Raw genomic sequence first — 72,089 nt, forward strand, 5'->3', positions numbered from 1 at the left:
GAAAAGTTTTCTGACTTGGTCAGAGATCTGATTTACATTATCATGCTTCAGTTACATGATACATGTAAGACTTTGATTACAAATACTACAGGTAAAACCAAAGCTTTTTATGGATCCTGTGCTTCTCAACATCCATGAACATGGATTGATAGTGTGTGGGTTTTGATGATTTGTCAGTGAAGTCATTAACTCATTCTCTCTTCTGACAGCTGAACTATTTTATTTCAGTGTTCGTGATTAAAATGATGTCTGTCTTGATTCTAAGGGGCTGAAAAAAATGGAGTGCATTTTTTTCTGACCTCTCTATTTGTGTCAATTTTACTTCCTGGTTGCATGTATTTTAAAAGATGGAGTAAGAGAATAATGTTCCCTTTCCTTTACTGCAGCTCCTGAAGGAGTCACATGCTGGAGTGTGGCCTGAAACTGGCTCCCTGCAAAAGCTGTATTTAGCATTGTGTCTCTATTTTCTTCACTAAGATTACTTACTGGAGCAAATGTTGGTAGTGGTATGGATATTTTCAGAATCAAGAGCTGAGTAAATTGGAAAGTTTACAGATTATAGACTAAGATGGCTTTTTGTTGGTATTTTGACAGAAAAAGATGCAGATAGTTTCTGGTATTAGATATTTATTTTATGCAGGCACTGGTGAGAATTAGCCAGCTGTGTCCAGATCCTGAAAGAAATTCGAGGATCTGCATCAACATTGCCTTCTTAGTGACTTCAGAAAACATGACCAGTTATCTACTATATCTTTAGGCATTGAAAGACGTGCAAATACCTGATCCTCACCAGGATTTTAAAAGTGATTTGATGTATTCAGTAGCATTTGGACATCCTAATCAGGTTAAGAGCTTTTGAATACCCCACTGGTCTTTCCACCTCTCCAGATTCACCCATACATTTGAAAACCAGCATGAAAAGTGGTGTATAAAATTATTCCAGGGTCAAATTTGATTAGAAGCTGAACAGGACAGTATTTTTGTTTGATTAAAAAAAAAAAAAAAAAGGTAGAAGCACCTGCAAGACAAGAAGTATTTCTTCTTCATTAGTTACTGGCAAAGTTTCAGTTCAAACAGTTTCCTGCTCTATGTGTTCTTAATTAAAGATGTAGAATAACAGATGATAGTCTGCAAGAAAAATAACATGAATGATTAAAAGTCCAGGAAACATGAAAGAATAAGGATATTTAGTCTGAAGAGACAGGGAGAGAAAGGAAAATTGAACATGATGGCAGTTTTCAAACACATAAACACTACCACAGAGAGGAAAGACATTCTCTATTTTCCATCTGTGTGAAAGACAGGGCAAGTAGCACTGACCTTAAATTGCAATAAGACAGATTTATGTTAGACAGTGGGTAAGACTTCTAATGCTATTAAAGATAATGAAGTGCTGGAACAGATTGCCCGCACAGCTATGGGTCTCTATTATTCTGTAAGACATTATAAGAAAAACTCAGAGTAATGATTTAGTAACAGTGACTCCTGCCTTGAGACAGGAGACGAACTAGGCAACCTTCTGAGGTATGTCCTAGTCCTACAGGTGAAAACTCAACACCCCCTCTTCCCTGTAAGAGTCTATGCATTGCCAGTGGCTGAAAAACAGTAGAGAATTGACAAGATGAAATTAATAAATCTTGGATCAGTAGCTCACAAATTCTCTAATGATTTCACTAAAATACAACATCATAACCTTATTCAAAGAGACAACAAATATTTCTGTTAAACTGGCTTAAGAGAAAAGCAAGTAAGCTGCTAAAAGTGACCATTGGTCCTGGACTCGGGGAAGCAGGCATGGTATGTGTTTTTATCCTGCAGTATGTGAATGAAACAATTTTATTTAAAAGGTGTTAATCCCAATAGAAACAATAGAGCTGGCATAGATAACTCTCAATAGTAGAGAAATGTCACTCAAAAGAAACAGGATTTGCATGAGGAAAAGCATAATTAAAATGCAAGTTAAAGATGTTTGTTTATGCTCAAGCAGAATAGTATCTGCGGTAAATTGGAGCCTAGTACTCTCTTAACAAAATTCTAATTATTAAAAACAATAGCAGACAATTCTGTCCTGGAGGAATCTTCCCTTAATTACTGAAAGCAATGATCTTTCATGCTTCAGAATAAGCTTTTTTCTTTTTTTTTTATTTTATTTTAATTTTTTTATATATATATATAACTGTTGAATGCATTCCATGCATTTTGGAGGTTTTAAAGCTCATTGCTCAATGAGCTCATCTTGACCAAAATCTCAGCGGTGAGAAGACTTTGTAAAAATATGAATAGTTACCAAAAATAAGATTGGACAACTCAGAAGGGAGGTCTACCAGGCAGTTAAATCCTCATGTTTTGTTATACACTCACTTTTTTTTTTTTTTTTTTAATGCTAACTTTGCTATCAAGTGTATGAGAACAATCTGGCAGTTCGTTGAGTGATGTAGCTAGTACTTGTTACTTCTTCACTTTCTGTTTCAGAGTGTCCAGAACATCTCCAGAACTTTGTGTGAGGTATCTTATTAGTCCAGAGTTTTATTTAGGCCTTTTTAAAGTGCATACACTGCAGAATACAATAAAGAGAGCTAAAGAAAGGAAGGTGATAAGATAATTGTTTATATTTCCAAATAAATGCAAAATTGGCATCTGTGTGGGAGAAAATACATTGATTAAATACAATATGATCTTACTGTTCAAATTCAGAAGCGGTCCACGTATATTTGTGCATGATTATATCAGAGCTTATAATGTCTACCCCATAAGCCTAGCAGTCTGGGTTTGACAACATGTGAATGAAATTAAATTGCTGCAAGCTGAAGTATGCAAGCTGAATAGATGCTTACAGATCATCTGTTCTGTCACTGAATCTGCATTCCTCAAAGTTGTTTAACTTTGAAGTTTGCCTATACAAATAGGTTATTCTATTTCAAATAAATAAAGGTGTAATCAACTCACCTCTATTTGCATTTCACAGTGAAGTCATGTCTCCCAAAGAACGAATTGTATATCTCCAACAAAAAGGTTTTTTTTAAATGAAATTGCAAGTTTATCAGCCAAAAGTTGAATCCTGAGGAGTCAGATGATTTTTTTTTTGAAAGTATGAGAATATACCATTGAAGGTAAGAATATAGATTTTTAGTGGGACTCAATATCCTTTTTGAACGTGAAAAATAGAGAACGGGTTTGTTGTGCCTGTTGCAGTCTCTGTTGAGGAGACAGGTTGTAGATGAAGTTTTCTAGAGGTTGCCAGCTCCATGATTAGTTCTATTGGATTGCTATAATTTAGACAGAATGTGATGAAAAAATGAGTAACTAATACCAAGTACCTGACCATCAGGATAGCACAGGATTGCTAATCACTACAGCTTGTCTGACACAATCAAAATCATCCTGGCTCAATGTCGCTTTGTGATGATTTTGAGCAGGTATACTATCTGCAAGGTAGCCTTTTGGGAATTTAAATGACAGTAAATTGCTCTGCATCTATTTTAGTAAAGCAAAGAAGAAGAATGCTTACAGGAATGAAAGGAATATCTTAACTCAGAATAATTTTCCCACTATAATTTTCAAGTGGGCATAGGTTCCCACTATAGTTAGGGACTGATATAATGATGAATAATCTATTGCAAGTTGCTTAGCCAGAAAATGAAGACTTTTTTTTTTTAGTTTCCCTACTGATTATAATTTCTAAAAGGTTTGCTTCAAAAACAACTCTGACTGCTCATTATTCTCTATTTATTGGTTCTGATTTGTTGCCTAAATCCTGTCAACGTTTCTTTGCAGACTGCATAACTCAATGTCTTCTAAACAAGAGCATAGAAACCAAACTCAGAATAATTTTTTTTCTCAGTCCTACTCACAAGCAATAACATAAGACAAAAGGATGTATGAGGGTAACTGTAAATCAATTTTGTATTACGCTACTCAACATTTATATCAGGGTGTATGTCATGGCTTAACCCCAGCCAGCAACTAGGACCCTGGAGCTGCTTGTTCACTCCTATCAGTTGAGATGGGGAGAGAATCGGAAAAGTAAAAGTGAGGAAAAATTAATGGGTTGAGGTAAAGACAGTTTAATAGGTAGAGTAAAAGCCACGCATGCAAGCAAAGCAAAACAAGGAATTCATTCACAGCTTCCCACCAGCAGACAGGTGCTTAGCCATCTCCAGGAAAACAGTGCTCCATCACATGTAACGGTTACTTGGGAAGACAAAATTCCGTCACTCCAAATGTCCTCTCCTCTCCTTCTTCCCCCAGCTCTATATACTGAGCATGATGTCATATGGCATGGAATATCCCTGTGGTCCCAGCTGTGTCTCCTCCTAACCTTTTGTGCACTTGCTGGTGTGCACTTGCTGTGTACTTGTGGTACAAGGATCAGAAAAAGCCTTGACTGCTTAGCAACAACCAAAGACATCAGTGCTTTACCAACACTGTTTTCATCCCAAATCCAAAACATAGCACTGTAGCAGCTGCTAGTAAGAAAGATATCTGTATCCCAGCTGAAACCATGACAATGGTTAGCCATGTACTGATGTCCATAGTGAAGACAGCTTTAGCAGACTGTGTCATAGAGGATATCACTGCCTGGACCTTCTAAAGCTCTGCTTCAGATGGTCATCCCATCTCCAGACCTACTTGGAGTTAATTTGCTAAACTACTTATTTTGGAATATGGCAGATAAATGCAGGTGTGACAGGGAACTGAGCACTCGAATATCTAAAGTATTGTGGATTTTTTAACCAAGAAAAATCACACTCTTAAGCTGTACCATTCTGGAGACAGAGCTGGAAAGATAAGAAGCACCTTTGAATTTTGGAGGAGGAAAAGGTTGTTAAAGGTGATTCCTTCCTGAGGACTAATTGCTGTCTGAAATGTGACAGAGAAAATGGAGGTGCCCAACCAGTCCTTTTGTGGAAAAAGGCTGTTTTATCCCATCCTGTTCCTTATGTAAATTTCTAAGGTATATGGCAGAAAATTTCTCAGTATACATCAGTTCTAAGACCAGGGGCTGAGCAAAAGCATATTTTTAAAAATATACAGTAGTAACACAAAAACAGTTATGCAGAAAAATAAATAATAATAGGACATGCAGAATGGTATAATCAATTTCTGACCAGTTGTGACTTAGGGACTACTTGAACTGCTTGATGTTTTTTTCCAACATGAATTTCTTTTTTGAACTTATATTTAGGTGTATATGACATGGTGAACAATGAGTATCTATAAATTAACCATGGAAATTTCCATTAATATGGAAAAAGTGGAAAACATGTTCTGATCACCTTACTGGTTTCTTTTCTGTTCAGTTCTGTATGTTATAAGAAATAGTGAAAACTAGCACAAGCACTAGACAGCTTCCAAAAAAGCAAAGGTACTATTGGCATTGAAAAAATGAGGAGAAAATGAGCCAGCAACTTTGCAACTAGAATCATTAATGGTATTATTTTTGGAAGTGCTAGGCATTAGCAACTGTGTGGGAGGTGGTAGTTCCTAGAAACAATAAAAATCCAACCATAAATGTCCTCACAACAGATACCAAGGAGTCTAATGGAATTGTTCCTAATTAATCACTGTCTATGCTTGCTTTATCCTGCCTTACAAAGCTGAATTTGGTTATGTTATGTGGAAATAATCTCTAAAAATCCTTGCCAGTTGCAGAGGGTTAGGGAACAGACAACACCCCACTCATTTAGCGATTTTATGTCTCATCTTCATAGTGGAGTTAATCAATTAATCTGATCCAAGTAATATAAAGATTGAAGTATAGTCATAGTGAATCCTGTTGATTATACAGGGACTTTCTTGTGTATATGATATTAAAATTGAAAACCATTATATATCTGTTACTGACTGAAAATTCAAACTGGCTCCTATACAGTGTAACATTTTTAATGGAATTAAATTCTTTATTCTTGTAAGATTTAGACTAAATGGAATTCGTATGGGTAGTTCATGTATTCTTACTCAAGTCCATTAGGTAATAACTATTCTAACTCCTCTTTTGCCATTATGATTCAATGTCTAATTTAACAGGATTTTTTTTTTCCTGTATAGTTTTTTCCTAGGCAGCTTATGGCTTCCATTTAACTCTTTGCAGTCAGACCTTGTTAATGGCTAAATGTTGATTGAGACATATGAAAGCTAGCTATCCTGTTCTCAGTGGAAACATTTCATATATCTTCAGTGAAAATCTCCCTTTAATCTCTTTTAATAATGAAAGGCTTGAAGAAATAACAGGTCACGTAGATTTTGAGCTAAAAAGGCTCTTAATAATGCATTATTTGCTCTGCAATTTGATAGCTTTCTAAAAATGCAGTAAAATTGTATTATCTCATCTCACAACCCTTATTCCCTTGAAAGATAAATGTTACAAGGCTTGGTTATTATTTTAAGAACTAAAATCAAAACAATAGTTGCTGTTAACCAAGACTATTAGAAATGTAAACACCAATTATAGAGAAGCATGATTGTTAGATAATACCTTTTTTTTTTTTCTTTTTTTGTAAACGATTCAAAATATTAAGATTTGTACCCTGGTGAGAAAAAGGCATTTGAGTGAGTTGCTAAAATGAGTCAGGTGATAATCAGGTGCTCCTGTCCCAGTAAGGTAATAACACAGATGATAAATAAAACATTTTAAAAAGTCCACAGTAGTCTGTCATCTAACAGAGACAATCCATGAGCTGTCCATTGATATATTTTTGCACTGTGCTAAAAAAAATTATGGGGTAAAGTGACAAAACAGGCAATTTCACTGTCATGCAAGGGCCATATACTTTCCTATATATGTTAAATGTACAGCTATGGTAGATTAAAGAATCTCATGTTGCCTGATACAGTGTTATTTTGGAATGGAGTGGGAAACTGCCTGTGGAATACACAATGCCTTTTTATTGAGCAAGGTTCAAGGAAGGTGGAATAACTTTTGCTGTTCACCATTTATTATTCTGTTAGTTGCTTTGCAAACAAAAGAAACCACCTATAAATTCTCTGATAAATGAGCCGAATAGATACCTTGTTTCACCATAGCTTCCACATTTATCACCATGTCATGTTCTGAGCTATGTTATATCATAAATTACTATAGCAGCAAATCTTGACAAATTTTAACAGACAGAGCTATGTCTCATAGCAAGAACATGCTATGGAAAAAATGTCATTTGCTGCTCTTTGTGAAAAATCCAGTCATGCTCCAGAATCCCTGAAATCTTTGTGAACAAATATGAACCAAACCAGAAAATTTAATTGCCTTTATTCTCTTAACTCACTAAGAATGATGGGAATGATTAAATTGGGTGCTCCTCCACTTTGCAGAATACAATTGAGTGAAGAGAGTGTTCTGGGGTTTGTTTTTTTTTTAAATAATCATGACTAGTATCTTGCCATCATATACAAAATTTGAATGTTATGAAATTGTTAAGATATGTTCTGATGTCTGACCTGAAGACAGTGAAAGAATCTGGAAGCCATTTGTTGAATTGAGTAGACTTTTATGGTACCTCATGGGACTTTTTAAAATTTGGATTTTTAAATTAATTATAGAATCATAGAATCATAGAATTGTCTAGGTTGGAAGAGACCTTTGGGATCATCGAGTCCAACCATCTACCCTAATCTACAAAGTTCTCCCCTATACCATATCCCCCAACACCACATCTAAATGGCTCTTAAACACATCCAGGGATGGTGACTCAACCACCTCCCTGGGCAGCATATTCCAATGCCCGACCACTCTTTCTGTGAAAAATTCTTTCCTAATATTCAGTCTAAACCTACCCTGCTGGAGCTTGAAGCCATTCCCTCTCGTTCTGTCATTAGTTACCTGTGCGAAGAGACCAGCACCAACCTCTCTACAGTGTCCTTTCAAGTAGTTGTAGAGAGTGATGAGGTCTCCCCTCAGTCTCCTCTTCCTCAGACTAAACAGTCCCAGCTCCCTCAACCGCTCTTCATATGATTTATTTTCCAGGGCCTTCACCAGCTTCGTTGCCCTCCTCTGCACTCGCTCCAGCACCTCGATATCTCTCTTGTATTGAGGTGCCCAAAACTGGACACAATACTCGAGGTGTGGCCAATTCATCATCAGGAATATATATAGTTGTTTATATATATGTTTATAAGTATACATACACAATAGCCTTGTAAGAATTCAGCAAAAGTAACATCAGGGAAATAATTAGGGAAGCAGATCTGGTGATAATGTCAATTTTCAATCAGTGACCTGAGAAACAGCACTTCATTGATCGGGCAGACTGCTTACTTCAGGTGTTTAAAGCAGATGTAGAGGTTGTCACAGTCACCTTTGGATGCGCCCCCTTCTCTTCATTGAACACAGAGTGAATTTAGAGTTCTAAATTGAGATATTGACAACTAGAGTCCAAAGTACATGACAGAACCCCCTGCTAGCCCCTTCCACCTAATTCTTTAGAGTTTTTTGGATGGCTAGGTCTAGAAATTGTCTGGTCTCCCATGCAGCTGTAACTCCTGATGACTCAACATGAGCAGAAATCTCATATGCTTTAGAAAGACTCCTTTCCAGACAAAGCAGAAAATTAAATACTCCAATATTAAAGGGCAAAGCTTGCCAGAGCAAACTACAATATGGGGCAAAAAGTTGTGCTTGATACAATCTATGTGACAACACAACTACTTGAAACTTGCATCTCTATCAGAGGGCTTTGTCATGAAAATTTTTAGTTGCATCTTTCTACATCATTTCACTTTGTGAAGATAAATAAAAGAACTTACACAATTAGTGAATATTGAGAAGCTCCAAATAAAGATCCGTGCTGCTACCATTGGTTAGTCTGTTTTACATCCAAACAATTTAATTCAAGCTCAATTAAAGATTAATTGACTGTGTTTTAGCTGTGTCATTGTGGCTTGATTCATAGCAATGGGTGGTGTCTGTCATTGATAGCAATATAACCAGCAATTCTTAAACAGAGAGAAGAGGTACACAATCAAGAATAAATTCTATTTAGTTAGCACTTGATATGAAGTAGTTTATAACAAGTCATAGTAGTTTTGTACAATGTGTTTTGAAGATGAATATTTTTACAAGATCAACAATATTTATTACATGAACAAAGCTCCATTCAACTTATACCTCTGTTCTCATTTCCCAGTAACAGTAAAAATGCAAAGTAAAACAGTAAAAGTGTAGAGTCAAACTTTTCTGATATTTTTATCTTAGAGGAAAAGAGTGTCAAAAAGTCAAAAAGCAACAGTCTTCAAGGATTGTTTGGGGTGGCTTTTTGGGGTTTTGTTTGTTTGTTTGTTTGTTTGTTTTAATGCTTGTGTCACATTGGTTTATCTTAGGTAAAAATAAAAATGGTCTGGAAAAGTGCAATGCATTGCAAGGAAACAGCAACTATGCTTAATTTATACTTAGGTCAGTTATTAACTTTTCCCTTCATTTTCTGATGTAGTCCTCATTTTTAAGGTCCCACAAATATCAGCCACTCTCCTACCCACCTGCCCCATCCCTGTCTTATCCCACGTCACTACAAATAAGGTCATCCTTCCCCCTTACTTGCTTCATGACACTTAAACTTCACCACACGGTGTTTTGTATCTGGAACAGATTCCCTTTGTCAGTCTGATATACCTCCCTCAGTTCCTCAAGTTTTTTATTAAATCACTTTTCTAAAATAAGGTTCCTTTCAGTGTTCTCACAGTCTCCGTTAGTAACATCATCAGGGACATAACTCAAATTCAGTAATGTTAAACATAAATTGATAAGACTTATAAGTACTTAGGTCTGTTGACTGCAGCTGAGTCTCATAATACCATAATGGGTTTTGTGCATATTTTCCAAAGCAAGGTCCTCAGTGAAGTGACAATAAATGAAATTTTCTTCCAGACAATTTAGTAGATTGTTATTCAATGGAAAGATGGGAAGGGTTTGAGTCTTCACATAAGAAATTTAGTGGAGCAGGCTGCAGATGGCTTTTCCTTGTCATGCCAGTTCCTGGCCCACACATGCTATGGGTTACTCTTGAATTACACTACATTTCCAAAGAGTAGCTATGCTGTTGCTGCCAGGAATTTTTTGTTCTTCATCCCCCTTCTCTCCCCTCTGATTGTAATAATCTTTAGGACACAGCCCTGATAAGATTACCTACAGAAACAGATCTGAGTATGTGTGAAGAAAACACTTGGATTCAACAAACTTCTTGACTCAAGGGAGTTTACTACATGGTCAGGGGCTAAGTTTATATATCTGAGGGATCAGGAAGGTTGTCTTTATGTATATCAAGGTGGAAACACACTCTATTCAAGTGATGTATATAATAGAGCTTTTGTTTTGGGAACGGTTCTGTTAAAGTTATTCAAATTTAAATCAAAACAATTCTCATTTCATAAAGTAAATAGGCAGATATTTAACTATACCGTTATGTATATGTATTTAACTTAATTGTGTTCTGTACCTTTAGATCAATCAGATATTAAATAAAATTAAGGAGTTAGTTAAGCATTTAGATCAATGAGACTTGTGCTGAAGTACTTTAGTGATCAGGAGCTATAGGCGCTATATCATTTTTTATTCATGCTATTCTGCTACTTGGTACCTTTTAAAGAAATATACAATTATTTCATTTTATTTAAGTAGCATTTCTTCATAATTCTTATCCAAGATAAATTTTTGTGGAACAAGAAATATAATTCATGTGGTTCTCCATTACAGAAATGAAAATACTTACAGAAATTACTTTATTAGAAATTTGTTTACTAGAAATTCCTTTTGTGATTTCCTGCTGCAATGAAATAACTACATAGCTCAGAAGTCTGACTCCAAGAACATGAATTTTGGACTTTTAGTGGAACTATTTATACATTTAGAATTAAGCATATGAACACAAAATTGCTAAATGCGGGACAATACAATTCATATGACTGAAATATGATGTGTTATTTCCCCTAGAAGAAAACAAAATATGAAGTAAATTGTTTATCCTAAATCTTAAATGTTGAGATGTAGCCTCTATTTTTGTACTCAAACGTCCAAATTAATGGAAGCCAGATCACCAGTTTGGAAAAATCACTCTGCCTCACTTTTTTTTTTTCTTTACAGTAAGACCAGATTTTAAAAAGAGGGTTTTTTTTTTTTTTAAAGTGTCAAGGAACTAGACATTGTTTTTCTTTATTCCCAATGAAATTGCTTGTCTGTACTTAACATTTTTATTTGTACCTCAATCTATTTCACAGCATCACATTAACAGGGCTTTTTCTTTGCTACTAATTATTAAAGATATTAAAGTACCTGTGCTTTTCCTTCCCTTTAAGCTTTGAAAAAAATGTGTCCTTATTTCATCAAGTTCAAATATCTTCAAGTAGTATAAGCTGAGCCCAAGAATGTTTGATCTTATGAAAGTAAGTTCTTTGATGAAATATACATTTTAATGTTGTTTGGGTTCTGATTTCAGAAATTATTTAAATTCAACAAAATGAATTTAAACTGCATATGACAGCTTCATAAACTGTATGTATTCCAAGCCTCAAACAATGCATTACAGTCTATGTAAGAATTAATGGATTGTTATCTGGGAAAGGCAAAGAAGAAAGACACTAAAGAGGACAATCTATATTATATTTCTAAGATCATTTCTGTAATAAGATTACTGCAGGCATATGAAGAAAATATCAGTCTAGATGAAAAAAGGAGCAACAATTGTTTCTTTAAAGAATTTTGTTGGGATTTTAAGGTCATTTCTATAATAATAATAAAAAAAGACTTTGGACTTGACACAGAAACACTACAGCCTATATCAAAGGATAATTGACGGGAATCTCAATTATTATTCTGATAAAAGCCGGTTCCAGTGTCCAAATTTTGCTATACATGAGGGTAATTTTTCCTGAGGTTAAGGAGATAATTTTGTTCCCAGTGAGGAATATGCAAATGAATCTAGCATGTCATCAACTTTTGGGTCATCGACATAGTTCATAAAATTTAAAGTTTTAAAAGAAAATTTAGCAGGTTCAAAAGCAATAACTGTCTTTGAAGTCCGAAAACAACGTCTTCCCACAGGAGTGAATATGAAAAATACGTCAACTAATTAATGCTGTATGAAATAAAAGGTTAATGCCACTATATATAGATTTCTGATGTATTTAACATATTGTGGCATAATAATTTACTTTTTTAGAGATTCTGTATAGCTATTTAATAGGACAAAATATTTTTTAAGGTTTTGGGAAGAAACTTCGGTAAGAACATTTCAAATCTGTGTTGACATTTGGGTCCCCCAATAACCTCAGTGTTTATATGTCTTCCCACAACTACTACATGGTTACAAAATTAACATCTTTGAGAGAAGAGATTAAGAGAGGACCATTCTTCAATAGCATGCACACTAGTGATTAGAGCTTTTTACAAAGCAGCAGGTGATCTGTGATCAAACCCTGCTCTCATTTAGGCAGGGAAGTAATTTTGTCTCTCAGTTCTGGACTTTTCTGCTCTGTGAAATAATTGTCTTGGATTAGGGTAGATGTCAAGGAAGAGTCATGACTGTGAATTCTGAATGGAGGATGTGGAATTTTCTGGACCACACTGGAAACTTAAGTCCATTAGAAGATTAAGGAATAGGTCTAATCCTTGACTCATCATTTCCAAGTGTGTAGTTTAGGGAGGTTTCTGTTCTAGGTGTGGAACTGTGGTAGAGAGTCCTTCTTCAGGTGCCTTGATCATCATGGACGTTTCAGATATCACAGGTGCTCACTTCCAGGCTGTGCATTCCCTGAGGCATCCCAGAAAACAGCTGGTGGCCCTTTTGCTGCTCTACCTGCAAGCCAAACACCAGGATGCCCAAGGGTGAAATTAGAGTGCCACTGGAAACACTACTGTATTTCTTTAATCTTGGTTGCTTTTTCATGTCACATTAAGTGAGAGAGAAAGGATGGGACTTACTTACATATTTTTACAACTGGACAATTACTGATAGTGCTTCCATTTCTCTGTCCTTTCACCAAAGGCATAATATAATGTTTCTGTTCTCTCTGAAGCACAGTGTAATTAAATGCTTTTTTTTTTTTTTTTTTTTTTTTTTTTTTTTCTGGACCTACTTTTAACTTTTCTTCCTTAATAAAACAGGAGATAACACACAATTACATTCAGGGAACCACTGCCCTCACTTCAACTATTACTTCTAAGATGGAACTAGCAACTTTACATCCTTCACCTAAGATTCACTGAGCTCTTAAAGCAGCTATTGAAAGAAAATTACATATCCATTATTTTGCCACAGTGCATACTAAGTGATGCTTAAAAGACATGTGCAGTTGCATTACCATAGATGTGCAATTAGCCCAAAAGAAACAGATTTGAGATGTAATTTAATTTATATATGAATTCATACAGATAATCAAAAAAGCAGATTTAGTAAAATTTCTTAGTAAGTCTATGTTTCCGCCTTGGTATTTCAGACTAGTTTTGGAGTGGGATATGGCTGTGTTCTGGTCGTTGTAACTCAGTTGCATTCATGTAATTCCTGGTTGTCTATAACTTCCACAGTTTTTAACTTGTTTTTAGGATTTGGATGAGGCTTTAATAAAATTGTAAAGAAATTTCCCAACTGATTTGCCAGGTTATAAATTCTGCATCAACAGCAGAGAGGTGTTTTTTGCTTCTTTGGTATGCCGTGAACTATACAGAGGTACTGACATCTTTCCTGTGTTCCTGTGTTTCCCTTTAAATAAACAGAAGATTTGAAAGCAATATCTCCTTTACCATGTTTCTAGTTTATGTCTATCTTTCACTATCTTTGAATCTGTTATATCAGCTGGTAAAAAGTCAATATTCCATGACATTTACGTATTCAACTTCATTGTCTTGACTACAGTTCTGCAGGTAATTTTCAAATATAGTTAAAATGTTACCCATAAGGTGTGGATTTGATACAACTGCTATGACATAACTTCAGTCTGGGTTTCAGACTTTAAGCAAACAGGTAAAGAGCCGGAATGAATGTCCACAGCTTCTGCACAGTGTGACTCTAGTACAGCACTTTTCCTCAGCACCGACCAGTTTCCTCTTGCTTTCTCTCACTATTTCCAGCCAATCCTTGTTGGAAAAAAAAAAAAAAAAGAAAGAAAAAGAAAAAGAAAATAATTCCAGGCCCTATGGTCATAATCTTAGTTTTCTAGCTAGATTACATTATCTCCATAGCTTTCTTTGGAGCTGCCACATTGCACTGGCTCTCACTTTCCATTGTTCAAGTTGACAGCCTGAATACTGAGCATCCTTCAACCAGATTCACAAAAATACTGTTCACATTTTTTTGTGATTTACTTATTCAGCTTAACAAGTTTGTCTTAATGGCATTCAGTGTGAAAACTATGGGAGAATTGAATGTTTTTCGCCAACAGCAAACTCAGGGGCAAAACAAGCAAGTAAAATTTATTAAATAGTTTGAACCCCATGAAAAAGTTGTAAGAATCAGGAAAGATTATGATGATTTATTTTAATGGTATATAAATGGAAAGTTAGTTTTTATTGGAAAAAAACCAAGCAAAATACTATGATTTTTATTTCAGAAAATCAATTTTTGTTTATTTAAGTTAATGTGTAATATTTTCCTTTCATCTTAAGTGTGAGATTTGTAGTATGATACATGGATCTTTTAGGCTATATGAAATTTTTGGGGTTTCTACAATCTGAAGAAATTCTAGTTATTTCTAAGCTGAAAATCAAGTAGAAAAGGTGCTTCCTTCTTCTACCATCCATGAAGGAAAAGCAAAATTTCTGTCCAAACCAGGAAGGTAAAAACTCCCTCAAAACCTTACGGACTTTTCCTGTATGTCTGTGACTGTCTCTCAAACTGTCATTTTGCTATAAATGTAGCAATTTCTTTTTCACGTTGGTGAAAATTGATGTGCATTTATGGCAGTACATAAAGGGAAACTGAGTTGTTTGATTATTTCAGTATTTTATAGTAACGTAAAAATGGGCTGCCACTCACTGTGAAAATGAATCATCATTTTGCCTCAGAACAGATTTCTATGACCTTTTTATCTGCTAGAAAATATAAATAATAATTCATTATGGATGTCATCTTGTCTTGATCTTTCTTAACCAAATTTTATATGATGGGTTAAACTTCCACACAGAAATCTCTTATTTTCATGGATGGCTACATTTGCCACAGATTATTGATTTCTTCATGTGGCAAGAGCAATATGAGACACTACTATGTAGTTAGCGTAATACATCTAATCCTTTGGGACTTACTGACATGGGGAATCTACAGCAATGTTACATTTAATATTGAAGCTGATTTGCTGTAGTATTTTATTCATGTATTTTGAAGAGCTACATATCTCCCAGGGTCTTCTCTGCTCTTGAAAGTCCCCCAAATTCACTTACACTAGTTCCTATTATTTGCAGATGAATCAATGTAATTTTGAATCCATGCATTTGAAAGAGGCAGACTGTGAATAAATATTTTGACAATTTATTTTTTTCAGTGTTAGAACAGCTGCACTTTCTCTTTGTAAGTGGAAGTTATAAGTCCAGAGTTTTCTAAGAGAGTTTTCTTTTCCTTCCATAACCGTATTTACAGAAATTCTTCAGAAGAGGTGGAGACAAATCAAGTAAATGATCTCAAGATCAGCTGTCAGACTACAGGTTTGTTTTGAGGAATTTTTTTGTGCAAATGTCAGAGTTGCTTCCACATTTACTGTGCCTTGGTATCATCCACATCAAAAATAGTCTCTTTAAAAGTAAAATACTTAACTCCACTAATTGCCTATTCCATCCATTTGGGTGTGGTTTGAAAGTGAAAACAAGATGCTTCCTGTTCATATACCATTGACAACATAGCTCAAATTATGCCTGTGGTGTCACCAATGCAACTTCATAGCTTTCATATTTTGCCTTTACTGACACTTAGCACCTTTTTACCTGTGCTAAATAAACAATTCTGTTGGAGTAAGAAATAGGATCACTTGCTCTCACTGGCTTCTTCTGAAGTGATGACAGAAATATGAATGTCCTGTGATGCCCTGAGACAACCATTACTAAAAAAAAAAGGGAGTTCGTATTTTCTAGAATCTAAATAAGAGTGAGAAAATTAATTCACCTAATTTAAAAAATGTCATATGCTCTTTTACTATTAACACAAGCATTTATGAGGCTGAATACAAGTTATAAATTATGAGGTTCTGGTTTTATAAATCTAAATTTATGGATCAAACCCCATTTTATACTATAAAATATTCCAGGATATTCCAGGGTTGTAGACAAGTGGAGACAGTGTATGTACAGAGCAAATTCATAGCTTCCTTGGAAGTCAAGATGAGGAAGTAATCTGCACTTGTTTTTATCATTCAGGTTAGAAGATGGGGAAAAATGGCTTTTGTAACTGACTGCCTCCCCAAGTTCATAGATTTGACATTTGAATTTCATATTGACAATAAGTTACAGAACAATAGAAATCATTATACAGTGTGATATGTATCAAATGGCTTATGAGATTTTGGTTCAATAAACCAATTCTGTGGAAGCAAATAAACACAGGACATATTAAGCTATATTTTCAAACATAGACAATAGATTCAATTTTTGTTTGACAATTTAAATGTCAAAATAATGGATTTACTTATTTCTGTTCTATGTAGCACTAGACTGAAAATTCAGCTTATAATAGAGATAACATAAAAAAAGTTTTCATAATGCAAGACTGAATCTGATTTGCTAACATTTTTTTTATTTGTGAATGTAGGTATCACTAAACGTGTCCTGCATGCAGGCAATTTCTGAAGCCATAGCCAAGGGTTGCCAGATCACAATTCAAGGAAAAATTTTCAGTCAATTCCTCATTAAAAAGGGAAAGAAAAAAAAAAAAAAAATATGGCCATTAAGAGTCAAGAAAGAAAAGACTGAGAAAGTCTTTGAAAAGGAATTTAAAACCCACAGTGGCTTTTGGATGGCTTTTGTGAAACTGGTTTCCCTCTCAGATATTAGAGTAACACCTGTAATATTGGTAGAAAGATGGTGAGGGCTGTCCAATGGTGGAGCCAAGCAGATCAATTTGATTGAATGTCAGTGTTTGGAGACACTGAAGAACTATTGATTGTAACACACAAAAGGACCAAGTCCTTTCCAAACTAGGCACTCTGAGTACTAAGAATTACAGCTTATTCAGCCTGTGGTAAAGTCTTAAAATTACAAAAATCCCAAGGAGAAACTGAAGCAGTTTTGACTGTTCCCTACTAACAAAAAAAACCCCTTAAACCTTAAACCTCTTACCAAAGCCATTGCACTACTGTGCTGCAGAGTTCTTTCAAAATACTTTCTACTTGCCTCTCATTCATTTCTTTCCATTGCTGAGGTGGTTTCTGATTTATTTAAATCCTCGCTGCCTACTGAGATGAAGCACGTGAGTGGAATAAAAATGAGAGTAGAATGTGGGAGCTTTTTTTTTTTTTTTCCTGGTTTAATCAAGCACAGGTCTAAAGTTTTTATTATTTTAGATAAAATAAATTTGAAGATAGCACATTTTCTTGCAAAGTAAAGTTAAAAAAAAAAAAAGCCATATTTTCAAGTGCTGTTAAACTAGTTTTTGGGACATAGAAAATGCTAAATATTCCCTTTCATCATCAGATACAAATTCTACCATCAGTTCTAAGCACAGTTAATTAAAGGTAGCAGAAAAAAGGCCAAAATTTGTTGGTTTAGAGTTGTCTGTTTCTGCTTAATGAAGCAGAATGGTTAATGAAGGCAAGAATTGTGTCAACATTAAAATTTTGTATAAAACACCTGTGAACAATGTTTATTTGGATGTTGAAAAAAATCTTGTCGTTCTTATTTTGCAATTGCACAAGTGAGTTACAGAAAAATAAAATAGTGAAAAGGCATGCTTAAATTTGGCTTTGTGGATATTTTTGGTAACTTACTTGACCATGTCCACTTGGATGCAAGCTTATAGTTTATGGCTGCTTGGATCCAAGGTTGTCATAGCCAGTCATTTTTATTGATGGCTTTTCTGGGCCTGGTACTGGTGAATGTCTTTATTAATTAATCATTATAATAACCAGGTTTTATACCTGATTCAGTAGAAGCCATTTTATTCATAGTAGTGATTTCACCAATGGTGTGAAATAACGTGGTTTTACTGTAATTCTTAACTTCCATCCTGGGGGAGAAAAAAACCATGAAAACAATGTTGGACATCAATAAAAAAAAAGAAGCAGAAGAGAAACTTTTTCAGAACAAATACAGAGTCTAAAATGTGGAGTTATAGAATCTTGTTTCCAAACTAGTTTTTATGTTGTGTATTTGTCTAAAACCACAAACAAACATTAAGACAGTATAAAAAGTTCTATTATCATTTGCTAGAAACACAGAAAAAATATACTTAATCCCTAAAATAACCTTATTGTTGAAAACTAAACAATCCAGGGCAGGATTTACAAAAAAAATACACTATTGGCAGAACACCGAAACATGTACTTAATTTAGACTTGTATTCAGTAGGTATAAATGTTGTCCTATACTGAATAATTGGGAAAATTTAACTCACTATGAACTTCACATATTCAAAAGAGGACAAAACCAAGGGGAGAACTGTATTATGTGCAAGACCAAGAAATATTTCAAGTCTTCTGGGACACTGTAGCAAGAAAAGAAAATGTTTTTACCGGCCACAAGTCACTTCAGCATTTCTGTTTGTAACAGTGAAAATGAGGAGGCTGGAAGTGGTCGTAAAGTCTAGCGGCTATGCATATTGACTGACTGTGTCAAATCCTAAGTTTGTATCATGCTAGAAAATTGCAGTGTGTCTATGAAGGTGTTTGATAGGGTCCTGCTTGATAGCTATTTAAGAGTGAGACTACATTACCACCCTCCTGACCTTGCCTTGGTTACTCAGGCATGACACTCAGTGAGGATGGCACTCCCTATTTCAGGGGCATTTTCAACTCACCGTGTTTTTGTCTGAGAATATGTTTTATTTTCAAATTTTCTCTTCAACAAGCTATTCCAAGATATTCAGTTTGCATGCAGAAATCAGCAAAAGGCTTAAATAGTAAACAGTATGTATTACATTACATCATAGGATATTCTTCTAATTCTGTTTTTTACTCCTAGTTTGGAATAACAGGAACAGATTTCATATGGTATATATACTGAACAATTAATTTGTTATGGACAATATTTTGGTTGGTAAGTGTTAGCTTGCCACAAATTCTAAAAGCTCGGATGAAACAAAGTCACTGTCAAAAACATTTTCAGTTCTGACACAAGGATGCTATGAAGTTAATTGACAATGGAAAGAAATCTTACAAAATCCAAATATCATTTCATCATTGAAACCAAAATGACTTCAGCATGACCCTGTAAAGTAGTGTATTGATTTTCAACTTCTATTATTACTGTGCTTTACCTCCCTATGATTCCAGGTCAGCTCAATTTTCAGAAAGGTCCAAGGTCAAATACAGATTTACTCTTCCCACAAAAGCAAAAAAAGAAGGTTTAGATGTGTACACACAAAGACTAAATGCATAAAAGAAATGATTACGCCACCATTTGTGTTCATTCTTTATTCTTATGGCATAATTTTTTTGACAATTTTTGGAGTAAACTCGGGGTAAAGGGAAAAATACATGATCCGACGATCTGCGCAACATCATAACTTTGTATCCTTTAACCCCCATAGGTGTTTGAGGATACAGAGAGAAAGTGAGGTGTTCTGCTGGGCTGGGAAGATGTTTCCAGCAGAAGTGTGAGAAATGAGATTTAATAAGGGAGAAGTAAAAAAATAAAGAGATTTTACCAATTCCCAGAAATTTACGATTGTATTACGATTTTATTGTTTGCTTTAGAATTCTGCTTATGCTGAAGATATTGTTGTTCTACATTAGAACCTAAAGGCCTTAATTAAGGCCAGGTTCCCACTAAGCTAATTACAAATATACATACTTGAAGAGATTACAGAGGACAGGACAATTTCAGTATCAATACTTATAACTTACATAGTAGAAGTTACTGGAAAGTTCCAATAATTCCTTGAAAGATAGGCCTTGAAAAAACTTCAACAACAGTCAACAATGAACTTGAATAACAGAACAGGTTCTGCAGCTTTTATTCATTAACAGCGAGTCTATTTTGTGTGTATAAACATGGCAAGGTGAATCTAACATGTTAGAAATCGATAAACAATTTTCACTGTCTCTTAATTTCAAATCATCCAAAATAACTTTTCTTGCATCCAGAAATATAGGATCATGTTGAGACTAAGACCAGATCTGATCAGTTTTAACCCTACAAATAAAGAGTTTACAGTTAGAAGGTACGGAAAACACTGCCCTTATAAAGTTTGTATTTTACTTTAGTAACTGCATGGGTAGTCCAAGCAAACAATTACTGTCAGAAATAAACATGTGTGAATTATCGGTAATGCCAATGGGGGATTATGATGTAGCCCCAAATTAGTATTTCATATGCCTCATTGCGTATAAGTAAAGGTGGTAAGAAGAGTCCCCTGTGGAATAATCACCACGTCTGTCTTATGTCCATAGACGAGGATTGTTTACATGCTATGTTCTCCTACTCTTGTCAAAATGGCACCTAACCTAAACAGAACTTGTATGACCAGCCAGTAAGCATATCAACTCCTTTAGGATTATCATATAGGTAAAAGAGGTGCTGTGGCACCTCTAAAGGAATACATTTCTTTGTCCTGGATATTCCTCTAGAACAGAGCATGCAAGTGCTGCTTTATGGTTTACCTATTCACACCAGTCCCCTAAAACACTTGCAGAAAGTGCCGCATGACTTTAAGATGACTATGAGTCCAGCTTTACATCTGTAAATGGTGTTTCACATAGATGAGTTGAATTTAGTAATGTGCTGGGATCTGGTTCAGGGCTGAGTCATACCGAGGTGTCAGCTGCTGAATCACTCATACCAACTGCTTATGAAGGTGAAACACCCACTGGCACTGACCTTTCTTTAGTTTGTGAGACATAACAGCCAGAGCTGGCAGGACTGTGGTGCGTATTAGAAAATGTCAATAGATATCTTGCTGTTAGATTCAGAGTCTATTTGTACAACCTTTAATCAGTATTAGACATGACACAGGTCAATGCAGTATCTTTGGCTCGCAGGTTCAAAAGCTTTACTTCGAAAACATTCCAACACAAATCATACATCTAAATGTTTGTCATTCCAAACATGAGGTGACCATGCTTTGAAAATGTCAGAAGGATCTATATCTTGCTTTCTTTCTGTCTCTTTGAAAGTTCTAGCTATAATAATTTCTCATGGCTCATGTTTTTGGGTATATCTCGCACATACACAAACACAGCTGTTACATTTGGAAATCATCTCTTTTGTATGTTGTTCTGTTACTTTTGTCCCTAGAAAACTCATAAAATAAAAATACACTAATTCCTTAAAGAGGTCATTGTTTCTGATGAGTCTATTTTTTCAGTCACTTAGGGCATCAGGTAGCTACTTCAGGTTTTATAGACACTACCTTAAAGAAATGAAGTCCAGTTGGCGACCGGTCATGAGTGGTGTCCCACAGGGCTCGGTACTGGGGCCAGTTCTCTTCAACATCTTTATCAATGATCTGGACGAGGGGATCGAAAGCACCCTCAGCAAATTTGCAGACGACACCAAGCTGGGTGGCAGTGTTGATCTGCTGGAGGGTAGAGAGGCTTTGCAGAGGGATCTAGACAGGCTGGATCGATGGGCTGAGACCAACGGGATGAGGTTCAATAAGGCCAAGTGCCGGGTCCTGCACTTGGGTCACAGCAACCCCAGGCAGCGCTACAGGCTTGGGGAAGAATGGCTGGAGAGCTGCCTGGCAGAAAAGGACCTGGGGGTGTTGGTCGACAGCAGGCTGAACATGAGCCAGCAGTGTGCCCAGGTGGCCAAAAAGGCCAACAGCATCCTGGCCTGTATCAAGAACAGTGTAGTGAGTAGGACCCGAGAGGTGATCGTCCCCCTGTACTCGGCACTGGTGAGACCCCACCTCGAGTACTGCGTCCAGCTTTGGGCCCCCTACCACAGGAAAGACATTGAGGTGCTGGAGCAGGTCCAGAGAAGGGCAACGAAGCTGGTGAGGGGTCTGGAGCACAAGTCTTACGAAGAGAGGCTGAGGGAGCTGGGGCTGTTCAGTCTGGGGAAGAGGAGACTGAGGGGAGACCTTATTGCTCTCTACAAGTACCTGAAAGGAGGCTGTAGAGAGGCGGGGGTCGGTCTCTTCTCCCAAGTTACAGATGATAGGACAAGAGGCAATGGCCTCAAGTTGCGCCAGGGGAAGTTCAGGTTAGATATTAGGAAATATTTCTTTACTGAAAGGGTTGTCAGGCATTGGAATGGGCTGCCCAGGGAGGTGGTTGAGGCACCATCCCTGGAGGTATTCAAGAGAGGAGTTGACATAGTGCTTGGGAATATGGATTAGTGTTGGGTGGTGTGGTGTGGGTGGTGTGGTGGTGTGTGTGTGGGTTGCGTGTGTGGTGGTTTTTGTTTTTGTTTTTTTGTGTTGTGTTTGTTTTTTTTTTTTTTTTTTTTTTTTTTTTTTTTCATTGGTTGGACTAGATGATCTTAAAAGGTCCCTTCCAACCTCTGTGATTCTGTGATTCTGTGAAATCGCAACATTACCTATAGTGGAAAAGTCCTTCCACTTCAAATATACACTGTGTATTGAAATTCAGGTACTTATATTGCAGGCAATATATAGATTTAGGTGAACTCTTTAGGAAATGAAATGTTGATAAATATTGAATAAATTGAAACATCTATTACAAAATTTGAATATAATCATTATAAAAAAAAGATAATATTATGGCCCCATGCCTTTAGCAAAAGTTCATTATTTGTTTATTATTGATTTTCTACAAACTCAGTCCATATAAGGAGGGATACTTATGTGTACAATTTTCTTAAGAGCTCTTGAAAATCTGTTCATGTAGTGAAGTTCATTATTTCTTTTAGAATGGAAGCAAAAAACATTAACACCTACTTCTGCTTATTAAAATAGAAAAGGATGCTTCTCTGCCTTTGAATAATAACAGCATAAACTGCTGTCTGTAAGCTAAGGACATCAATAAAGATACTTCTTTTTCAGGAATCTAACATTGTAACCCAGCTGTAGTTACTGCAGGAATCAGAAATGGAAGTGGAATTTGTGGGTCTGATGCTCATCTCAGTTCCTTTTCTGACAACCGTGTAATGCTTAGGGAGTACAATCACTATCAAATCCACTGTGGAGATGACAGTACTAAAGTAGGAATTGCCATTATCTGCTTAGAACATTTTCCTAAGTTTTAACTGCTGAGATTTGCTATAAACTGGGTTTTGTTGTGCTTGTTGTGCCTGTTTCTTTACTGGGTCATACTGCGGCAGTAAGGGAAAGTGTCATGCTCTTTTGAAGAAGGAAGACTGGCAAAAAAGAGGCACAGGAAAGTTGTAGACAGAAAAGATGTGATTGGTCTCTTCTGACCAGGTGTCTGCAATGTGGATGTCTGCTTTGGAGCTTTTAGTCAGTGGAGAAAAAGAAGTACTCTTAGGATGAAGTTTGTCTGACTTATTTTAGATGTCTATTTTAGGATGAAATAGATTGCTCCTCAGAAGAGCCTGTTTCTCCCTATCAGCTATAAAGGAAAGCTAGACAGTTGTTTCAGAAGCATAAATCTATATTATAGATGTCTATGTTTTGTCAGATGAATCCCACTGATTGTCTGCAGTGAACAGAAAGAACAAGAAATTTATTTTATTCTAATAAAACCCTATGTTCAGTGTTAGAGAATATGACTCTCAAACTGATTATGGCAATTTAGATTAAATCTTTTTGCACTGTTAAACACAATGGAAGACAAGCAACATAAGACAAAATGGAAGAAAGGCTGGTGTAATATTAAGCATGCAATCGGTCCTACACAAACCATCAGCACAATCAACTGAATGCATCTGGGAGGATGTTTTCTTGTGCCATCTCCACAGGGGTTTTCACAGTTGCAGAAATGACGTGGCTTCAAAAGAGATGATGAGGGAGTGGGGACTCTGTAAGGGATGATAACCCAGAGTGTATCACAGAGCTCTTGCACTACGATGGTATAGGAGGATGCTTTTTTTCAGTGTACAAAGTAGCATGGTGCAAAGATTCCTGAGATAACTGTGCTCACTGCACACTGCAAGCCGTGTGAGAGGCAATGCGTGTCACATCAGGCAGCGGCTCGTTTACAGAGCTCTGACTCTTTAGGAAGTGGAGACAGCACTTAGCACTGCACTGCATGTGTGTGCCAGCCTCAGCACAGCCAGGTCAGGAATCTGTGTGCTCTGCCTCACTGTATCATACAAATAGAGTCACAGAGTAGCAACAAATGGCTGTGATGCCCCAACTCTCTGCAATGCCACAGGCTGGACTGTAATTTGTAAGGAAGGCCCAAGTGCTGGACATCAATGAATTATCCAGATACAAAAGTTCAAACCCCCTAATTCCTATACAACCCTATAAATGAAGTTTCATAATTCTTTATTTCTAGTATAAAAGTATGTCAGTATTAAGAGATCAAATTTTGTAGACTGGAAGACTTTTGGCAATCAAATTATATGACTTCTGAAAAACAGGTATGTCTGAGAAATTTAGACATTATTTAGACCATACTAGTTAGACATTTCTGCATTCTGAATGAATCTTGTTCACTCGGGAATTTCAAATTCTCTGCACAAAGGTAAGAATAGAAGGGAGAATATTTTCTACATGCTTAACTGAATAGGGAATTTTATCACTCGATATACTATATACGTATATAAAATATGTACTATAATTAAATGAATATGGTTATATATGTATAAGTGTTTGGATATATCTCTCTGGAGATATTCAAAACCCAACTGGACACAGCCTTGTACAACTTGTTTGAGCTGACCCTGCTTGAGCAGGGAGTTTGTGCTAGATGATCTTTACAAATCCCTTCCAACCTAAGCAGTTCTGTGACTGTGTGATGCTAATGGATTTAAATAGGTTTTAGAAAAATAAGAATAGAAGAAAATCTACCCTAAAACCTGATTAATTTTTCCTTTTTTTTTTTCTGTTTTGGTGGGTTGACCCTGGCTGACCCTGGCTACCAAAGTTGCTCTATCACTACCCTTCTCAGCTAGACAGAGGAGAGAAAATATAATGAAAGGTTAATGGGTCAAGATAAGGACAGGGAGATCACTCAACAAATACCATTACGGGCAAAACAGACTTGTCTTGGGGAAAACTAACTTAATTTATTACCAACCCAATCACAGTAGGGTAATGAGGAATAAAAACTTAATCTCAAAACACCTTCCCCCCACCCCTCCCTTCTTACTGAGCCAAATTTGACTCTCAGTTTTCTCTACCTTCTTCCCCTGAGTGGTTCAGGGGGATGAGGAATGGGGGGGCTGCAGTCAGTTCATCACTCGTCTCTGCTGCTCCTTCCTCCTCAGGGAGAGGACTTCTCACTCTCTTCCCCTGCTCCAGCATGGGGTCCCTCCCATGGGAGACAGTTCTCCATGAACTTCGCCAACATGAGTCCTTCCCACAGGCTGCAGTTCTTCATGAAATGCCCCAGCGTGGGTCCTTTCCATGAGGTACAGTCCTTCAGGAGCAGATTGCTCCAGCATGGGTCCCCCACGGGGTCACAAGTCCTGCCGGCAAACCTGCTTCAGCATGTGGTCCTCTTTCCACGGGTCACAGGTCATGCCAGGAGCCTGCTCCAGCATGGGCTTCCAACAGGGTAACAGCCTCCTTCAGGCACATCCACATGCTCCAGTGTGGGGTCCTCCATGGACTGCAGGGGGAGAGCCTGCCTCACCATGGTCTTCACTATGGGCTGCAGGGGAATCTCTGCTCAGTGCCTGGAGCACCTCCTCCTTCTCCTCCTTCTTCACTGACCTTGGTGTCTGCAGAGTTTATTCTCTCACTTCTCTCTCCTGGTTGCTGTCATGCAAGATTTTTTTCCCCTTCTTAGACATGTTATCACAGAGGCGCTATCATCATCACTGATGAGGTCAGCCTTGGCCAGGTGCAGGTCCACCTTGGAGCCGGCTGGCATTGGCTCTGTTCTACATAGGGGAAGCTTCTAGCAGCTTCTCAAAGAAGCCACCCCTGTAGGCTCCCTGCTATGAAAACTAATACATCTCCAAAGAATGATTTAGAAATACATTGTAGAAGCAAAGTCATACCAAAAAATCTCAATGAAAAGTCCAGATTTCATCATAAATTACAGATTTCCAATGTGACACTTTGGATCAAGTTTGCACTTTACAATTCATTTTAATGATAAACTCAATTCAGAACTTTGTTTTACATGACAGCCAAGACGTATTCTCTTTTCAGACGCCATGCTCTTTCTCAGCCTTGGCAGTACCCAGTTGTAATTCCTTTTATTTGTTAGATCAAGGGAAAACATTTGCAAAGATTACTGTAAAAACAAAAGCCTAAAATACAGCCATGGATCATATAAAATCACACACAAAAAAATCTGACAGGGTCTAGAAAGACATCTGTGATTAATGCTCAGTTCTGCTGGAAGTTCTTTTGTAAAATTCACCAACAATGATAGCTGATGACCTTATCAGGCCCTACTCTTCTGATGAAACCATATCCTCATCACTTCCCTGCTGGAGCTGTGTGTCAGTCTGCTGTGAGACTCTGTGTGATCCTATGGAAGTTCCTGCTCTTTCTCGCTTTTGAATTCTAATAAAAAAGGAAATCAGATGAGTCAGTTATGGTTCATTGTGGATGTTACAGAAGATAGGTACTGCAAAATTTCACAGTTTAAAAGTGTGCAAGATCAGACTGGGCTTGCCACTGTGGGTGAACAGAGATTTGAGGGCAGTAGAATTGTTTCCTTCCAAATGCACACAGTTAGTCCATGTTAGAGCTGGTATCAGATCTGTGGCTGATGTAAATTGACACAGTACTAGAAATTCAGCAGTTTCACTTATTGATATCAGATAAGGATGGGTTCCAAAGGAGCACAGGAGACTGGAAGTTAGCACCACCAGCAGTTCTTGACTCCGAAAAAGTTAACAAAGGCAAATTCCAGACCAAGACATAATATTGCAATTCCTTATTGACTGTTGGCTATTGCTTTTAAACAATAAATTTCTCAGTTTATCCCAGGAAGTATTTTCTTTAAGTAATTTTCATTTGCAATGTATATGTAGATGAAGAACTGTACACTACCTTTACTTTTACTATTTATAAACACTTTCCTAATTATAACAGTTCCAATTTATTCCAGTTCTCAACATAAAGTTATTTTTCAAGTAACAGCTGAAGCTGTGAATGGTTATTGAAATCTGTATGTGAGTTTCACATATGCAAATCTTCATAGTCATAAGTCATTTACTGTTTTGCATTATTATTGAGTAGTATCTAAGATATTATAGATTCTTCTTTCCATTTACAGGGAGTAACCATTTTATTACTACTGATCAGTGCACAACATTGCTTGTTCCAATATTAATCTGAGGACGAAAGGACTAAAAGACCTTGGCACCTTAAACATAATGTAGTCAGAGCTGAGATGCCCAATGCCCTCGCTCAACTGCCATCATCAAAAGCATTTAAATTTATTTAAAAAAAAAATCCACACGACCACTCTTTTATCCCCCCTCCCCCTGCCAAAAAACCCACAACAAACCAAAAAACCAAAAAACCCCACAAAAACCAAAAAGGTTGTTGGCTTTGAAAAGTTTCCAAGTACTTCCAGTATTTTCTCAGAATGGTCCAAAATTGTCAGGTGTGATCACTCAGTGATGAACAGATTGACCCAGAAAGCCTAGCTTCCCATTTATGAACACTGCCCGGCTACCCAGGCAGTTTCCTGCAGGTACTCATACTAACTGCAGAAAACTGGGGATGTTTTTCTATTGCTGTTTATGTCTTTCATTTGCACTCATATTTTTTCCCATTTCACACTGTCTGGGTTTCTTTTTTTTTGTTTGTTTGTTGGGTTTGTTTTTTTTTAACATGACTGCAACATGCGCTGCTCTAACAGATCCAATACAGTTGGGTATTTTTTCTGTTTGTTTGCTTGTTTGGTTTCTGTTTGGTATAACTGGGAAATAAATTTAATTATTAGTTATACAAAATCTGCATAAAACTAAACAGATTTGCTAGCATTTTAAAATAACTTCTATATTATCTGTAGCTAAGTTTGAAGCAGTGTTGTGATTCCTTTTCCAAAGTTTTATTTTAATAGTGCATATAGGTCCTAATTGAATGTGCTATATTATTCATACCTTGCTTTGTTGTCACAAACTAACACTTGATGCCAAAATTAAGGTGCATTAAATCAGCTTATAATAAATTAGTGTTAATTTGGACAGCTGCCCATTAAGAAATGAATTGGACAAGAAGACCCTGAACTCTAATTTGTATCTCTTGGGGATTTTAATTCCAATTACTTGCAAAGAAGACAGAAATACTGTATTAAACCAATGGTACATTTTGGTGATGGGTAGACAAATGCTGTAGGTAACAAAGGAAACACATCAGTTGAATATGAACACTCCTGGGGAAAGTCCTCATGTAAATTGCTGTAAATCTTAAAGCTTAATATTTGTTGTATTTTCCAAACAATAATTACCGTTAAGGATTATGACTTACTGTTTTAAATACACTCTTCCCTCCCCCCCCCCCCCCAAACCTAGCATTCATAGGCTCACAATACTGTTACAGAAGCTCTCCTGAAAAGAGATGCAGATGAGCTACCGTTACAAGTCACTGACAAAGGAGCTTTCAGGGTTGCGAAGTTTTGAGATCTGATTGTGATCTCCCCTGTGTCCGTAGAACAGAGTACAGCCAGGAAATTGTTCCTGATTTACTTTGACAAAAAAAACCCACCACTATTAATTTTAAAATGACAAAAACATGTCTGAAAACCATTCCAGAATGGAGAGTGTATAAAGGATGAGAAGGATACTGCTGTATTTCCATACGTAACTTCCCTTTTCTGTTTTCTTTTAACAGATGAGATTCCCAAACAAATTCGTCATTTTCCTGGATCTTGTAATCACTTTAGGAAATGCAGAACTATGTGCAGAGTAGGCATACTATTCTAGCAGGACAGTCAGAGACGTCTTGGGTTTTTTCAATTTCCTTTGTACTGTTGTATAGAGCAAAGTCAAAAAACAAGGAAAAATCTAGATTTTAGCACATAATATCATTGATGTAATTTTTCTTTTCTTCCACTTAACTTTTTAAATGTCATTTCATTTAACATATTTTTCACAAACAACCAGATTTTTTTTCTCTCACCACTCATATGTTTCTCCTTACCACTGGCCTACTAAAAAAGCACTTACAGATTTTTTTAATGCATGTACTACTTAGAACACAAGTAACAAAAACAATAGAAAAAATAGTTCTTCCTTTGGAAATAAAGATTTCTTTCCTTCCAACAGTTTGCAGATTTATCCATTATGTACAAATGAAGACCACAAGTAATGTTCACATAGAAATATATTTCAGCTGTGGTCTTTGCCAACCGTCCCATGAATATCTTCTCTGCTTTGTGTACCCTTTCTTAGTTCTGGGATGAAAGAAAAACAACTCTAAATGCAGTAACAAATTCATAGTTTAGAAAAGCATTTTTCAAAATATTTTTCAAGGTTAATAGGTGCAGATGATAGTGAAAATATGTCCTATTTCTTATCTCCAGTTTGTCCATTTCTGTCCACTCTAACAATATTTCTATCAACAAAAGGCAAAGAGAAAGAATAAGATTTGCTCTAGAGATACTCTGAATTAAATACTCTGAACTATTGCACTTACAGGTATTTCTTGGGCTTGGACATGACATCTTTGCTACAGACCTTATCTACCACGCTCAAGTGAAAACCAGAAAAAGATACAGTTTATTTTGGAAGCACAGTTTAAGTTTGAGAAAATACTATTTATTTATTTTAAAGGGAAACATTACAATAATTGCTAGGTCATAACTTTCCTTACTTTGTTTTATTTCTAATTAAGTGGCATATTTACTTCTGAGTGGTTCTCTGATAGAAAGCGTGAGGGAGATCTTTATGCCATTGAAACCAGAGGAACTTTTGTCATTTATTCTAGTAGGGACTCCATTTCACCCAAGTTATCAGGGAGGTTATGATCCTGACCGTGTGCAGTTAATGAATATGTGCTTCCCAAGCCTTCATCCTATGTAGAAACCCCACAAAGTCAATGAGACATTGTTTGTGAATGGGTTTACCAGCAAAGTTCCAAATGTTGTATTAGGGACTTGAAGGAAAACCAAACCAAAGCAAAGAACATTGGGAAGCAAATTTACAGAGTGATAGGTGAAAGATATTCTTAAGGTGGGAATGCCATAAATGTTATTTACATAGGCTTTCTGAGGTCGATGTGAATCGGGAGCAAGAGAACTGTAAAGTACCTAAGTGCCACTCCCCTGACTATTATCACTGTGGGATATTCTGCACAATCCTTTGTGGCAGGAAAGGGTGACAAGTCTCTCTTTGTACTTCAAACAAAATGTTCAGCTTGCCCTGTATAACCCCATCTAGCACCAGGTTATCCTACTTTTGGTTCACCCAAGGCAAACAGAACTGCTAGCCAGCTGGCCTAATATGTAGGAGCTCTTTTGTCTCTCTTGAGAAAAGTCTATGGGGATCTTTTAATATAAAATTAAGATGATAGGACAAGTTTAAGAAGATATGGAGTCATCTCCTATATCTGCTGTAGATTTCCTTGAGATTCTCTTTCTGCCTTTACTTACTCAAAAGGCAGGGACAGTATTTCTCTTCTGTTTCCCTTTGTCATTCTTGTTTGGCAGGTCACTGTTATGGGGAGATTCTCTCACTGTAAATTGCTTATTAATTATTTATGTGGGACCTGAAGCCTAATTTTTTGTGTAGATGTATATACACATAGTTATAAGTTTTTCCATAGGTAGCATCAGGAAATGTACATTCATAACTGGTAACTATCTTTTAGATCACATATGCTATGGCTAAATATCTAACTAGTACAAAATTTTATTTACAATTTTGTTTTTCTACTTGTAAAAACACAATATTGTAAAGAAGATAGATTTTTAGCAAGCTGATTTTTTCATAAGATGCTTTGAAGCTGCTCAGAGGTTTGCAATGTTAGAAATTGTTTCTGGAATGATAAAATTAATGGGCAAAGTGTAACTGAAAAAGGTCACACATCTATTACGTGCAGATAGAAATATCAACATCATTTTTGCTCAGACTTGCAAAGATAAGTCATGCTGTTGACAAAAACCAAAATGTGTGAATGTCAATCCAAATATTTAATCTGTCAAAATAAAAAGTAAAACCACATAGTTATAATGGAAAGCTGTAGGGAAAATTACTTATAAATGTTTTTATTAATTAGCCAATAATAACATGATCCAGATGTTGCACTACCATTCTGAGGTGTGTTTGAAAAGAACTCTGACTGAGGTACTTATAACTAAACTGGGTCTTAGCAGAACATCATAGAATCATAGAATGGTTAGAGTTGAAAGGGACCTTAAAGATCATCTAGTTCCAACCCCCCTGCCATGGGCAGGGACACCTCCCACTAGACCAGGTTACTCAAAGCCCCATCCAGCCTGGCCTTAAACACTTCCAGGGATGGGGCATTGTATAAATGAAGACACAAGGGATGTGTAGGAGAGAGAAATGAGTATGTACACACAATTGCATTCATACAACTGGTATAAGTAACAAATGCTGACTTTCTTCAGTCAAAAAACTTGCTTAGCTTAGTTAAACATAAGAACTCTGGAAGCAAACTATTTTAATGGGCCCTTCCCTTCAATATGTACATTGTTTTACATAGAAATTACTCCATTTTCTATCTGTTTTGCTGTAATTTTTAATATCAGGAAATCTGAAACCTTTCCTCTTTATTTTCTTCCCTTTCTCCATTTCTTTTTTACAGAAATACCAGATAAAATAAAACAATGCAAGACAAAAATTACCACACACATATTTAAACATAAAATAATTAACTTGAACAGAAGATATATTCCAGGATATGATGGAAATGATATGATAGTTCATCCTGGTGTCCTGAAACTGCTGTGCAATCTATTATAAAGTTCAACATTTGGCTTCTCATATTGAAGAAATTGAAAGTGAAGAGATATGGAGTTTGCAGTAAAGCAATTGTTTTCCATGTTTTTCTAAGATGAACAATACTTTTAAGGCTCAGAGAGTACATTCCCAACCCTGTAGTTTTCCTAAGGTCAATAAGATGCAGCAGTGCAGTTACAGTAATCAGATATGACCTTTAACAGTTTTAATTTTTTTCCACTGTAATTTGATGAAAAAAAAATTTCAGAAAAACATTATACTTTTCTTGTCTTGCTTGAATCAGCCCATTTTGTCTCAGACAGGGCATCACACTCATTAGACAGCATATTTAACAGGTTCATACGTGGTTCAGTTCCCTTTCAGGCTAATGGCTGTAGGATTATAATGTTCTAAGGGATTTACAACACCAATTTACTGTGCTTCCTGGTTATGAAGACAGGCACAAAGCTGTGTGCGCAGAGGTACTTCCAGATGCTCAGAGCAGAAGGGAGCAATGGGGATGGGGTAACCTCAAAGCCTCGGAAGGTTAGAAGAGGATTTAGAGGGATACTATTGTTTCACCTGTTCCATAACCTGTATGCTCTCAAAAAAGTAGGCAAGGACGTAGTACAAACCAGTTTACAGTTCTCCTCAGAAGTTCTATCCACAACCTCAACTCTTTTTGCTCTGTCCATATTAATGCTCCAGGCTGTTGACCTGTAACAGTGAGGAAGCAGCTGCACTGTTAGGAAATCTGTTCTTCTGGAAAGAAGATTAGAACATAACAATGTTTGTGTTTGAGTCAAATCCTTGACAGTGGATGCCTGCAGAACTATCACGTGCATTTTCTTTTCTCTTCATAGCCATTGTTTAGCCCACCAGGACTGCAGATGCTGGGATCTAGAATCACTGAGATGAGGCTGTGAGTTCATGCATCGCTGTGAGAAAGAAGATTGTAGTTTTAAGTCAGTGAAACTAGTTTATGCTTGTTTTACAAAGAAAACAGGCTTGTATATGTGTGCATGCATGTATATGATCCATATATATTGAAAACTGCAATATAAATTAAAATGCAGCTCATAAATAATGAGCTAATTTAAGTAAAAGCATAGACTTAGGTTGAAACGGCCTAAGATTTTAGTTTATTCATATTTGTTAATATATATACAGTTGCATATTTGTTTTGCTATTGATAATTTTATTGTACTAATCATGCTGATTTTCAGTTTGGAATAATTTTCTTATTCACATCATATGGTCTGCTTTTCTCTCAACCTTGTCTTTTGAAGAAGGAGTAGTGATAATCAAAATTCAGCTTTAGTTTGTAAGACAAAACCTTTCTCATTCTTCTCTTCAGGAAGAGAAAGTACCTAAAGTATATTTTACATGAGAATACTGACATTATCAGGGAAACTTAAATATAAGATGAAATATACCTAAACAGTCTTCATGAATGTTCATTCACTCAGTGTCAGAAGGAAAATTAGGGTAAAATGTTCAGGCAGAGCAGGGAAATTGAAAGGCAAGAGTGTAACCAAGTTACAAAAATGATGGTTTTATGTCTCTAGATCAGACTAAACCCATACGGTATTTATCAGTGTGGTGGATTTCCTCAAATCCGTTTGGGAACAATTCCTGCTTTCCATTGTTTGCTTACTTGGCAGTTGTCTCCCATTTCAATAGCAGTAAAAGTTGGCTAGATTTTGGGATTTGGCCCAGCTGTTGGCTCTACTTAGGAGGAGATCATTCATCGCTCAATGTGTATGCTTTTTTCCTAGACTCTTGCAGTGCACTAAAATTATGAATGCAGAATAAAGCCACTTTTTTTTTCTATCCCACTTTTCCCCAGGAAAACATTTAGCTTCTATGTGGTGTTTAAGCACAAACCAGACATCTGGTTCTCATGTTGAGTAGCTTTCAAAAGTGTCAGGTAATGATCAGATCATTGTTTTTTATTTTGTACTCAGGTAGCACCTCTAATTGGAAGACCTCCAAGAATTTGCAAATACATCCATTAGCTGTTTCTGTAGCTGGATTTTTCTCTTTGATAGTTTTAGGAATCAAAAAATAAAGTTTTCCTCTGTTTCTGTCTCTTTTCTTATTTGTCCCGTTGCAGGATGATATGCCAGGCCTTTAATCTTGTTAGCCTATGTAAAAATAACAGTGAAAACATGACTATTAACTTCATGCAGCATACCTATTTACTGTGCATCTTGGCTATTCAGTCAGGGTCCTGGCTTCATTGACTTGACTATATTAACTCTAATTTTGGCCTGAAAGATAGCAGTCTTTCATTCCTGTTGCTGCTCAGTTTGTATTATGTGCACCTTGAACCCTGAAAATTATTGATTTGCATTAGAAATTTGAATTAGAAAAGTCCTGGTCCCTCTGTCCAGTTTTTGGCCATGACGTCAGTGGTAGTGTTTATGTCGACCTACTGCTTGGTGCTCGGTTTGCTCTGCGGTACAGGTCTTCCACAATCAATGCCAAGATCCAGCTAATTCATAGCCTGTGAATAAATACTCCTTGAAACTGAGTCTCTTGGCACTTGGAATAAATAAAGATCAGCTGGGAGTTACTGAGAACTAGGACCCTTAATATTTTAAGCTCCAAAATTTGAAGAACTGATGTTTGAAAATATTGTCTGTTACTGACAAAGATTAGTTAAGCTTCAATCATTTTCCTTCTCCTCTTACAAACATCGAATGCTTTTCTTCCAGATGGGTATGCAGGCACAGTGATAGTTACTTGCTGAAAGGCACACAAGGCTGGTGGAAGAGCCTGAAGCACAATCTGAGTATTAAAACAGTGAGTTCTCTGAGCTTTAGGACTCCTTGTAGTACACTCAGAAACTCCATTTGAATTTAGCCATTGGCAAAAACATTTGCAGATGTGAAAATTACATTATAATTAGTTTGTATGACTACATAAGGTAGGTTTGTTGCAGGAGTTACCATAATTACTAGCAGTAAAATTGATATAATAATGGCCATATGGGTATTTTTTCTGTAATTATCATTATTATCTAATCAGCTTCTAAACACTGCCCTGGATTCTGAATGGTCAGAGATGACTTTTAGGGCTAGATTGTTCTCTTGTTGTGAGACAAATGAACAGAAACACACTGAGGATATTCTTCCCTAGACCATTTTGACTAACAGCAGACATTGTTCTCATTAGTGTTTTGAGCGATTGATATTTGAAAAAAAAAAAAAACAAAACCTAATGTTGCCCAACTTCTTTCATTACTGCTGCTCCCTTTTGCTACTCACTAAAACAGGAACAGCTGCTTCTTTCAGAGAGGGGTCAGCTTCTGTGAACCATGCTGCATGGAGCCTGGGGCCACGTGGACCACAGGTCACTTCTTTGGAATCTGGGTTCTCGGGTGAACTGAGAAATCAGCTGAGCTCTCAATGCGAGCCATGAAGGAAAAGGATGCTGCAGAGGGAGCTCAATGTACAGCATGTCACCTCTCTATATACATTTTCTGGAGATGATTCAGGCCCATGAAATTACCTGACAGCTGCCGATATAGTTAGGATGATCCTTTAAGACTCTGCTTCACTCTCTCCACTTGTCAGCTTCCTCTGCACATGATATGCCTGTAAGAAGAAATGTACCATCTCCCCAGAAACCAAATTAATACACAGTTTCTTTTACCTTTGATGTAAAGATGTCACCATTACTTCAGAAAGTGATATTTTCTAAAAGTAGTTTCAAATGCATGTTAAATTTTTATTAAGGAAGACACTCTCTTGAAATAGGACATGTAAAAAAGAAAAATTCCGTTTCTTTTCCCCTGATATTTGCTTATGCTTAAATCCATGCTTTCCGAGTTCAGTTTTATTCATTATTCCTTAACGAAATAAATTCTGTCTGTTTAAGTGAAACATCTTCTTTAATAAAATCCTTGCATGGACCTGAGATTTTCTTTGCTTCTTTGGGATCTGTTCCATAGCCTTCCTCAGAATCTTTGCAGGTTTTGGATTAATATTAAAAGGGCCACAAAGAAATATAACCTCATATACTTTTTCTAAACTACACTAACTTATAGGACATGAGGCTGATTCCTTTTTTCATGCCTTCAACATCTGTTCACCATGGAACCTCTGCATTTTTTGAAGGTTTGGTTTCTGGCTGGGTATATGCCAGAGAGATCAAGCAGAAATTCACTTTTTTTTTTTTTTTTTTTTTTTTTTTTTTCTAGCAGCATACTTGCCTGAGAAATCAAGTGGAAATACACATCCGGAATTTTTCTAACTGGTCTAAATATGTCAGCAAGTGTTTCCAACAAAGCAAGCCAAAAGAGTAATTAAAAGGATGCTACCAGATAAAACAAAAACAAAAACAAAAACAAAAAACCCAAACAAAACCCAAACCCCAAAAACCACAAAACCAAAAAAACCCTTGAGAATCCTTGCTTGTGTTCCTAAGGAAGTTGGTTTTCATTTTGTTTAAAATTCCTTTCATATGGAACATTTGTGTTTACTTTCATCCTCAGTGGTAATGGCCATTAGTTTTCTTCAGTCCTTTTCTTAAAAACAAAACAACCCTTCACGTGTGCCTGCTTCTAATGCTTAATTTTTATATAGGTAATAAACATTATTCTGAAAACAAATACTTTCCATGAGATTTATGAATACACAGTTATTATTTAAGTTTTTTGCAAAATAGTAGTACAAATTAAACTGTAAACTGTAAATTAATCTCCTTAATTAAAAAAGGCTGTTTGCAATAGGTGAGAATATGTTTTCACACTCATTTAATCATCTCACGTGAAGTGTCAAAGCTATGAGCCTACGTTAGTAGCCTCTATGATATAAGTGGTGAATAGCTGGATCCTCCAAAGTTAGGGTCATCTAGGTGGCACTATTTCTGTTTAAAAGACATAAAGGTTTCTGATGTGCCATGACTTAGTAACTTCAGTAGAATTTTACAAGCAATAAAATTCTCCTCAGTGTGATGAACGAGTTGAAAGAGAAATTAAGGTTACGCATTTAAGTTCCAATGCTGCAAACTTTTACATATGTATTATGAATAGTTCCATCCACCTGTGAGACTGAACAGTCTCACATGTAATATGAAGTTACTACGAATAGTGTTTTGCAGATCTGATACTACAGATCTACAGACACACTTTCTAGATGCTCATTTATGGTTATAACTTTCATTCCTTTAAAAATAATTTTAATACTGTATTATTGTGATTTTAATACTGTGAAAGCACAGTAACTTTTGTATTTAATAAAATAACTAATAATTATATTGTTAATATAGAAGTCTTTAAGTGTCATGAAGTGTCACTATCTCTGATGTAATAGGTGGTGGTATTTTCAGAGTTACAACTCTTTCATAATATGAGACAAAGTCATAAATAAATAAAAAACACCTCAATCACTTCATATAAGCAGATCCTGAGTTAAGAACATATAGACTCCTATTACATCTGACAGACATGACAGAAGTCGCCTGCTATTAATCATTCACTGTGTATATGCTCACAATAATTTATATTTTGAGGTTACATTTTCGCACATAATAACAAGAAGTAAATTGTTCAAAATGCAGGCAATTAACACGTTATCTTCTTGCAAGAGGACCACTTTACTGGACAAAACGGAAAGTACAAATCACTGTACATAGTAAAGAAGTCATTCAGCTATGCAATTTTTAGATCACTTTTGTATTCCACTGAAGTGTAAATACAGCATAGCTATTTAAGAGTGTATGGGGAGAAGTTACCACAATGCACTAGCTAGCAAGAAACTCCAAATACTCTATGACATCCTGATATATTAACATTATCTTTTAAAATATTTGAAACAAATTTGGGAAAAGTCAGAGCTATGGATCTTCCTGAGGGCCCAAATTACATATGCCTAAATTAGTTTTCATTCTGTTTTTCTCTCAACTGACATACATGGGAAGAAAGCTTAACATATTTACACAGTAGTAAAGATGGTTTATAGGACAGACTTGGTCCAAGTCCTGCGTGAAAATTCCCCATAAGGAGCTGAAGTTGTCAAAGGGTACAAGAATCTTTAGTCTGCAACATTACCATAAAAATGTATAAAAATCAGCCACTGCTGTTGAGCAAAAGGCCATACTCTTTATGAGTCTATGTTGTTGCTACAACATCTATGATAGGATTCTCCATTCATGGTCACTGGTTCTTGATTATGCTTCTCTCATTCAACCTCACTAGAGTAAAACAGCAACACACCACATTGTGTATAGTTTGGGTAAGTGGATTATGATTTTTCTCTATCACGACACTCACGATGTGATAGAGAAATAAAGGTGAACCTCTCCTTTAACACAATTCAGATCTGAGCAATGCTAACATAAATATTACATATCCCACTAACCTAAAATACATTCTGGTTCATGACCTCATGTACTGAAAAGAACATTTTCTCACACTCCTGTAATAAACTCCCCTTTTAGGAAAGGTTAAATTAAGGTAAAATTCTGCTTTTAATTTGATAATCTATTACTTATGCATTAAGTCAGTTTGCAATACCTGAAATAAATCCCAGTGGTCCATGTTCATCTTTTAAAAAAAACATCCTTATAAAACTATATTCTATGACTAATGCAACATCAAGCGTTTGCTTCTACATTTACTGTAAGCAAGCCACAGAAAATGTATATTTTTCCAACATTATGTATTTTTCATGCCAATGATTCATGCAATTGTTAAGCAAGAAATGCACAATTTTTTCTATAACTTCAGAGAAATTAATTTGATGGAAAAATATCACTAGAGTATATTTTGAACAATTGGAAAATATGCAGAGATTCTTATTTTCAGGGAGAATACACATTTAGGATGAAATAAAGATATCTCAGTCTGCATGGACCTTCAGTGTTCAATGCATTTATCTAACAGCTGCATAAAACATCTGGGTGTCAGAGACAGAGAACTGAACAATAACAGAAGAGATCTGAAAACAGTGTAAAAAAAGTGGGGGAAACAGATATAGAGTGGAGTAGCACAAGGATGGATATGATTTTAGAAGAGGGCTGGAAAGAAAGCAGAGAGCTATGAGACAGGTACATGAAGGGATGATCAAAAAAGAAACAAGGTTTTATGGTGACGTAAGTGATGTCCTAAACATAAAAGAACATTTTATCTAAGTATTCATTAGACATCATAAGATTGATGCTTATGGAAGAGAAAAAATGTGGATGTCAGGTGCCCACCAAACTGCTCTATCACTCCCACTCCTCAAATGATAAATATGATGAAAGGCTCATGGGTTGAGATAAGGATAGGGAGAACACTCACCATGTTACTGGCATAGGCAAGATGGACTTGACTCGGGAAAATCAATTGAATTTCTTGACAATCAAAAGTCAGAGTAGGATAATGAGAAATAAAACCAAACTTTAAAACACTTTCTTCCCAGGCTCTACTTGATTTCCAATTTCTCTACTTCCTTCCCCTGAGTGGTTCAGGGGGATGAGGAATGGGGGGGCTGCAGTCAGTTCATCACTCGTCATCTCTGCTGCTCCTTCCTCCTCAGGGAGAGGACTTCTCACTCTCTTCCCCTGCTCCAGCATGGGGTCCCTCCCATGGGAGACAGTTCTCCATGAACTTCGCCAACATGAGTCCTTCCCACAGGCTGCAGTTCTTCATGAAATGCCCCAGCGTGGGTCCTTTCCATGAGGTACAGTCCTTCAGGAGCAGATTGCTCCAGCATGGGTCCCCCACGGGGTCACAAGTCCTGCCGGCAAACCTGCTTCAGCATGTGGTCCTCTTTCCACGGGTCACAGGTCATGCCAGGAGCCTGCTCCAGCATGGGCTTCCAACAGGGTAACAGCCTCCTTCAGGCACATCCACATGCTCCAGTGTGGGGTCCTCCATGGACTGCAGGGGGAGAGCCTGCCTCACCATGGTCTTCACTATGGGCTGCAGGGGAATCTCTGCTCAGTGCCTGGAGCACCTCCTCCTTCTCCTCCTTCTTCACTGACCTTGGTGTCTGCAGAGTTTATTCTCTCACACGTTCTTCTCACTGCTTTCTCTACTGCTGTCATTGTGCAGCAGCTTTTTTCCCCTTCTTAAATATGTTATCACAGAGGTGCTGTCAACATCACTGATTAGGTCAGCCTTGACCAACTGCAGGTCCGTCTTGGAGCCAGCTGGTGTTGTCTCTATTGGACATGAGGGAAGCTTGTGGCATTTTCTCACAGAAGCCCCCCACTACCAAAACATTGCCACACAAGCCCTATACAAAAGAGTATGAAAAAAAAAATATATGAGGTGGAAGGGAAACTCACCTCTAGAGAAAGAAATATTTAAGAAGCTCTATGTTCTCATGGGAAGCAGGGGAGGAGAAAGAAGATTAAGAGATTTCAGTCTGTTCCAGTCTTCTGGAAGAAATAACACATGGAATTGTACTCCGTAAAGTTTTCTTAATGAATCGAACACGTCAGAAGTTTATATAATTTAAGTAATATATAATATAATATATATTATATATTATATAATATATACGTATATAAGTCTCATAATTTAAAAAGATAATATTACATAGCAATTGCTAATGCAACACCTCAAATTAATAACGTGGGATGTACTCAGTCACTATAGGCTTACTAATCAGACCTCAGCCACATGAAAGACTTTAGAACAAATTAAGCTAAGAGAATAAAAATATGTTCTGAAATTGATAATAAAGACATTCAGGCTTTATTCAAGATCTGGTATATGACATAGGAAAACCATGATCATTCTAAGAGCTCTAAAAATAAGATGACTCAAGTACCACGTGGTTAGGAATATTGGCTACTTATTAGTCTCCAAAACATCTCATCTGAGATTGCCAGCTGAAAAGGACTTTGGAGAAGATCTTAATATAATAGTTGATAACAAGCTAAATATGAGGTTCCAAAGTGTTAATTTGTGAAAAACAGAATCTCAATATATATCAGAAATGGTATTTCTAGCAAATATAGGAAGATGTATGTGTCATCACACCTGATGTTAGCAAAACCTTGTGTGGAGCAGCTTGTTCGGTTATGGGTAGCCAATTGCAAGAGGGCAACCTTAAACTGGGAGATCATTTATTACAAACTGTTGAATGGGAAGTTGGAGTTATGGGAGTCAGAAGAATTAGAATTTTAAATAAAATAAGGATAAGAAGGACTTGACTGTTTAAGACTATATCAAAGCAAATAAATACTGAGAAGAGAGAAAAACTAGAAGATTATCTTAGTTCAGGAAAAGTTTATATGTAATCAAGTGGGACTACCTTGAGCAAATTTTGACTGGTATTTGTAAGACAATTCCTTAACAGAGGTTCTGGAACAGCCTTTAAGTTAGAGGAAGGGATAGGTATATGACATGCAAATTCAAGAGGGAACTTCCTAGATTTATAACAGGGATTGTGTCTAAAGGAATTGAATGTGCTTAGGATTTCTGAATCTCCTAATTTCTCTGCAGGGTGGAAAAAACTCCTAATTGAGGGGGCTAAGATGCATATTTTCCCCTTTTAAGATTGGTCTGTGCTAGGTAATGGACTTCTGCTTATTATCTTTTGGGTCAAGTGGCGGGTGTAGATGTGTATTTTGGATTTGAACATTCACGTGTTCAGTCCTCTTGATGGCAGAAGTAAGATGGTAAACTTGACATAGAAGTTAAGAAAAACAAATGTCACTCCTACCTATAATAAGAGCAAAAAAGAAGATCCAGGTTTCCACAGGCCTCAAATCAATTCCTGGGAAGATAATGGAGCAACTAAACCTGGAAACTACTTCCAGGACATGAAAAGCAAGAAAGTGATTGGAAGTAGTCAGCATGGATTTACAAATGAGAAACCCTTAACCAACCAGACAACCTTCTACAATGAGAGGACAAGACGGCGGGACAAGTCAGTGATCACAAATTAAGACACATTAAATTCCATCTGAAAACAAGAAAAAACTTCCCACCACAGTTTCCCCCTAAACAGAACTATTTAAAAAGCAACAACATTAAGATAAAAGTTACATGAAAGTTTTTCATAGAACTTTTTTTTCTTTTTTTTTTTTAAGAAAATGGGAAAGTCAAAACAATATGCTTTGACTTTTCATTTTTAAATTTTTAAATTTTACTCCTGAAGGAAACTGAAAGTCTTCTATTGATGTTTTTAAGACTTTTTAAAAATCCTTTTCATTAACAAACTGGAAAGATATATCCACAAATCCAGTAGTAAATGAGACAGGGAATCACATAAATAAATGGTCTACAAATTTGATCAACCAAACACATTGAAGAAAATGCAATTCTATTTCTGTTTGTTAGTAACGCTAGAAAAACATATCAAACACTATATATAAAAATATATTTATATATATGAAACGTATACCAAATTTTTCAGTTTACTAGTAATGGCAGTGCCCTCATCCTTTTTTATACACATTCTGTGACACATGGTGACTGCTAAAACCTCATTCCTGTAACTGGAGTGGTAATATGAGTTATAAAACTATGAATACCCTGAAGAAGCATACAGATCTAGGGATAAATGATGGGAACATCTGGGAATGGAAGCTCAATGAAGACTTTTGACAGTTTGGAACTTAATCTCCGTTCTTTAATTTTCCATCTGCAAATGATGATACCAAGTCTGCATGCCTTCATGAAGCACATGAGGAAGAAAATAATCTATTAGCTCTGTGATATGATAACGACTTTCTGAGTAAGGTGCATAAGGAAATATATAATTTTTATTCTGTATAGGGCTTAGAGATTGTGCTGTAAATGAGGCAAGAATTGAATTAAGAGGATAAAAATGGACATTGATTAGCCATGACCCATAAGAAAGCAGCATCCATCCTATGTATTGATTGAGGAAAGGTTCTAATGTTAAAAAAAGGAAACCACAAAAATGGTCAGTCATGTAATTAAAGATTGTATCATCATACCTGTACACAAAGGCAAAGTTGTGGGTGCTTTTATTATTATTATTATTATCCAAATAAAATTTTTCTTTCAACCTAAACATTCATTGCCATGATTTTAAGGAAAAAAGAAATGCAAGATTGTATTTGTAAAGAGGTAAACTCCTGCATTTTTTACTTTTTACTCTAAAATAGCAGAAATGATTCACACATGGGTCTCCAAAGCCCGAGAAAGGCAAAGGCTAAAAATAAGTAGTATTTCCGAAGTTCAGACCATGAGTCCTTTGCTTCTCCCTTCCTTTGAATCGGTAATGAAATACCAACTCTGGCACAAAGTCATGAGACACACTGGTTTGTAACAGTCTGAACATGATGAGAGGTTGGGAACAGGCCTTGGTAGGTCATGTTTTGGGAAGAGGGGTGGTTATGGAGGTGGCTTTCAGCTGTATCGTGTGCTCTTTGAAGACCAAGCCCTTCCAGCTGGCACACACACAGCACTGTAATCTCTCTTTTACTCCATGACTCCATCTGCAGTAAAAGATAATAATCTAAGTTTCAATTCACAGAGCAAGGTAAAAGCCACATTAACATTATATGAGATAGCTGTGAAAGAACATGAGTCAAGGCCAATTGTGTATTCCACCTGTGGTGTGGGACTCAGCAGGTTTCCTGTGCTCATGATAAGCTTTAGTGGCAGGAATCCAAAAGAGATCCTTCAAGCTTGTGATGCTGAGCATTACAAAGCCTGAGCTATAGCACTCAGCTCTGCCAATGAAGTACACAGCAGTGACTGACATCCAAAGAAGCCTAGATACAAAACACAAAGGAGTTAGGCATCTACTAGATTAGAATTTAGTACTTCCACGACAGGGAGTTTATTCTGGAAGCTGTGGGTGCCAAAGATGTCACAAACATAAGCAAATGATGCAGCACTTTTCTGGAGGATACTCTATCATTCCACCTCAGCAAAATGGCAATTGGATGACAGATCCTCAAGGGATCTCATACACATACTGACAATATGTGAAAAACTTACAATTCCTAACTTTTGTTAGTATAGCCATGTTTATGAATAATTTCTGTAACTTTAAAATCAGAAACAGATAACAGTATTTTCCAGTCTTCTCCTTGAAGATTTTAAATGCAAAAGCCCCCAACAACATTACTTCCTCGAAGATAAGCATGTATTGCTCTGCAGACACCTTGGCCAGCGTTTAATTTTTGTTGTTACCTGTAGTCTTATTGAGGTAGATATCTGCAGGCTGGTACTGGGAACCTTTGTAATGTATCTGCTCTTCATCCAAATGTATTAATTGGTACTCTTGTCAGAACTCAAACATTGTTTTAAATCACATTCCCAGGGAAATTCTTGCTTTTCTCACCTGGACTTTCACTTCACAAGTTCATACTGAAGCCTATGTTACATTTGTTAAAATATTACTGTGGTAGAAGAGGGAATTTATTATGATCCTTGGCTTCTACTTGCTCACCCTCATGAGTCTGGCATAAAAGGGAGCTGCTTGAGATGAGCAGGACAGACTATACAAAAATCTGGTTCATCTGCTGTTTGTAAGTAGCAGAGTAATGTGGACTCCTGTGCCAGAAGAGGATTATGATAGAAATTGGATATCAAAACCAGAAATAGTAATTTTGACCTTTGTTTTCAAGAGAACTGAAAAGTCAACGAGGGGCCCCACTGTATGTTATGAAATTACTTGCACTAAAGCACTGAGCATGAAAGATAAATAGGATTAAGTTAAGTACTATGAATGGCATAAATGACTAACAAGGTACAGAATAATAATGGTTCAGCATCTTACTCAGACTATTTAACTTGTCAGTAATAACGTTTATGTTCAAGAGAACTGTAAGCAATTCAGACCACATGCTTTTGAGATTGTCTAAACATCAGCTGCTACATAGCCAAGAGAGAAGCAGTTGCTGTAATCCATTTAGAAAGCAAAAACATTATTTCAATAATATTAAGCTTTAAAAAAATGGAAAAAAAAAAAAAAAACAAACCCAAAACCAAAAAGACAAAAAGAACCCCCTAAATCATGGGCTGGAAGGAAGGCAAAGTAAATGTCTCTTTGTTTATGGAGTTGCCCAGGATCATTTTAGATGCAAGAGATTTATATTTGGCAGGAAACCATTTAGTAGGACTGTAGAGGAAGGATTAACCCAAGATAATGCATTTATTTTAGTTCTGTTATATTTGTAGCTGCAAAACAAGTTGCTTGAAAGAATCACAATAGGGGACATCAGAAATAAATCTGTCTTGACTGAACTGCACTTGCTGATTCTAGGCCAACAGCTCAGCCAGATAAATAGGAAAAGCTTAGAAGAATGGAAGAAAATAAATAGATTACAGACATGTTTCTTGTCTTAAGAGCATTTTTTTTAAATTTGAAATAACCTTGAGTGTTTTCTTGAGTGTTCGCTTGAACACACTTCTCTTGAGCCAGTTTAATGAACTAGTTGCAGTGGTGTCTTTCATTGTATCACAAGAAACCTGGCTTGAAACAGCATGTAGATATGGGGATTTCAGAGAAATATAGAAGCAGCACAGCCAATTTCATTTATAGACAGGGAAGTAATACATTTGGCACTTCCTTCTGCACCTTACTGATATGCAGAATTTATTGCCTTATTCTACTGCCTTTTCAATTCCTTTACTGCAAAATTAAACTCCAAGAAGAAAATCAACTTATGTTAGTAGCACAGGACATTATGATTTTGATTAAGATTCCAGACAAGAGACAGAAATAATGAAAAATATTCTTATCTCACTCAGGTTTAGACACAAATAAGAAGAGGCAGTGCACTTTTATTATTTCATAGATAGCAAGTTTAGCTTTGCATCTATTTTATGTACTCTCAGGCCACCAAACCTATGTTTTTCCATCAATCCGAAACGGACATCTTAATCTAACATTTTGATGTCACTTCCCTTTACAGTGATTCATCTGGTGATGCCTCTTGTCATAACAAATCTAACTTATGATATCCAGACTGCAGAAATACTTATAGAAAAGCCATTGTCTGGAAATCTTTACTAAGAAAATAATTTTACATAGACTGTCTTAAAATAATTATATGCGGAAAAAAATAATAATTTTTCAGGAAAAGCTAGGGAAAAGGCAAACAGCATTCCATATGAATTGTTGGTTCAGATAAAGAAAGATGAAGGGCATAGTAACACTCCTAATTTTATTTCAATTTATTTAAATGGGAATAAGTGACCTAACTTGCTTAGGAATTTTTGCTTAAATCATTAGTCATTCATCTGCTTCTTTAGGCACTGGTATATACTCCTGAAAATCTGTTATAAAATCTTGATGGAGACTTATTTATTGCTAGTGGTCTTTCACAACTGCTGAGGACATGTAACTCCTTTTGACTACAGCAGTATTGGCCAGTACTGAAAGGCAGAATAGTTTTATCTTGGTTCACCATTGAACGTTCTTCTATATATATATAAAATATATCTTTTTAATATATATATATATTTGACTCTATGATTATAGAATTCCGACCTGGTCTGTGTGGGTTTTTGTTCTGGTTCCTCCCTTCCCCCATTTCGCCCTTCTTATAGTCATTACCAACAGAGCAGAACTAAATTAATTTATGCAGACAAGTAAAGCCATCAAAATAAGGCATCAGTGCTAATCTTTTTGTCTTGTTTTCAAGGAAAAACAAAACTTGAAAATAAAAAATTCAAAACCATCTAAAGCTTTTTTTGGGGTGAAACTGACATCCAAGTTCTCTTATTCAGTGCATTGGAGAGCTTAGCATCACAGTATAATGTTGACAATTACCAGCTTCTTAAAAGGCAAACAGGCTAAGCCCAGTGACAGACTGTACTGTGATCACAGATCCAAAACTTAGCACCATATGAGCTGCTATGAAGAAAATTAACTCTATTCCAGCCAAAAGCAGCACACTCTTGTGCAGACAGAGCTGAGCATCTCATCTTCCTTACTTAACCTTTCCATAAAGATAGAGGTATTTCTGAAGGTAGGGCCTTCAAAAACCTTACCAGACAAAATGCAGTGTCTTATGAAATTTATGGGTGGTATATATCTATACCCTGTTAGGAGTAGTGGCACCACCCTCATAAGAGCTCAGATGTGCCTGGCTTTCAACAACTCTTATGCTAATAAGACAGTTCTGCATTTCTGAACAGGCTTTCAAAAGACTGTGGTCCTTTCAAAAATCTTTGCTTTGCTCCTGAACCTACACCTCTCACTTAGATGCTTGAAACTATTAAAGGAATATTTTCTTGAACAGGAATTTCAAGGTCACTTTCTGCCCTCTGTCTCACATCTAACCTCCACAAAACTATGTGCACTGTTGCATTCATCCTTGTAAATCACCCAGTCCACAGTCATGCCTTACCTGGAGGACACAGGAAATCAAGCGTGTCTAAAATGTCAGGAGATGCTGGTATAGGCAATCTCAGTGCTTCTAAATTATATTTGGTGAACAGTGTCTGTTACTGAAAGTGTTCTACCTGTAAAGTATTTATCCACCTTAGGAAGCAATCCACGTGCTGGGTGGCTGCCTCAGGTAACTTATGTGAACACTACTATATTTCCAGCTTAAGCAAAGAGTAGATTTTATTTCTTTGCAGCACAGGCGTCTTCATTATGTCTGCCAGCTGATGCAGTGATATAATGCATTTCTTCTCAGCAGTGAAAACAAAGATTCAGAATCTACTTATGCTATGAATGAAATGGTGATCACATTGTTTTCTAAAAGCTATTTATTCATATGTTCCAACTATTCTCTAGTCAGTCATATACAGAGATTTCTGTTGCATAAAACATAATGAACAGGCTGCTAGGAGTCCTATATATTAGAAAGCTGTGCTGTGAAAGAATTGGGCAAGGGAGTTTGTGTGCAACTTCCCATGTTTATGCATAGATCGATCCAGCACATGAAAACATTTAAAAATTATATTAAAAACCACTGTATTGCCAAATTGTAATGGAAAATGACTAATTGAAGTTATATAGATGTAAAAGCAGGTGTGTAGAAGGCTCTTTTGAATTATAAAGAAGCTCTGCTTCACAGAGCATTTCACTGGGACATGACTGGATAAATATAGCAAGTTTGAGAACTTTTAAACTATCAGCAGGTTTTGCAGAGGCAAGACATCCAGATGGCACTCGAAAAACACAATGATGAATCAAGCCTTTAGAATGCAATATTCATCACATTATCAGATATAGGAAGTTTTGCCAACACCTGGTAATCAGCAAATTATTCTTGCAGTAGAGCCATTAAATGGACTAAATAGAAACTGCAGGATACCTGTTAACAAGGTCTTCAGCTGAGGAGAACGTCTGGTTTTCTTTTCTTCCAAGGTTTGTAAATCACAGCACACAAACCCACCAGAATATTAATTTTGAAAGAAAATATTTAAAAAGCATTATTTAATATAATAATTTACTGAGGAGAAAATAAAATTTCGGGGGAAAAGAGGGTTTATCACAAGAAAGTTTCAGGTGAATATTTCTGAACACGCAAATAGGAAGTGTGTGTTCAGTTCTCACTGGATTATATTTATAGTCCTTGAAAAAAATGTTCCCTTTGACTTTAAAATTTTGTAATCTGTATGAACACAATAGTTCCTGAGAGTATTTCTATAAAACGCAAAACAGTAAAGAAGGTTTGGTACTGATATGAAAATATTTTTTACAGTTCTCATCTCTCACGTGTCATATAAAATAGTTCAAATTCATGCTTCCATCTACCACCATTGTTATTTTGTTTCAAAAACTGACTGAATATTATTTATACCTGGTTTTATGGAATGTTATTTAAAATATTGTGAAAGCTCTCCATTTACTAAATATAACTAAGGGAAAAACCCTATGGTTCAAAATAGCAGCATATTTCAGATCAGATTGATCAGTTTATTGTAGTCACACAGTATACAGAAGAATATTGGAGACAAAACTACTGGGTGTTGTGGATTTTCTCAGTGTCTCATAATTGGATGTGTATTTCGACTCTCAGAACTTTATCAAGATACCGATTTTCCATTACAGAAAAATAATTGCTGCTGTTGAGTAATAAGTTGCACCCCAGTTTGTAGACACAGTACAGACAGCAATCTGACTTCCATCTACCCAGAGCCTGTTTCAAGAAGAGACCGTCAGAGCAGGATAACTTCCCATCAGAGTAGATACAATTTGAAGCACCCAGTATGTAGATGTTAGAAAGCAAGTGACTACGTACAAGTTTCTCCATATTGTCTCTAAGCCTAGTATATCCTCTGAGCAGAGCAAACATAAAAGAAATATAGCAAGAGACAAAGGAACTCTCAGCAGTGTGTAGAATGTGGTTGTATTTTCAGGAAACTACATGGGAATTCTGTTAATTCATACCCATTGACCCAGACCAAACAGTTTTATACCTTTAAAAATATTAAAGGACTCCAACTACAACACTTACAATTAATCATGATTCAACACTTCCTTACGTGATTGAAGCTTTTATACCCCTGTATAAAGGGAAAGTCATAATCTCCTCAGAATGGCATTCAATTGTAGCCTCTAGTAGAACTTATAGCCTTCATTTTAGCTCCTGAATGTATGTTTTATCACAGTTTTTCTCCTTGTAAGATTTCTCAGCAGGGATACACAAGTCCCAACTGATTTACATCTCTGACATTGATGAAAAGCTATCAGTGTTTATCATAGCTACACTTCCTTCATATTTCAGCTATGGAAACAAAAATAACAGAAATGATAGAAACAGTCAAAATGGCAACCTACAGTCAAAATTTATCTTTTTCCTCTGCTTTTTATTAGACATTAGTTAATCCAGTCAGACACTGCTAATTCAACTTGTTGACAATTTGTAGAATGCTTATTCTGCTACTCTCCAAACAAACAAAAATAACGTTTCTTTCAATTATGTTTTTCAGTTGTGGGAGACCTTTTTTCCACGGTTATAGTCAGGACCTGTGAAAGTCAGCATGCCCATTTATACCAAGTAATATTAGGAATCTAAATATTAGGAGGCCTAAATTAGGGATATGTTACAGCCAGGTTTTCTTTATAGTCTGTGTAAAAACTGAATTATTTCAGAAGAAAATTCAGAGCGTCTGAATTACTGTAAACTTCTAAATCACTGTCTCCCTCTAGTAATTCACTATTCAGGGAAATCTATGAAACTGGCACCTAAACATGGACCTAAAGCTCATATTATGCTTGCAGTCCCAGAGAAGTGTTGTCTGAAAAGATGTCATCTCATGGTCTGAGAGACCTACTTAAAACCACTACCACCACCACCAAAAAACAATCAGCTAGGCAATTCCAAAAAGATAAAGATGTGGTTGTGCTTTCCTTTCAGTGTTATTCCAGCTGGCTAGGGGAAATGGAGCACGCATATTTTTTACTAATGCAGCTTCCCACTTACTTTAAATTGATTTACTTAAAGAAGAGAATGACTTATTATTTTGGTTTTTTTATTAAACTAGATTTAATTGACATTTATGAATTCTTCTGTTTTATTTATGTCCATCCGTCCTTCCCCGTTTCTTAGCCACAGCTTTTTCAGGGGGGGTGAAGACTACATATCTTGTCAAATCTTTTGCGGCTAAGGCCTTTTGTGCAAACTGTGGGACACGAATACACTGGAATATTGAATCTGAAAGAGGGTAAATTTGGCCCACAAACACAACAACTAAGGTAATCTGAATTTACATTGTTCTGTGGCTGTTGATTTTTTTTCTTTTCATTGTGATTAGAGATTATAGTGAAAGGAATACTCTATTACACATAATACAAAGGTGTGTTATTCCATACCACTGTTAATCTGAGGTTTTCCTCATATGTTTTTCCATTAACATAACTGTTTTGAGGACTGTTTTGTTCTCCATAAAATAAACATCCAGTCCCTTAATATATCAGGAGCCATTAGGTTTCTATTTCTCTTCCTTTTAACTAACCATGCTGCAATTAAAATCAGTTGAATAATTCACATACTTAAATTTCATCCTATCTATGAGGTGCTCTAAGACGAGCACCCTTTATAGACAATTAGTACATTTTATCTTTGAACAAAAGGAATCAACCTCTAAATACCAATTCTCTCAACTGATTATTAAACGAATATAGATGAAAAGCTAAGGAAAAATATCTAAACTTCTGAGGTCTAATACTACATAAATTGCATCCCACTGTAAAGTTTTGAGATAGAGGTTGTGCTAAAAAAGAAATAATAGAATTAGCAATATACTAAGAAAGAACAGTAATCAGATACTGTCAAATAATACCATCATAAGGAACCATCATATATCTTACCTCAGTTATTGAATTCAATTTATAAATATAGCTCAAAGTAGGATATTAGAAACAGAATGTGTCTATGTGATTTCAAGTACACTGTTATTATGATTAGAACATTAGGCACACAGATTTTTTTCTTCTTGACAGGAGACTTAGACAGGATTGTTTTAAGTAGGTTAGAAGAAATATTTCCCTTTACAAAAGAGTAAGAATAGCTATAGTGGGTATACATAACATAGTGCGTATAGACAACATAAAGAGGAGATGCAGAATTCCAGCTAGGTGCTTCCAGCTTTCTCCTGGCAATTGCAATAACAGAAAATTAGACATGTAACTAATTTATTCTGAATTAGAAACTGATACAAAAAATTTTGCCACCAACTTCAGATGAGCTATGTAACACATCCTACAGGAATTAAATGATGCTTGAATTTATGTAGCTGCTCAGGAAATTTACACAGATTACTAATTCTCAACATGTTAGCTAATAATTTTCAAAGTTTAGAATTCCCCACTTCCCTCATACTGTACTACTGCTCAAGTGGAAGGATTTCTTCTCCCTCTGTAGCATCTGGTGCTAACTCTTGCTAGACAGAATATTGGACTGCTAGAGCATTGGTTTGTTCTGCTATAGCCACCTATATGTTTTGGTACCACTTTCTAAAATACACAAGTAATCAATTCAAGAAAATAGCTTAAGAAAAAGATTGCTGCATTTCTAACTGAAATGAACTTGCTGTAAAAAGACAGTTTAAATAAGTATTTCTATGTTCTGTTGCCTACTAGTCCCTAATCTGACTGAGAAGTAAGAAAGGCCCAATGTATTATTTAAATAAAGAGAGCAGGTACGATAACAAATGATGTTGCAGCACGTTTAATTTGTTTCTGTGAATCATTAAAATCACAATATAGCACCTGGTGTTTATTTCAATCAAGACTGAAAATCCTCCACCTACCCTCTTTGCCATTTCAGTTACACAGTCCACTGACTCCTAAATTTTAGAAGATCAATCACTGAGGTATTGATTTAAAAGAGGTATAAAAATCAAAGCCGAATGAACACATCTGACTTGTTCATAATGCATGGTCAGCTTTGGGGAAGAGAAATTGTGAAATAACGTGGTGGTGGAGAAACAGTTGGACTGTGACTTGAATAAAGCAGATTACGCTGGCAACAAATCAATGATAGAGCGGAGCGTTCCATTTCATGCTTTTTGCAATAGACAGATGCAGAAAGGTAGTGTGGATGATACAGTCCCATCAACATTCCATTTTCTAAGCTGGGCAGGAGAATAAAAATGCATGCAGGCTCCGAAAGAAAATGACATGTTTAGATATGGAGCTGCAATAGTTATCTATCTACAAACCCAAGTTTTGTTTGCAATTGTATGCTGCTGCCCACTACATTTGATGAAGATGTATTTTCACAGCAGGAAGACTGTAGAAGTAGTGAAATAGTTGCCAGAGTTAATTACCTACAGATAATAAGAAATTACCTGCTTCACTAGAAGGCTATATTTCTTTATTAAACTGGAAAAAAGTCAGACTGTTTTTTCTTTATTTTGTTCCCTCTCTCTTTCTTTACTGCCACCCCTCTGCTTTAAAATTTTGTACCAAGATAAGCTTTGGGCAGGATTTTATGCTGAAAGTAAGAGATGAGTTGGAAATGAGGCAATAAAACCTCAATATAACAACTTAGAACACACACATGATCCATTCCTGCCCTAAAAACAGTTTCATCCATTCCAGCTCCACAAGTGTGGTGCAATGAGAAAAAGAAGAACCTGTGTGTTCTGACAGAAAGAAGAAAAAGAAAAAAGTTTGGTCTGATTTAAGTTTGTGGCTACCCATTTAAAACAACTGCATACGAACTAAATAAAAATGTAGGGATATGACTAAGAGCACATCTGCTATAAGTGATACAAACATATTATTTAAAGCATAATAATCTGAATAGTGATAAACAATTCTGTGTATTTTTTTTTGTTTTGTTTATACAACAAGCTTTCTTACATGGCCTAGTGTATTACAGAGAAATTAGCAATAATATACTGCTAACTAGCATGTGCCAAATAGTTTGAGAAGTGTTCAACAGTTAGCTTTTAAAAGGGAAGAGATTACTTATTTGTTTTCCTTTTTTAACTTTGGTAAATGAACAAAAGTCTCTATAAAATTTGAAAGACAAAAAGTATTTTCAATCTCGAACAAAGTAGTAAAACAGTCTCCTGAAATCCTCTGTACTCCAAGGATTTCCTTAAATGTGGGTGTTGGCATATGGGAAGCCTTTACTGCAAAAATGAATCTGAGATGAACTTGCAGAATCTCTGCTAAAACATCCTTTAGAGACAAAGTGAGGAGGGACAAATATATATGTAAAGCATAAATAAATCAAAAAAATTCTGGTTTGTGGTTTTTGGGTTGGGTGGTTTTTTGTTGATTTTGTGTGTCTGTGTTTCTTTTTTTTTTTTTCCCTTCAAGCAAGAGGAAAGGAAGGAAAATTTCTCAATTAGTAGAAATAATGGGTGGGAATGGAAAACTTGGCACACAATCTATTTTTTTTTCTGACCCAAAGGCAGCAACATCTGGAGAATAACTTTAGTATCAGAGACATTTTCTCTCAGAGACTTATAAACTTGGACACAAAAAGAAAAATCCTCAACTGGCAAAAAGCTCCATTTCAGCTAAACTGATAGGAATTAGGCCTGTAACATTCATTGTCTGTTTTAAAAATCTTAGTCAACAGTATTTATCCCTGATTCTAGAAAATATCACAGCATTTGTTGTCTTTAGGAAGATAAAAACCAAGAGTTTAAAACTTTGTTAGGTTTTACTACTTGGTGGTGGCAACAACATTTGATTTACAATGTCTATAACAAGAATAAAATGGGAATTCCTACTTAATTATAGGCATTTTTACTTAACACCTTTCTACATAACATGGGGGAGAAAAGTTCACTTCTGAGCTGTGATATACACACTGTGTATATCAAATACAATAACTTAAAATTCATGCAGTTCAGGAATTTACTTCTCTAAACTGAAATTTGTCAAAGGGAAAGCAAGAGGTTGTTCCTGTAAAATGAAGGCTTTTCAGTTCAAACAGAAGACAAATCCCAAAGTCAAAGGGACTTTCAGAATTTTCTCTTACAGCTCTGCTGTAGAGCATGAATAATTTCTGCTTTGAACACAACTACCATCACAAAGTTGTGTTATACAGTAAGATAATCTCTCAAGGTAGTGTTCATGGTTTTTAGAATAATCATACAGTCATGTAATTAGTAAGAAGCAAGCTTATTATTACCCTGGTCATGTTGCTGATAATTTTTTTTTACCTTTCAGGTTTTACATTCTTCAGCAGGGATGGGTATTTTTCTTATAAAGTAGCTAACTGATTTCCAATGGTATATAAATTAAAAAAAAAGCACAAGCACATTTAAAAAGCATGACGTTTGAGTTGCCAAAGTCAAACAGTCAAAAAAAATAGGAAATGGAAAACTTAAAATCCATTCCTCAAAGAAAAACCAAAAACCAAAAAAAACAGAACCCCCAAACCTCACCCAAAACCATTGGATTGTATTTTGTTTTCATGTAGTGATGAGAGAGATTTAGGGAAACTGCAGCTCTCTACTAAAATCAGCTGGCAAATGCATGTTCCCTCTCACTTGATGGAGCTTATCTGTGTGACTGCAAAGATTGTACCTTCAGACTTTCATTCCCATATTTCCAAAATCTCTCTTCCTCACAGATGGATGACACATCAGTACTTTGGATGCCACAGGGAACAGCTATGTATTAAAGATTTTTTTTTCTTATTATTACTCAAAATTTTATCATCTAGATACTATGTCCAGTGCAGAATTATTCATTTCCTTAATGGCTTTTCCAGTTCTTATTTCTTGGCAAACACCTGTGTATGATTTTTTGCAGTACTTTTCTGAAGACCAGGGTTCTCAAAGTCCTTATACTTTATTACATTTCATACACTCACAGCAGATATCTCATCACTATTACTTCTTACTGTGAGTTCACAGAACCTGTGCAAATCACATGAAAGTCTTGACTAGTGTGAGAACAGCTTCCATTACCACACACTCCTGGATAAGCTTCCAAGTGGCTATGTGCCAGTTATGGGAAGATTCCTGTTTTTGTCAAAACTTACAAAATAATAAATAAGTAAATAATAAAATAGCCTGAGGCAGCTCATATGCTTGAAGCTTGGCAAAACTATAAGCAACTGAAAACAGAATTTTGTAATGGGAAAGTGTCAGACAAACATAACTGTAGGCATAACTACCTGGCTCACCTACAAGAATAAGAACATAAATGAAAGCTGCTACTTCAATTTCCATCTAGAAATCATTCCCTGTTGAATAACATCTTATAACTGTGCTTATTATTTTTTCTTCACATGGAACTCAGTATAACATAGAGGCCATATAACATAGGCTGACATAGTCTGTATTATTAAATTTGACAGTTTGCAAGGGCTATCAATGAGTAAACCCTATACTTGCTCACAATTCCATACTGGAATCTGAAACATGGCATAGGCAGCCTTAGCCTGGGAAGTGGGAGCTACACAGGAATTAAATGCTAATCATACTTTGGTAGCGTGTAGGAAAAAATGCCACTCTTCAGGAAGTCTTTGTGGGTATAATGTCTTTTACTCTTTCTCCTTCTATAAATCATGACCTACATATTGTTCTGTGAGAACTAGTTAAGGCAGGAGAAACTCTAGACTTGCTTTTCTAGTGAACTGTGTAAACCCCAGGTGATTACAGGAACAGAGGTGAAAATTCCCTGTTGGCCCTGTAAGATCCTTGAAAGTAATAACACTGATATTGTGATAGCAGTGCTGAGTTATTTTTACATTCAGACTCTTGTCATGCTTTTTAATTATAAATATGATCACTGTGGACTTTTGATTAGCTAATTTAATAGAAATGAACATTAGAGAATAGATAATAATGTTCTTATAGCTGTTCTGAAACTCTCTTTATCATTTCCATCTTGTTCCATGAGGTAACTTTTTCCCCATCATTGCAACAATTTCCACTATACTCATGCACTGCACATCTCTTTTTTACCCAAGTACATGCTAATATTATCACTTCTGTAGTTTACCAATTCATTGTTTACATCTAAGATGCACTGCAACTTTTTTTTGTACTATTTAGTATTTTTACTGTTAATGTAGCATTTGTCTTATTTCTTACATGTAGAAAAAAAAATACTTAAATAGCTTCAAGTGATGTTTTGGTGGAGCTAATTTAGAAAATATACAGAGGGATAATCCTACACTCAAAAGGCTTGATCCAAAAATCAGTTTGCTCATTTATCTATTATTCCTTTTGTGTATTCCCTAATTTGTATCTGATTGCCTTTACTTTTACTGGTGTGAATGACTATCTGACATTCAGGGCAACACAGAGAAAGGGTAAATAAATGCTGTTCAGAAGGACTTTAGCCATTAGCAACAGGTTTCTCCCTGCTTTTCCTGCTGAGAAGAAAAGTAGCGATGCCAACAGTAGGGAAAAGAGTGCTAAGAATAGAACTGAAGTCATTACAAGTTATACTTGTCAAACTTGTAAATGAAAAATGGATTGACTATATTGGAATTCAATGCAGTACCTAAATAACATGTAAGTATTTTGAATTTCAAGGATATCTCTGTTGGGGGCAGGAAGGTGCAAGCATTTATCACGTGGACAAGAAGAGTTAATCTTTGGAAGAAAAAAACCCAAACTTTCAAGAGTTGATATTTCTAAGTTAGGCACTCTAACCACTGTGTGAATGAGAGAGAAGTGCAAAAGAGAGAGGGAAATGTACTTGGAAGGCAGGAGCAGACTGAATGAGACCAGAGGAGAATGTAAAAGTAGTACAGGTTTGAGGAGGAGAAAAAAATAGTCCATTGTCTGGTGAGATAGAAATAGTCAAAGTTTCAGATACGAAAGGCCTTGTGCCATAACACACTGCATCATATCTGTTGAACTCTTGAGCTCCTATTTTCCACAGCTGAATCTGCCCAAACAAAAGATAGGGGAGTGAGGGACAGGTATGCAAAATTCTACCAAGAGTGAGGAGGTAATCAAAAAAGTTAAGAAGACAATGTTTCTTAAAATCTCAACCCATTCTGGATTTGATGTCTTGAACATTTTCCTTAAGACATGTGGCTAAGTCCTTTCTTCCATAAGATAAGATGTTTCTACCAAAAACCAGCTAAACAACAGGTTGTTATTCAAGACCTTAGCAGTGAAAACATTCAGCCCCTTCAGCCTTCAAACCTTCCTGCTCCAGACAGTGCTGAATAATCCAGCTACTCTCTACTCTGCGATGAAAAGACTCTCTCAGCAGAAGAGAGGATTCAGTCCAATATCTATGCTGAATGGTTAATGGTTGAAGACTCACAAGACACAGGAGTCTAGAAACCTGTGACTTCTGGTAATACAAGGGATGTTCCTTCTTTGTCTGCTGATTTGCACCAGAGAAATAGATAGTCATATTGGCACTGACAAGAAGCAGTGGGTAGTAGGCACTGAGGCTCCCCTCTCCAGCGAGCAGAGATATCCATCTTCTTGTATGACTTGTTGTCTCATGAAGTTTGTTGCTTAATAGGTCTCAGATCCCAGACAGTGCAGAGGGACTGCTGAAGCCCATCTTGACCTTGGACTGCGAGCCTTTGCTCTTCATTCACGTGGGCACCAAAGATACTGCTCTGAGTGCATCAAGCGTGACTACAGTGCCCTGGGGCTGGGCAAAGGGCATCCGAGCTCAAATTTATTTTCCTCTAGTCTGCTGGGATAGGGGAAAGGCTCACGTAAAAGCACATTCCTCTTGAGGGTCCATATGTCTCTGACATTGTAGACAGCAGTTTGTTTTTTATGACTACAAGACACTTTATGAGGATTTGGGATTAGTGGGAAGAGACAGGATACACTCGATTAGGCGAGGAAAGAACATCTTTGGCATCAAAGCAGGTTCTGTGGGGTATGGTGACCAGAGGCTGAAGCTGAAGCAGGGAAGGCAGTGAGAAAGTGTGTGGAAAAACAGTGTGATGGACACAGCCCTCATATTTCCCTTCTGAGCACAGCGTGACCGGGTGTCTAGCTCAAACACCTGTATGCAAGACATGCAGCATGGGGAACAAATAGTTCTGGAGTGCTGCAATGGACAGACAGAGGGACAGGTCCTGGCCAGAAAGGTCCCAACTCTGCCAGCCATGCAACCACGCTTGGCTCCTGGCTCCCTGTCACTTAGGGAGCAACATCTCTCTTGATGGCTATCTGACAGATATTGTCATGAACACGATGGAAAGGTAAAGATGGAAAAAGAGAGAACAAGAAAGGGTAGAGTGATGAACAATGAGATGTTGGCATGGAAAGAGAATAAGGAAAGAAGGTAAGAGTTAAAAAAAGCAAAGTTTCAGGAAAAGAGAAACAAAAGGACAGAACTGAAATTTTGATTAGTTGAATTAGCACATCCCTATGAATGTAAGAAGCTGTTCTGTTAACAAACTCCTGATTTGAGGATAGAGGAGGAAGTTTGGAAGCTGGAGATATGGAAGCTAGTGAACACCTCATTTTAATTTTTAAAAAAATGTGGCTGAATGGAAGAGTCAGTTTTATGCACTGTTAAATATATTTTTTCATAAAAATAAAAATAAGACTGGAATTTACATCTGAGCATATTACTTTTAATTTATACTCAAACTTCTTTTTTGGCATCAACTGGGAACATATAATTTACTTCTCACATGGGAGCAAGTTAGTAATTTCTCTTTTTTTTGTATTGTAAAAGAGGATATGATTGGTTTAGGTCCTGTCTAAATGAAAAGATGTTTTTAAAACAGCTCCATGGCTGGTAAGATATATAAACTAAACAGATATTCAAGATGTTGAATTATTATACACAGACTTGCAGCAATATTTGATTAGGAATCTTTGCCATTCCAAGTCAAATTCCTCTACAGATAGCTATGTGTGTTGTTGCAAATGTATAGTATGGCTTCACTTAATAATCACAGAGGCGTTATTTCTTTATCCAGAATTTCAAGTTACGTATATTTATTCTGAAAAGGTAAGAACTGTACAAGGCATCTAGCTTAGATTATTTGAAAGGTATCAACTGTTTAAATGACATTTTCACCTTCAGCAAATACATCTTTGCCAGCTAGAAATGGTGATGTTATCATGCTGCAGGCAATCTATGATACAGTCATGTCACAAATAGGTGTCAACTCTCATTACATTCTCAAGTATAAATTCCACTTATCAGTTCCCACACAGTTGCAGATGTTTTAACAATCCCATTTTACCATGATTGCACCAAGGCTCGACCTCAAATGCTTTCTGGTATATCTGTAGGAGCTACTGTAAGTGCACCAGATTTGGTAACATTATGTGTAGTTGGTAGCCACATGGGAATTTTTATTTCCAAAAAGTACTGAAGATACTAGTAATTTATTGTCCAGCTACCTTGACAAACAAGAGAAGTAATTTGTAATTTTCCATTACTTGTTTCTTCACATTCTGGTTTACAGTATTACAATGAATTGAGTACTTACCTCGAGTACTGTGTTCAGTTCTGGGCCCCTCACTACAGGAAGGACATTGAGCTGCCGGAGCGTGTCCAGAGGAGAGCCATCAAGCTGGTGAGGGGTCTAGAGAACAAGTCATTGTTCTCCTGAAAGGAGGTTGTAGAGAAGTGGGTGTTGGCCTCTTCTCCCAAATGAATAATGACAGGGCCAGAGGAAATGGTCTGAAGTTGCGGCAGGGGAGGTTTAGATTAGATATTAGGAAGAATTACTTTACTGAGAGAGTGGTCAGGCACTGGAACAGCCTGCCCAGGGAGGTGGTGGAGTCGCCATCCCTGGAGGTATTTAAGAAACGTATAGACATGGCACTTCAGGGCATGCTCTAGTGCCCGAGATTGTTGGTTTGTGTCTGTTTGTGGGTAGGTGTGGTTTGTGGTGTGGTTTTTTGTTGTTGTTGTTGTTTTGGGGTTTTTTTGGGTTTTTTTGTGGTTGGACTCGATGATGTCAAACGTCCCTTCCAACCATGAAGATTCTGTGATTCTGTGAATTTACTTCTTATTTGAAACTCAGACCTAACTTTTAGTTTTCTGAAATATTTTTTCAGGAAAATACATCAGTCAACTCACGCTTGGATGATTAGTAAAGTTCTTGGGTTTTGGCATTAGACCAAACCCATATGACTTATTAGAAATGTGTTTTTAAAATAAATCTTTTGAAAATTAGTAATTATGACATGTACATATAACTTGTAAAATCAGAACCACATTGCTATGATAAAAGTCACCAACTTTTAAAGACATACCTGCTACCTTTCTGTTTCCTGAACAGATTATTTCTGGTGCAAAGCTAGCTTCTATTTTTCCTAGCTAAGTGAATTTTGAGAATGTCTCTGTGTTGTAATAAACTACTACATAGAAACAAACCAGACAATGACCCGCTATGATTCTAAAATGTCTCATTTTACTACTATTTTATGCTAATTTTATAGTCAGGTACTATCTAAAACCTGACAATTGTAAACCAGCTAGTAATAGAAAAAGTACTGAAAATAAGCATAATATGTAATAGCTATCAGAGACAATTTTAGAAAAATAAATGTCGCCTTTAGTTAGTGGGATAGCACTCTGCTGAGTGTTACATGTTTATACTGGTGTAACAGGGAATAAAAAGCAAATCTGAAAAAGAAAGACAGTCTTTTACCACACAGGTCATAGTTTGTTCTTCTAGCATTCACATTGCAGGGCAGTTCCATTTCATTTTAACTTACCTGCAGAAACATTTGCAGCTCAATAATTTCTGTCTTTTTAGGCATTGTGCATTTATCCTTATATCTTTCTAGTCTCTCACCTTACTTTGTAGTTCATAAAATACACAGAATATTGCAATATGCTCATTTTAGACCTTAACTTTATTACTATCTCAAATTTTAATAATGTAAAGTGGATGAGAAGGGTGAGAGGAAGTCTAACAAATGTCTACTTTCCATAGAAAGTCAATAGAGAGAAAAATGAACATCTGAATAGTGGAACAGTGTGCTTAAGATAGCTGTGTGCCTGTTCCATAGGGATGTAGAGAATCAATAGGAAGTGATTAATACCATTCTTCCCATAGGATGTAACTTGCTTGATCCTCCCCTTAACAAACTCTACTGGAGTCATTATCTATCTCTTGCTTAATAATCTAACAGTGGGGTCACATGAAACATCCTAGCATTTTCTTAGTTTGAGGTGACTGAATGCACCTTTTCCATAGATCAGACAAATACCAAAAAAAACCAAACCAAAAGCAAAGGGGAAAACAGGTATCTTTGGTCAGTGCATCCTCCTCTGAACCAGTGTGGCCACTAAAGCCAGAATCTTAGTTCAAAAGGGCAACAGACAAAAATGTATTTATTTTTTTTTTAGTTTTCTGGGGAGCAAAACTCTCATCTGGCCAGTGCTGGGACTTCAGTTTACTTCAAATTTTATCTTGACTGGTTGAAAAGAAAAATAATATTTGAAAAAAGGATCAGAACCCCTGCTTGGCCTGAAGGGACTACTCATCTACTCAGATATTTCTGTCTTGTCTTTTTATTGCCCCCACCCCAGCGCATACATAGCGACACACAAAGCAGCCCAAAATGGCATTAATTCTTTTCGCTATCTACAAGAACCAGAGTGGAAAAAAGGTCACTTTAACAGTACAAGTCTTTGTAGGTAGTAAAGTAGCTTGAGTGTAGTAAAAAGTGTGTTTTCTCTTTCAAGACAGTAAATGTCACCTCCAGGATGATTCCAGGTCATGGCTGTTTGAGGAGAGTGAGAAAGCTTGGAGGATATTGCCAAACCAATATCTCTGCATCTTCTACCATCAAACTAGAATAACCAAGAAATTACATTTCTGCAATATATCCAGACACTGTCAGTACAATTCAGTGTTGCACAAAAAAAAAAAAGAGCTCTAAACTTCCAATGTTGCAGCATGGTACATTATGTTTCTATAATGTACCATGATTATCATTAATACTTAATTACTATAACACTGCATCTGTCATGTCACAATGATAATTTTCCAGCTTTGTTTTTTCACTGTCCTTGAAAAAAATTACCTCATTCTAGATAAATTTAAAAATACTCAGCATTGCATGTTTGAACAAAATATTGATGATTCCCAGCATCTAAGTTTTAAAGAGTCATAAACAGTGTTACATGATTAATAAGGTCAAATGAGATAAACGTGACTGGCATTAACAGGTATCATTTGCTCTTATAATAGGTGGAAAAATTATTGTGTGCCAAATAAGAAATTTGTAGTGACCAGACACATTTAATTTAGACTAGAACCCAGCATTCACGTTTTAGAAGCAGAGTTTGAAGTTAATAGCAGTGAAATCTCATACTGTCTCTAATTATTTTCACAAGATTTCATGCTCAAAAAAGTAGAAGGGTCATAACTATTAGCAGATAATGCTAATTCTTGCTTTCTTCCTTTAGTGAGGTGACAAATTCCTGAAAGATAAGGACACAACTGCAGTAGAGCAGAAAAACAGTCTCCTATTACTTTACAAGGAAAAATATTACATCACAGATTAGATTAGTAATTCGAATTCATTCTTTAAAAATCCAAACACCTTCATAAGGCACAGGCTTGAATTCCCATTCTATAGTTTTGCTAATCTTTATAATTCACATATTTTCTTATAACTTTATTTTCCTGCATTTAAATATTTTATTATGAAATTGGATTTTTTTTTTTTTAAATACTGTTATAATAAGACAAAACAAAACAAAACAAAAAAGTAGTAAAATATCCACACTGTAATTCTCTGGGGTTTTATTATTCAGAAATTTACTAGAAGTCTTCTGGTCCTATAAGGAAACGAGTTTAATGTATATGCAACTCTCAGAGAGAACAGTCCTTGTTTCAAGCAATGTTTCCTAATGAAGCAAAGGAAGATTTCACGATTTGACTTGCATCATGATATACATCTATGTATGCGAAGGGAAGGAAATGTTTCTCTCTTCACAGAGCCAATGTAGAGGCAGAAGTCCAAGCCTTACATTGCTTGGACTCCCCTACAGGAGTAGGGAGGCCCAGCAGAAGGATGAATAACTGGATGAATAACTATAATATGAATAAATAATCTCTTACCATAAGAGACACTGGAGGTTCGTGAATTCTGGCAACAGATTTTGCCACCTGCAGATGTTCATTTGTAGACAAGCTACAGACATGGTAACAGAAGATGTGAAAGAAAGTCTGTTGGGGAGTGTGCCCAACAACCTGGGCCAGTTGTGCCTAATCCGTGTCTGAAGCAGTGCCACAAAGAGAAAGGAATGGACGATGGCAGTTAGAGGTCCCCTTCTGCAGGGGAAGAAGGCTCCCAAAGCCTCCTCTTTTGCAGCCTGCCAAAGAGTAACATAGAAATATCACATGGGCACACAGGGAAAACCTTGATGAGATTTGAAACTAACAAAGAGTGTGAAGGACAAAAAGAAGGAGATCTAGAGGTATGTCAGCTGTAAAAAGGAAGTCCAAGAAAAAAATCTTGTCCTGTTGCCAAAAGAGGTTGTGTCCTAGAGGCAAAGGATATAGAAAATGCAGAAGTATTCAGTGCCCTTTTAACCACAGTTTTTAATTTCAAGCTCTGCTCAGGCTGTCAGGAAGTGGCAAGAGCTGCTCCATGAGGAAAGACCAGCTGGTAACCAAGGACATAGGCAAGACGGTGCCTGGGTGCAGTTCAGCATACCCAAGCAGAGCTGGACTGGTGACTGATAAGGTCTGGTGACAGTCTGATAATCATCAGCCAGAGAAAGACAAGGTAAAAGGTCAGCTTCAAGTTCAGAAAAATACAGCCCACAATAAAGGATGACCGAGTTAAGGTGTAGCTGCTGATACTGGACATGCACATATCCATCAGACTGGACAGGATCTATCTGAATGCAGTCTGGTTAACATAATTTTGATGCCACTCTATCTAACCTTTGAGAAAAAGCTAAGGATAGACTAAGGGCTAGACTCTTCTCAGAGGTGCACAGCAAAAGGAAAAGAGAAGATCCATGCAAGTTGCAGCAGGGGAAATTACAAACTGGATTTCATGAAAGCAGAATCTTCATAGTTGGAGTGCCTAACTACCAAAGTAGGTTGCCCTTTGTGAGGGCAGAGGTTGTGAAATCTCCAACCTTGGCCAAGATCCCAGACAAAATGGACTTATTTTGAAAATAGCTCTGCTTTGACCAGGAGGTTAGACAAAATTACCCCCTTTCCAAACTAATTGTTCTATGATTCTAATATAGAATTATTTTATTGAATTTTTGGCAAACATTTCCTTTATAAAGTTCTTTTAATAATCCTTATCCAGGCACAAAAACTGAGTAAAGGAAAATAATACTTGTGAAAGTTGGCTAGCTGGCTTCTTCATATACTTATTCAAATATGTAAAACAAATACTGATCCATAATTTTAATTCATTTGAGCATATAGGAATCTTGTCAGGAAAGAGCAATATTACTGCACTGTCTAACACTATTGCTCATTATCATAAAATTTGAACTGGAATACATATTTCAAATTTCAAATAAAAATGGTCACAATAAGGTTAAAGAAAAATGGATTTTGCATCAGTAGGGTCTCCATAGTTAGTATTACTATTTTGGTCCTGAAGTTAAACTTCAAAAAAGATACTGTAAAATAAAAAGCCATTGGAATTTAGCATCTGTAAGAAGGTGGTGAACTAGGAATAGACCATTTTCGACGTAGGATGATTGAAGATCTTTTTATGTCTTTTTTTTTCTTCATTGATACAAGTAGAATAAAACAGAAATAAACTCAGATACACACATTCTTCTTCAAATCATTGATCATTTAAACTCTTACTGAAACTATAGTTCATAAATTTTTCATAAACTTTTTCTTTCATAAATGGGGTGCTTAAACATAGATTTGGAATTTTAGTAGACAGATATTGTACTTTAAGATAGACACCACGTTGGCTATGAAATATGAATGCTATAGTAAAAGGTTGTATTGACTTCTAGAAATTATAAGGAATATGGGATTTTTGAGATGCCTGTTGTACACATCTTATTAGTTTACACTTTTTATGTAGATATTGATATCAGAACATTGACAGGACCAGAAGGTAGAATTGAAAAGAATAAATTCTTGTATAAGACGTATTTCTTGTTGAAGAAGAAAATATATGGATAAAATTAGTGGTTTTATCCAAATAATAGTGGGAAATTTCTTTTCTTGACTTAGATCCACAGCTGATGGCAGGTTGTTTAATACAGCTCTTACAAACAACTTTCAGAGATGTGGAGACTGTCAGAATAATATCTCTCTCTGCCTTACGCACTGTTTTCAAAAAGTAATTCTGAATTGACAAGAGATTGATAGGTTTCTTTGATAGCTTTTTTTTCTTTTAAGGCAGACAAGTGGCACTTGAGGAAAAACCAATAACAAAGGACAATTGTTTGATGATTAAGTACTATACCAAGAGATGAATTACTGAATGTATTTACTTATTTTAACAGTATATACCCATAATTCATCCATGAACGTAGGCAATCTTTTCCACTCCATCACATTTGTATTTTGATTTTAATATATCAAAATACTTAGCATATATAAAATCAAATGTATTATAAGTGAAAGGGTGTCTTCAGTATTTAGAAAGTAGGAAAACTTCATAAGAAAAATGTATACAGACATTAATACAAAAATAAATACATGTTATATGAACCTATACCGAATTCATAGTGGCTGTTATCATCCTTACCAGCTGAAATGTAGTTATTCCAATTTCACAGATACATACATAAAATTAATATAAATATGTAATATTACTGTAATAAAAATACTTTCTGCAGACCAAATAAATCTCTTCTTAAAATAGTCAGACCAAGATAGACAGATCACTTATACTGGGTTGAACCATAGGGTGAAATTAACACCCCAGATAACAAATTTCTTAGAAAAATGTGATATTTTAACCTACTCAGTCTCATTTAATTTATATTTTTTAACTGCTTGTGAGATATAGAAAATAGTGACAGTACTGTTTTAAATGAAGATAGGGAAGCTTACTAAAGTGGATTAGGTATGAATGTAAAAATAACAATTTTTTTTTAAAAAAAAGGTCTGAATCAGCAACCTGTCTTATTATGTATTGCTGAGGCCAATTATGCAGACACATTCAGCACGAGAATTTAGAGGCCATTAAACATTACAACTGTCCCCACTCTGCCATAACTGTACCAGCACCTGCTGCAAAACTACTTTGTGCTGATCTGCTATGAAAATGCGGTATTACCAGATCTCACATTGATTTATGTTGTTCACACCTGCAGAAATAGTAGTTGGACATTACAGTACATCAAAGACTATGTCAAGAAAAGTGGTTTAACATTTCATATAGAATAATTTTTACTGCTGTTTGCTCGGTAGAATTGTGCTTCCTGTTAATGTGCAATATTTCGTATTGATGCTTAAGCTAATACAGGGGGACAGAAATCCATTTTCCTTGTATACAAATCAGAAATGTCAGAAGTATGAGCCTTTAGCTGATCCAGCATGCTATAAGAATCAATCAGAATGATGTCCACATAACCTCTCTTTTACTTTAAACATAGCTCCCAGCCAAATACTCTTCTCTCTTGCCTAGTCAGCAATGCAACTGAAAATACCATTCTACCCATAGCCAGAATAGGGATAATTTTACGTTTTAGAGAACTTCTCCAGCTGTGCTATTGTCTGTCTTTTCAGTGCATCAGCCACCTTGCGTTTCCTTTACAGTTCCAGAGGAGCCACCAACTAGCTTCAGACTTCAGAGCTCCCTGATTAATTCATGCAACTGAATGACTCTTCTTTGCTTGAACATTCATGTTGTACTAACCATGAGAAATTGTTTTTAAATTGTTTTAAAGTTTTGGTTTTTATGCGTTTTGATTTAATATGAACCTAGAAGATAAGCACTGCAAAGCTTGCTAAATTAGCTATGCTTATTGAATTTCAAGTTAGGCCTTCTAATCACTTTGCCTTCTGCAAATATCTTGGGTGAACTAGGTTTCAATCTTCTTTCTTTGTTAGCTACTCCATATTATTGATCAGAGTTTCTCAGAATGATTTTTGTTGTATAGCTCAATGAGGATCAGTTTGAAAATTCCTAACTAAGCCAGATATAACATTTTAGAGCCCTTGCTTTTGTTCTTTTTATTTTACCTCAAATTTCTCTTAAATTGTTCTCTTATTTTCTCAGAATTCTACTTCCTATAACCCTATAGACAAGGAAGAAGCAGACAAATCAGAGCAGTTTAAAATCACTTCTAGCTTACAAAACTGGCAGTCACTTTCTCTAATGATATTATATTAGCATGGATTTTTTTTTTCGTCAAAATGGCAATTTTAATGGAAGTATTTTTCTTAAGGCTTCTTCTCCTGGAGTCACAAATGAATATGGCTTTACATGAATGAGTCTAGTCTTCTGTTTGTTTTTGCTCTTTTTTTAGCAGCTAAGTGTTTCATAGTTTGAGCATTCTGCCTGAAACAACAGACTCAATGACATGAACACATAAAGAATAAGCACAGGCTACTTTTGTTGCTACTAATCTTATTGCATATATGTCAAATATTTTGCTATTTGGGACATAATAAATTCTTTGAGAAATTAAATGTAACTTTTATGAATGGTTATATGAAATAAGGACAAATATCCACATAATAAAGCTTTCTGTGCTTACTGTGTCAAGTGTTAGCTCCAAGTGTTAGTTATATTCTGTGTCAAGAATATAAAAATAGGCTGTGTACAGAGTATGTTCTCTATCAGCCTCCAAGAGTTTGCAGTATTGGCATCTCCAGAATTAAAATTTCTATTTATATCCTGGTATTTAAAAGGTCTGGAAGGACTTTGAGCCACAGATATCTCTAATTGCTTTTTTATTTCATTTATACATTTGACTTTCATACTGTGGCACTTGAATTCTGCAGTTTATTTGAGATTATAGTAGTGGGATGGGATTCAGCAAAATATTTTCATTCTGACATCTCCCTCAGCATGTTACGCTCACCTATAAAGAGATGGTAGATGCTTTGTGTTAGCACAATGAGTTTCCTTCTGCTGATAGATTTTGGTAGATCAGAAGCCTGACCTTTGAAGTTAACCTGTTTGCAGAAATTATTTTATGTATCAATATAGTCAGGACTAGATTTGCAACTAGTAAATTGCAAATAGAACTGGTCAGGATTTTTATGACAAAAAAATTAATGATAGGGGATTTTAACTCCAGAATAGAATTGTTAGTATTGATTGAAAAAGGGAGAGAACACTGTAACAAAATACTGAGCGCTCCCACTTGAGATAGGCATGACTTTCTTTAATAATTTGCTTCCAATCAAGGTAAAGATTGGAGCAAAGTCTCATCCTAGGTGAGTATAATAACTATCAAGCAATTTCTGTTTAATGTATTTAATAACTTATTTTTATTTTATAGACTCCCAAAGGTCCTAGATCAGACCCTGTTTGTCCTTTTAGAGATTCAGATATAACCTTTCCATTCTAATGGTTTCAGGAATTAGAAAACTTAGCTCTATATTGATGATTTGCAAGTAAAAAATATAGACTGAATATGTTATCTGTTATAGACTTCTTCACAATTAAATCTTAATCCTTAAGGCTTTTTTTGGTAAGTATTTACTAAAGGAGCAGTGTTAGAGAACTAGTGCTGGAGACGGATTTTTGAATGGAAACAGAAAATAAAACTGAGAATTGAATAACTGCATGGAAATCATGCTCTTCCAAATCATTCTTGCAAAAAGTAGACATGATTCTAGTAGCAAGGCAGCTCACAAAGCTTAATACTAAATCAGATTTTTTTATAGTTTCAATATAATGGATTTAGTGACAAAACTAACTGTTGGAGCATGCTGGTGAGTTTTGTGCAAAATTCTTGGAAATTGTCTTTTTCTTTATACAAAATCCACATGTTTTTATGTTATCCTTGTTCCCCTTCTTTTTCACCTTAAAATAACTTTTCCAAAGCCAACTTCTATTCTCACTAGTTTTCAGCTCTAAGTTCTGGGTTTTTTTCTGACATATCAGTCAATTTTAAGGAAAGAAGACAGATTTTATGACAATATTCACTTGATTGAACAAGCTATTTTTTTTTCTGTCAGAAAAAGAAAATTCAACAGAAAATCACTTTACTGTAGTAACTGCTTATGTAAAAGAAAAGTTTAAGAAAAGTTATTTACAGCTTGGTTGTGTTGGGTTCATAGGCAGTGTAGATGAGAAATTACTGGAAATAGGTAGATTTATTTGTGCACGTTTTCTAAAGCCCGTCTGCAGCTCAGTAACAATGACTTCTGCCATTTCTAGCACAGGGTTCAGCAGAACACAGGTCTCAGTGCTGGCGTGGGCTCCCCTTGTCTGGAGCTGGGCTAAGCTGTTTTCAGTTCCTGCCTCAGGACCAAGTGCCTGTTGCCCCCCCTGCCTGAGCTTGAGCTCTGCCAGTGCCTCCACGGGAAGGATCTGGTAAACCCAGGGAGTTGCTGCTCAACAAAAAAGACCCTGGTGGGGCTGAGCCTGGGGAGCCTGTGGGGTCACACTCACACTCAGATGAGACCAGCCAGAAGGCAGCAGCCCAGGGTGAGGAAACACAAAAAGAAACCCAAGTAGACCCCAACACTGAGGATGAGAGGATCCCCACCAGGAGCAATGAATTTTTTCCCAGGAAGGTATGCAGGATGTTGGTGACTTGCTGTGGCAGAACAGCTTCACTTGGCTGGAGGAAGGGTGCCTCCATTGGCCATATGAGCTGTAGGAACAGTGGGACGGTGAGCACCGCACGAGCAAAAAGGGGTAGATGTTACAAAGGGGTTTTGCATAAGAATTGTAATGGTACTAATTTGTACTATGATTGTTACTAACATTGTAATTGGACTGTTTGTTCATTTCAATTGTATTTTAAGGTTTTTAATTAGGTGAATATTGGCTCCATACATGTGCTGTTTTCTTTCACCTATAATACAGTTTTGAATGTAACACAGTTTTGAGTTTTCCCTTAGAAACTCAGGGAGCAACTGGGGCAATCATACAAAGTGCTCAGAAGTATTCCAGGATACATTAAAATAGATGTAGACTGTGACATTAAACTCTTAATATAATTAATTTAAAGTTAATTCTGTTATGTTTTACCACATTTCTAGAACTTGAGACCTTGAAATAAATGAATCTCAAGAAGGAAAGTTCTACTTCAAAATGAGGAAAAGTCTCCAAACATGGAATTGAGTATTACTGTCATTAATAATTCTTCCATCTTCTTCTCATTTCTTTGAGAATTTAACTGATAAGTTAGTTTTAAAACATAAATCATTTAGAGATGGAAAGAGTTTGGAGGATATTGTTATTTTTGAAATGGATTTTATTGTGCTTTTAGCTACCAGAGACTTTGAAATAAGCTCTCTGCAAGGAAGGAACTATCAGTTATGGAAAACACAGGCATGAAATTTGATCAAATTTTATTTTTGTTTCACCTTCTAGTGTCTAGAATGACATAGAAAGAAGGGCAGTAAACACTGGAAAATATTTATCTTAAAAATAGTAATATGAAGGAGCGTATCCTAATGATAATGAAAACTGTGAAAGATCTTTATCTGCTATGGCATTGCAGGATGTCGACAAGAAATGAATGCATTGCAGTTGCTGCTTTTAAAAATATGAGATTTTATAAACCTCGTCATTGTGTGTGTTATCAGAAAATGCATCTGCTGAGAACTGCAGCATGCCTCTCTCAGTTTCTATTTGTTGAAAATCCTTTTTATTGTAATAGAAAACAATCCTGAATTGCCTACATAAATTTCTGACTGCTACATAAATCGTTGAATGGAAACCTGGAAATATTTCCAGTTAGAATTTACTAGGCAGTGTCACACAGAATAAAATATAAGGGGTTTATTCTGGTAATTAGTAGAACTGGGAGGTACTGATCAGGACGAATGACATAGAATAACAACATTAATGAGCACATGAATTCTGTGAGCTGTTTTTCTTACAGATGATACAAACCCTAAAACTACGTAGAAAGCTGACCCTTCTAATTGTTATTTTAAAATTATTTTTAATTTATATTCTACATAATGGTAAAATAGAATTCTGAGATTTGAAGTTTCCTTTCCTTTCCTTTTTCCTTTCCTTTCCTTTCCTTTCCTTTCCTTTCCTTTCCTTTCCTTTCCTTTCCTTTCCTTTCCTTTCCTTTCCTTTCCTTTCCTTTCCTTTCCTTTCCTTTCCTTTCCTTTCCTTTCCTTTCCTTTCCTTTCCTTTCCTTTCCTTTCCTTTCCTTTCCTTTCCTTTCCTTTCCTTTCCTTTCCTTTCCTTTCCTTTCCTTTCCTTTCCTTTCCTTTCCTTTCCTTTCCTTTCCTTTCCTTTCCTTTCCTTTCCTTTCCTTTCCTTTCCTTTCCTTTCCTTCATGCTCAAAGAGGAGAATTTAAATCCATTCTGAGAGACTGGGATGGACATTTTAAATTGAAATATGCTAAAATGTTTCTGCTTGCTCACAGTATTGAATGCCTGTGCTTTTTCCTCACAAAAGGTGACTGCATGAGACGACTCTAGAGCTCTGACTTTTTTTCATTCTCAGATGATTTTTTATTCTGTACCTTCTAAGTTGTGACCTCAAAGTTCAGACCTTTGAGAAAACATTGTCCTGCATACAGGAAAGTCTCATGAAAAAATCCACCCGTCTAGGGAAAATCAGTCAGGAATGCCACCCCTGTCCTAGATCACAGTCATATGATGTGTGCCTGAGAAGGTATCATCTCACTGCTTTTTCCATTAATTGATAGAACTACTTCCATAAGTCCTAAGAAT

The sequence above is a fragment of the Numenius arquata genome, chromosome 2 (assembly GCF_964106895.1).
Source record: "Numenius arquata chromosome 2, bNumArq3.hap1.1, whole genome shotgun sequence".
NCBI lineage: Eukaryota > Metazoa > Chordata > Aves > Charadriiformes > Scolopacidae > Numenius > Numenius arquata.